The 72,089-nt window shown below is 34.0% G+C and overlaps 5 protein-coding genes across 11 annotated transcripts in view; 3 read left to right on the top strand and 2 right to left on the bottom strand.

The window, feature by feature from the left end:
* LOC147389266 (protein neprosin-like) overlaps positions 1-5,168 on the top strand; it is a 10,265-nt gene extending 5,097 nt beyond the window's left edge. Inside the window, exons 5-7 of the mRNA XM_086418777.1 lie at positions 2,615-2,668; positions 3,463-3,609; positions 4,682-5,168. Of these exons, the coding sequence (XP_086274903.1) occupies positions 2,615-2,668; positions 3,463-3,609; positions 4,682-5,080 (600 nt within the window). The 3' untranslated portion in view covers positions 5,081-5,168. The remainder of the gene's footprint in view (positions 1-2,614; positions 2,669-3,462; positions 3,610-4,681) is intronic.
* A 2,301-nt stretch (positions 5,169-7,469) lies between these two features.
* LOC147389265 (dual specificity protein kinase YAK1 homolog) lies at positions 7,470-24,326 on the top strand. 7 transcript variants are annotated; one of them, XR_015170880.1, is made up of 20 exons: positions 7,470-8,118; positions 10,937-11,136; positions 12,973-13,126; positions 13,220-13,329; positions 13,773-13,842; positions 13,948-14,030; positions 14,124-14,202; positions 14,338-14,378; positions 16,453-16,575; positions 18,185-18,326; positions 18,558-18,660; positions 18,739-18,821; positions 18,925-18,999; positions 19,297-19,371; positions 19,567-20,339; positions 21,265-21,429; positions 22,949-23,247; positions 23,432-23,509; positions 23,775-23,912; positions 23,997-24,326. XR_015170880.1 is itself a non-coding variant. In XM_086419375.1 (18 exons), the coding sequence occupies exons 1-18, from the start codon at positions 7,963-7,965 to the stop codon at positions 23,506-23,508; spliced, it is 2,811 nt and encodes a 936-aa protein (XP_086275501.1). In that variant the 5' UTR covers positions 7,470-7,962; the 3' UTR covers positions 23,509-23,635. The 7 variants fall into 7 exon arrangements, 1 of the variants encoding a protein (XP_086275501.1); XR_015170877.1 differs by having other exon boundaries at positions 18,736-18,821; XR_015170879.1 differs by having other exon boundaries at positions 18,736-18,821; positions 23,432-23,525.
* A 17,752-nt stretch (positions 24,327-42,078) lies between these two features.
* Positions 42,079-45,161, bottom strand: LOC147389264 (uncharacterized). The gene is made up of 2 exons (XM_086417824.1): positions 44,981-45,161; positions 42,079-44,885 (listed from the first exon to the last, which is right to left on the bottom strand). The coding sequence occupies exon 2, from the start codon at positions 44,775-44,777 to the stop codon at positions 43,293-43,295; it is 1,485 nt and encodes a 494-aa protein (XP_086273950.1). The 5' UTR covers positions 44,778-44,885; positions 44,981-45,161; the 3' UTR covers positions 42,079-43,292.
* A 4,501-nt stretch (positions 45,162-49,662) lies between these two features.
* Positions 49,663-55,348, top strand: LOC147389263 (uncharacterized). Its single transcript, XM_086418269.1, has 5 exons — positions 49,663-50,185; positions 50,899-50,976; positions 52,815-52,896; positions 54,575-54,720; positions 54,981-55,348. Exons 1-5 carry the CDS (start codon positions 49,856-49,858, stop codon positions 55,224-55,226), a joined length of 882 nt encoding a protein of 293 aa, XP_086274395.1. The 5' UTR covers positions 49,663-49,855; the 3' UTR covers positions 55,227-55,348.
* Positions 55,349-56,261: 913 nt separating this feature from the next.
* CYP707A1 (cytochrome P450, family 707, subfamily A, polypeptide 1) lies at positions 56,262-59,344 on the bottom strand. The gene is made up of 7 exons (XM_086418268.1): positions 59,056-59,344; positions 58,559-58,877; positions 58,058-58,444; positions 57,467-57,641; positions 57,207-57,313; positions 56,647-56,765; positions 56,262-56,524 (listed from the first exon to the last, which is right to left on the bottom strand). Exons 1-7 carry the CDS (start codon positions 59,277-59,279, stop codon positions 56,431-56,433), a joined length of 1,425 nt encoding a protein of 474 aa, XP_086274394.1. The 5' UTR covers positions 59,280-59,344; the 3' UTR covers positions 56,262-56,430.
* Between the last annotated feature and the right edge of the window lie 12,745 nt (positions 59,345-72,089).

The following is a 72,089-nucleotide window of genomic DNA, read 5'->3' as shown; positions in this document are numbered from 1 at the left end:
ATAAATTTGACCCAAGGAGCTCTATATATATTATAGTAATAAAACACACTTTGTAGGGTCGATTTTTGTGGGGGAAAAATTTCCATCTAATTAGGATAAACATCAAATCCAACGAAGGACGGAACCTGGATTTTTAGTTAGTAGGGACTAAGCATTAACAATAAAAATGTCATTATCCAACGTTGAATGCATGTCACTATTTTGAAAACACACACGCATACATATATATATATATATAAAGTGTCACATAGAAAAGAAGATTTTCCAAAATTTTGAAGATAACAACTTCTTTATTAAGAAAGAAAAGTTTCTTGACCACATTACCTTATGACATCCGAAAACATGATTTATGCCACAAGGTTGTAGAGCAAAAAAATTTAAGAGCTTTGAAAAAAAAGTTATTTTAATTTTAATTTTAAATTTAAGAGTTCCACAACCGTCCATTTTCAACACCTCTGATTAGGCACCAAAAAGTCTTTCTTTTAAAAATTTATTTTTGAATTTGAGTTTTTCTGTGAAATCAACAATGTTGTGGTGTTGGATTGGCAATTTAATAATCGATGCGGGTCTAACAACCGTAGAAAGATTTTAAATCTTACTAAGTTATTGAGATTAACCTAACTCATTTTTGGCTCATTGTTTCAAAGTGGAAGTGTCGCCCCTTTAATTTATAAAGGGTATCTCTAAAGTAAGGGTCCCTTTCAGCAACAAACATTTTGACAAACATTTTGGCAAAACATTTTTCAAAACATGGGTTAGAGGTTTTGGAATGGGCTGATTTTTGGTGAGGATGATCTCTACGGTGAGGAGATCATCCTCATCAAAAATCAGCCCATTCCAAAACTTCTAGCCCCATGTTAACAGGTTGAAAAATTGTGGACCGTCCATTTTTTGTAAACCATTTTTGATGGGTTAGAAGTTTTGGAATGGGCTGATTTTTGGTGATGATGATCTATTCCCTGTAGAGATCATCCTCACCAAAAATCAGCCCATTCCAAAACCTGTAACCCATATTTTCAAAAATGTTTTGCCAAAATGTTTGTCAAAATGTTTGTTGCTGAACATTTCCCCTAAAGTAATTCAGTGCACACGTGGGTGACGAGTCTGCCCTACCAGGGATGCGTGTACGTGAGTTTGACAAACATAGAGGCTATATTTAATATGGAGCAATGCAAGGGGGCTAAATCACAAGTTGTTTTTTAAAACAAAAAGTTCAATGGGGGCCACATTTACATAAAGCAAAACAAGGGGGCTAAATCACAAGTTGTTTTTGACAAAAAAAAAAATTTGTTCAGTGGGAGCTCTAGCCCTTACTTGTCCTTAGTTGGCCTCTCCCCCTTGCATCTAACTACAATTTTTGTGATTCCCACCTTATTACCTTTCCTCTTCACCTCTCTAACTTTACTATATTTTTTCTCTTACTCTTTTAACACTTTATTATTTCATCTTTTATCCCTTAGCAAGTTTTTTACTATCTCCTTAATCCCAAAGAGGATGCCCATGTCGTAGGCATAAGCGAACTCTAGTATATATAATTATAGTTAGGGTAAATTACACTTTCACCATAATTATATATTGACCCCTTAATGTTTCAACAATTGCATTTACCTCCCCTATAGTTATCTAACAGGTTCACTTACCCCCTTCCGTTGACTTTCTGACAATCAAACAATTAAAAATTGATTTTTGTATGTTTATAAAAGTGATTTTACCCTTTTAAAAATGTTACTTTCAACCCTTATGAATGCTTAGTTGGGGACATTTTAATAGATTTGAAATTTAATTAAAATTTTTTTTTTTATATAAAAAACCATAAAATGAGAGTAAAATATTAAAATAACATCTTAACTTTAACACTATGTGTGAAAGGGAGGTAAGTGCAATTGTCAAAATGTTAGGGGGGTGACATGGATTTGTGCCAAATCATAGGGTGTCAAAGTGTAAATTACCCTTATAGTTATAAGGCATATCTGTAGAATAAAACGCATTGGTTGTCTTCTCAATGTTTACCTCCTCACGAAGAGGGGGTTTAGATTCAATCTCGCACTCATCTTGAGGACGGTTTTTAATTTTCTTCATTCTCCTCACTTTTTAATAATACCCCTCTAATTTTATTGTCTTTCCTATTCTTCTCCTTACACCCAAAAAGAATGCTTACAGCACAATCAAGATCTTGTATATAAACAAAATATGTGATTGAATTCCAAATCATTCAATTAGACCCCATAAGCTAGAGTTATTTTGGCGTCAGCATTTCAAAAGTGATTGTGATTAATGATCATCATCAAAGTCATTTTATGAGCAATCCCTTGCTATAGATAGAAGCTCAAAATTCCAACATCCAACAAATTCCAATGGAATAAAGTTATTTTCAATTTTAATTACATTATCCCGAGATTTCTTTCTACTGGTAATCTATTTTTGAGTTGGCATGTTTTGAAATAATTGTTGTCGTAACAACATGTAACATTGTCGTTTGATATTTCAGATTTTAAATGATACTTTTCAAATTTAGTGATCAACATTATTTTTGTATTTTTTAAATAGTGATCTTGATAGAAGTTTTGAAACTTATATATAAGAACTACTCTAATCTATTTGTTTTATCTTTCAGGTGAATCCAAAATTATTTGGTGACGATAGCACTCATTTGTCTGCATATTGGACCGTAAGTTCTGCACAACTCATTCAAATATAAATTTTAAGATTCTAGTGTCCAATTGTGTCGGGAATAGAAAAGCATTCAATGCTAATAAGTTTGCTTCATCATATTTATAATATAAAAAAATCACAATCCACAATTTAAGTTAATCTCATACTCCTACAAAACAAGTCTACGTCATAAGTGATTGTTGTGTGGAAGTGTAATAAGATTTTAAAAAAATAACAAAACGAACACACAAGATTTACGTGGTTCGGCAAATTGCCTACATTCATGGGGGAGAGGGAGAAAAATCTACTATCAACGATAAAGATTACAGACTCTTTGTCCCAATCGTAAGAAACCTCATAGAGCCAAAAAAAAAAAAAAAAAGAAACATAAGAAACCCTACTCAAAAATATATACCAAAAAATAAATCGACTTGGGGGCGCTGCCCCCGAACCTCGCATGGGCCCAATCAAATAATTTGACCTGAGACCTTTCCCACTTGCTCTTGGCCAAGCCAACTACACATCGGGAAAGGTCCCTTCTGATACTGTCTTGCCTCTTGAAGTCCAAGTCTAATAAGAATACTAGACATCTCACACCAATGATTCAATAAAATCATATAAAAATTGAAAAGAATATGCATAGGCAACCACTTCCCATTAATCTTTTTCTTTTAAAACGATTTCAGACATTAATTTTGTTCTCACATGTCACGATATTGGTGTTAGAACCAGAAAAAAAATTTAGCATATAGTCATGATAATGGTTATGAAAATGATGATCGATGGTATCCTCTATTATTTGTATCACAGGCTGATGGAGGTCAACATACAGGTTGCTTCAATGTTCTTTGCCCAGGTTTTGTACAAGTTGATTCTAAAGTAGCCTTTGGAGACTGGTTTCCAAATGCCTCTCGTTATCATGGGGATCAATATACTGCCAAATATCAAGTTATCCAGGTAAAGACATTGATTTGTACCATTCTTGATGAAAATTATTACATTTTTTTATTAGCAAATTGTAGTTTAAAAAATAAAAATAGATTATCATAAAATATAAAAATAAAAAATAGAATACTATAGGTTTTGAACCAACATGAACCCTAATTGAAGTAGTTCTTAAAAAAACATGAATGCTAGACTTTCCCAGACTTATTGAAGCATGTTCAAGAAAAATAGTGGATGAATTTTTTGATGCTCATGCCTGAGTATGTTTTTGTGAAAAAGGATGTTCTCTTAAATAGATTATTTACTAAATTGTATTATTTAAGTATTTTTATTTTAAAACTAATTTTCAAAAGAATTTTAATAATAATAGATGTTTATATTCTTTAAGTTAGAATCATTTTCGAAAGATTTCTAAACGTCGTGCCAGACATTTTTTCAATATATGGGTAGAAGTTTTGGAATGAGATCATTCTGAAACTTCTAACCCCATCAAAAATGATTTACAAATCATCAACTTGTAAACTAGGATTAGAAGTTTCAGAATGAACTAATTTTTTGATAGGATGATCTCCTCACTACAGAGATCACCCTCACAAAAAAAAAAAGCCATTCCATTCCAAAACTTCTAATTCATATATTGAAAAATGTTTGGCTCTCTTTAAAGTCTCTAAATGTTCTTCAGATTAGGATCCCTTAACTCTTAAGAATGAGTCATAAAAAAAACACATGATCCCACTTCTTTAAATGCAAAATCCAATGATTAAGATTTATTCTTGTGATAAGTATCTCTGAGATTTGTATTATCAAGATACTCATAAATCTCAACCATTGGAGTTTGTGTTTAAAGGGTTGGGATCATGATATTTTTTTATGAGTCATTCTTCAGAGTCAACCTATATATATATATATATATATATAACACCTCAATTCAAATCCCAATCCAAAATACAAGAATCGGATCAGAAGGGATTTGAACAAATCTATTGATAACCCTAATTAGACATTATAAACATCCCAAAATTATATTGCTTTTATTAAACATAATGTTCATCATTGTTTCACAATTTTTATTTATTTATTGTAGGACCCTAAAACTAAAAATTGGTGGTTTGTTCTCCCAAAGAGAAATGTCCATGTTGGGTATTGGCCCAAGTCTATTTTCACCAATTTAGCTACATTTGCTACTGATGTACACTTTGGAGGTGAAGTGTATAACAACATGGGTGCAGTCTCCCCACCAATGGGAACTGGTCATTTTCCACATGGAAAGAATTTCAAGGAAGCATGTTTCTTCACCGAACTTAAAGTGGTCGATCAAAATAACAAAATTGTAGATCCCGATGAGCTTAATATTGACACGTGGCTGGATTCCCCTAATTGTTATATGGTGGAGAAACATTATCAACCACACAAATTTTGGATGTATGATTTAGGGCACTATTTGTTGTTTGGGGGACCTGGTGGGAATAATTGTGGTCCTTAATAATAGTATTAGCTATGTCAATTTGCAATTTAGTAGAGAACAATAATATTTATATGTAATAAAATTATCATCATTTATGCCTTGTTGTTATATTTGGGATATCGACCGCATGAATACTATTTTCTTGTACAACAATATCTAGATCTATGTCTTGGCTCATGGCATACAACAAGGACGATAGATTGATAAAGCCAAATATAAACTAATAAATTTGGGCTTTTTTTTTTAGTATCCCCACCTTTTGGTGAGACTAATCTTTTCGAGGTCGTGTTATGAGTTATAATAGGTAAATAGTCACATTTACTGTGGAGAGACATATAAAGATTCGAAGTCATGACCTGAGGAGTAAATCTAGTCACTTTCTTACCATCTCAGTTGTCCCTCGGTGCGTAATAAATTTGGGCTTTGCATGTACCAAATGACATTAGTTCGTGAAGATCTACATAAAACCATCCATGTTTTTCTTAGTTCTTGAGGTGAATATGGTCACAAAATTTTTGTGAGAATGCCTGAGTTGTGATGTATATTTTCGAACTATCATAGAAGATAATGACTACCAAATATAAATATTATACCATAAATCTCCATCTAAGTACACATAATTTATATCAAGCAAGTGAATGTCCAGTCATATAAAGCAAGCTTATCATCTATTAACTATACACATTGTGGAATTGTGGTTGGATTCTTGTACCCTTGGTATGCCATACCATCAATAAATACAATTATAGGTGTGAATCTCGATGAATCTATGGTAATCGAAAATTTACGAGTCACACATACAGGAGATTGGGTTGCATGGTTCAAAAGACCACCTATTTATATGGATTACACATCCACGTGACACCCAAAAAACATGATTAATGTTATATTGATGTAGAGAAAAATTGTAAGAACTCCAAATATAGAACCAAAAAAAAAAACATATTTTTCTCATCGATCAAGATATTTTATATTTAGAAGTTCAATAGCCGTCCATTTTCAAAGCCTATGATCAAGTAAATAATACAATTTTAATTATCTTTTTTTAGTCTTAGTGTAAATCATGAACCCTAGAGGGTTGAGGTGTCATTCTCACCATCCACATGACCAGAACAATTCATCGAGGTAAATGGAGGTGGTAGGGGTGTCAATGGTTTGATTCCGGTTCGGTTCTTTAGGTATTTAGAACCAGAACTATTGTATTTTTGTGATTACAATTCTTGCATGTCGATTCCAGTTCTAGCCCTAAAATAAATGGATTCAGAATCAGAACCTCAATAAATGTGGGTACCTGTCAGTTCTTTTATCAAGAATTGGATGGATAAAAACTATTTTGACTTATTGTAAAAAAAATCATAAAATTAACATGTACTTTGCAAAAAATCAACTTAATTACACTTTTGATCTACAAAAGATTGGAGTTAATGATTTTTTTCTTCAAAAGTTAAAATTTGTTTTCATTACAAGTAATCAACTTTTAGAAGAGATTATCTACTTTAAGCTCCAAAACATAATTTATATGATAATTTTTATGTAAAATATATTAATTTAAAAATGTTAAATCATTTATAATATTAAAAAAATTACAAAACAAACCGGTTCTAGGTACTCATGAGTACCCATCTAATAGAACCTAACGGTTATGATTCCTATCTGTTCGGTTCCATTTTATACCTCACTCTAATCAATTCCAATATAAAAGGGAATTAGAACTGTGATTTCAAATTCAGGTAAATGGGCACTCATAGACACCGCTAGGGTGTGGGTAGATGTAATCAAGTTTCATTATAGTGATATGTATAAATTTGGAGAATACATATCTTAATTTTGAGATTTAAGTAGGTAGAATATTGATTTTAAAAAGAATTGTTTTGGACAATAAATCGAAGATGAGGTTATTTAAGTATTTTTATTAGTCTCTATTTAAGGATCAAAGTCAAAGGCACGTATTTGAAAAGGGTAATGCTACAAACAACTCAATTATTACCAAGGGCACCCCACACCATAGTAAAATTGTTTTGTCTTATATGAGTTAAATTTTTTGGAATGAACTAAGTTTTGATGAGGAGATCAACCTAATCAAAAATCTCCTCTCATCAAAAATCAATCTATTCTGAAACTTCTGACTTAAAAAAAAATAATAATTAAAGAATTATAAATAATTCATTTTTTTAAAATTATTTTTGATGGAATTAGAAGCTCAGTGAGGAGATCGTCCTCTTTCCAAAATCTATTATTAACCCATAATGAAAGACAAAAGAAAATTGGCTATGGTGTGGGGGCGCCATTGCTAATAATTGGAGTGCCTTTATTTGAAAACTCTATGGTACCTCAAAAGTCGAAATTATCCAAACTAAAGACTCCTTTAAAATTAAAACTCTTTTTTAATATAAATATTAATATATATTTCAACCCGCATTTTCGAGGAGAAGAAATCAGAGGAAAATAACTCTCGTTTCTGATTCCGCCCTAATCTTCATCCATTGATCTTCATCATCAAAATCGATTATTTTGATTTGATGTTGAAGACAAGGATGACGATGATGTATTCCCATCAAAACCCTAACGAAATTATGGGGTTTTCCCCAAACTTCTTCGATTGATCGAACCCTCAAAAGAACTCTTTCATGTCTCTGATTATTATCGGTCTCAGGTATCGGAATCGAAACACATTGGATGCTAATTCAATTTGGGGGATTAGTCGAACGAGGAAGGTTATGGGATTAGAATCTTCTGGAGAATTATCTGAATTTCTGGGGATCAAAACAAGTGGATCGGATGAGAAATAACAGCTAAATGAGTTTAATTTTATATAATTTTGTTTAATTTAATTGGTGAACACAGTGGTGATGAGGAAGAGTTCTTAATTTTTCGATTGGAGTTTGATTTCTAGAGTGGCCATGGATGATGCTAGTAGTAGCAAAGAAGACAAACCTCACACAGGAGATCATCTCTTGAAGTCTCTGTGGAATCCGACCCCACGAGCTTTTGGTAGATATTCTCTATTGCCGGATGGAACCTCGCAGAATTCCAGCACTTCTCGATCACGTGTTAATGTAAGACAACCAGTACGAATTGCTTTTTGGCTAATCATCTATCACGATTTTAATTTGTTAATTAGAAAAATGTGATTTTTTAACCTCAATTTAGTGTAGATTAAAGAACCGCGAAGTAGCTAGTGTTGGATGATTATCATGAAATATGGGGTTTGTTATAGAACTCATGTAAGAAGAGTCCAATTAGATATAACAAGTTGGTTGAGAAATCAGCTTATGATTGTTAGGTATATTGTTCTATATTATTAGTGTGGACAATTTGATTGCACACAGGATAGCGACGGCGGCAAGTCAGATATGAATTCCTTACGAAATAGTCATGCGAAAATGAATTCGGAAAAAAAAAAAAAACGAATTCCACGATTTGCGAAAATGAATTGTTCTTCAAGAAAATCGTTAGGAGTCATCCGTCACATTGACTCATTCAACATCTGAGATGCCTTGCTTTGCTCAATAATTTTGTGAAGACTTGCCCAAGTTAATCAGTTTCATATTCTCCCTCTCATTTTTTTATTGGCACAGTTTTCATATTCTCTTGCTTTCTATTGGTTGTCAAATTGGATGCTTTTCTATCTTCCTATTTAGGCTTAATAATGGAGTGGATTAAACCGATCAAAAATAACAATGGAGTGGGTTATAGAAGCAAGACTATTTGGGACCCTGCTATTCAGCTAATAGCTCAAAGGTCTTCTTGGAAGTTGAAATATTTATCTAGGGGGGCAGTAACATTGATCAAAAACATCTTAACAAGCATTTCTATATACTTCCTACATTTTATCCTCTATACCTAGAAGCGAGGAAGTGCATTTGGAGAAGTTGATTCAGGAATTTTTTGGAATGGTAGGGAAGGTAAGCAGAAGTTTCACATTGTTAATTGGAAACATATTTGTTTTATAGAACAGAATGAGGGTCTTAGCATTCGAAAGATTAGATTAATGAATTTGGCCTTGTTAAGTAATTGGTTTTGGAGGTTCTGGCTTGAGCATAAGAGTTTGTGGAATGATGTTATCAAAGAAAAAAATACAGGATCAAGAATTTTGGATGGGAGAGTGGTGAGGTGAGGTCTTCTTATGGGTGCGTCTTTGGAAAGGCATCTCTAAAATCGTATTGGAGTTTTGGAGTAGGGTTACTTCTAAAGTTGGCAGAGGAAATAGAGTAAGATTATGGGAGGATCGTTGTTGTGGGGTTTTGCTTCTTTGTATGTAGTTTCCATCTTTATTTTCAATGTCTGCTAAATGAAATGTACTAATAAATGAATTCATGATTCGATTTTGGGAAGAGTTGTTTTGAGACCTTGGTTTTAGGAGAGGCTTTAATGTTGGGAGGTTCAGGGTGTCATGTATACCAAGGATTCTTATTAATCCTTCAATAGAGGACCAAAATGTATGGGCTTGTAGCCCGGATAATGTGGTTTCTATGAAATCGTTTTACAACTCCATCACGCCTACCTCTTGTTTTATTTTCCTAATGTTGCGGTGCCCAAAGTCTTGTCAAAGGTAGCTTTTTATTTTATTTTATTTTATTTGGACTGCTACTCTTAATAGAATCCAAACTGTGGACCATATTATTGTTAGGTGGCATAATTGCTATCGATATTTGATCCCTTTGCAAATCCAATGGGGAATTTGTTAATCATTTGATTATCTTTGTTCTTTTGTAAGGAAGATCTAGTTGCATTTTGGTATTGTATTCCATACTTCTTGGTGTTTTTATGGCTTTGTTTTTAGCCTTTTTAAGAGTTAGCATATTAAGGCCAGTCGCCTCTCGTTGTTTGTTGGTGTATTGGAAATAAAAGGAACATGACAATCTTGAAGGGAATGAGCATTCTCTCTAGGAAGTAGATTATGTCCACTATTGCATTATTATTTTTCCAGTGCAAGCTATTCAACGAGTTCAAAGGGATCTTTTTTGAGGATTTTTTGTCTAGATGGGATTCGATGTGTTTAGCTAGGGAGTGAGTTTGTTGTGTTTGTCATTATTCTCTATCGTATTTCTTTTCCTTCTTTTGATAAAACTTTTTCTTATTAAAAAGTAACTAAAAATTATGGGCATTTAGCTTGGTGACTGAGTACCTTATTTCTACCTAGTAATGCAAGCTTGTAATGAATTAGATATCAAGAACAGATATTAGCAATGGCCTATAGGTCTCTAAAAGGGTTGGTTAAGTATGTTTTTATTGCCTATATAAAGGGAATTATGGGGGTTGTTGGAGACAGTCTGCTGGGTTATGTTTTGAATAGAAGAGTTCAGCCTGTGTGACGAAGACATGGATACATTGTAGGTAAATATGAAGTGTTTAGAGACTCTGAGCCCCATGAACCTGAACCTTTGACAGCTCACTATAGTTTATTTCATATTTAGAGCTATATCATGCGTTAGTTGTGCTAAGTAGTATGCAACATATGGAGATTGTATTTACATGTGTTGATACACGATTAAAATTATATAAGCATTGTGCATAAATAATAGCTGAAAACAAATCTTTTAATATATTAACATTTTCTTTTGAGAGAATGTAGAATGTGAGTATGAAACGGTGTCCCGCATTGAATTTAGACTGTCCTTGTCACACCGTGTAGATTTTTCAGGGTTTTCTTTGTCTCATTGTGCACACATTTTTTATCTCTCTCTCTTTCTTATTATGTTTTATTTCTTCTTCCTTACAACTACTATTCACTAGGTTTATTTTAAAGTGCTGTTGCAGACTTGTGGAGCAGCATTGCATTGTTGGTGCATTACTCAGATTGCATTATCTATCTAGAGTTGAAATCATTTAAAATGGAAGTTTCAGTTCTCACTAGCAACTTTGACCATGCAGCTGATCGGCTGCCTAACCAAGGACATAGTTCAGACATATAAAAAATGTAACCCAGAAGTCAAGTACTACAAAGAATTGACTCCAAAGCGGGTTCTTACAAGCCCATCGGTCGGAGTGCTCAATGATGGCTATGATAATGCAAATTCAGATCTTATCTTAACAGTGAACTCGATCTTAGTTGATCCAAAGTCACAACGAAGGTCTGGTTCTTTTACCTGATGAGTATCTTTTCTCTCTTTTTCCCCCATTTCTTACACTTGGTCCTATCTTTTCTTCCTTTGGGCTGTGGCACTCTGTACTAAAAATATATCATCCAGAAAATTTGTGACGGATAGGAAAAACCTCCACAAGTTAAATTGGTCTGATCTGTATGTTGTAATAACATGCATTTAGAAGAATGCTACATCACTATTGAATTTATCCTATTACCTACCTTACAGAAGAACAAGCTATCTGATATTATGCATCATTTGTTGTTATTTTCTCATAATTTCTTAGGAAAGCTAAAACACAGGAAGTACCTGTTCAGTATTTTATTTCAAGCTCCAACCCTCAACCATATAAAGTTGTAGATACTGAATTTATAATTGCTGACAAGGACACACCAATGCAGTGAAGTGAAGTGGCTTTTGGATTTTTGAACTTTAGAACGTCAATCCAATGTTTTAGAAACCCATATTTTGTCCAATTTGTCTGAACTGGGTCCAATGTGGTTATTTAGATGATTTTACATGTATAAAATTCAATTTGGTAGGATCTTTAGACATGTCTGGCTATTTCTTATAGATGGATTTGTACATAGAAAAATTACATGAGAAATTGAATTCTACACCCCCATCCATTCATTGAAAATACATAATCAGCTAGAAACCAACCACCAGATGTAGTCAAATCTTGAATGCCACTCCGGAAACTAAATCAGAATTAAAAAGAATAGTGAAGGAACTGACCATCTCCAGAATCGAGCTATGGGGTTGACTCTCCACTCTGCACAGAACAGCAAAATGTGTTTCTTTCAATTGAACTTCACTGGTATACATGGTATTAATCTTCGACATATTGCCTCAAAATATGTTGAAATATTTCCATTTCCACTAGGGTTGGCGCGAAAGTTAACCAGCACTTTCTTTTTGTTCATATTTCGTGGAAATCACTATTTATTTTGTTGAATAGTATTTTCAGCTGAAATAGTCAAATTTCAAGGTTTTGGTGGAAGTATATTGATTAACAAAAGTTGACCTTTTTCAAAAAAAAAAAATTCTAGAAATATTGATAAAATTTATTTATGTACACACACACACACACATGCACACACAATATTCTCTCATTAGTGGAACTGAATTATGATTAGCCAAATATCTAGAGATCATGTTCTTTTGAATGATTGTAAGCATATTTGCACATTCATATAAGCATACACTCGAAATCATCTATGTTCTAATTAGTTGGATATATTAGTAATTTATTCATCCAATGTAAAAGCAAAAAGTCATATAATGATGCAAGAACGTAGAACTTCATAGTTTGTTCATTTAAGCAAGTGTGTAGGTATTAAGGTGTATCTCTTTTCCTTGTAGAATACAGTTTTAGGTGGTGAAGCTCTTATTTACATGCGCCAATGTGTAGAAAAATGCGACTGATATTTGTTCCCTCATATTTGGTTATTGTAGTTTGATGATTTATGATTTTATTTTCATGTCCATTTGATATTTTCCTCCTATTTTAGAGCTTCCTTAACATTTCCATTATTTCACAGTATCCATGATTTCTATGAAAATTTTATTAGTTTCCCCCATTTCCAAGCCTACTGAAATAGATTTTGAATCCGTATTTTAATATTGTGCTGGAATATAAATGTGCAATAAACAAGAACTGCGTGGTCTATTTAGACTGGAAATACTGGAAAGCAATCAAGTAAGGGTAGTCGTTGCTTTTCAGACATTTCTAGAAATTTTTAGTGTAACTTAAATATATCCCAGCATGGCATGTCCGCACTTCTGCTTAAGAACCTGACCTTGCTTTTAAATATGTTGCAGGTATATTGTTAAAGAAATTCTTGGCCACGGGACTTTTGGACAGGTTGCCAAGTGCTTGGTTTCAGAAACTAATAATTTTGTTGCTGTTAAGATCATTAAAAACCAGCGTGCATACTACCAGCAGGCTCTGTTTGAAGTCTCTATTCTGAATGCGGTAATTGGACTCTCTTGTCTGGTTACCTCTCTTGCTAGGAGTTATTAATAAAGGAATTCCTTTATGTTTTGCTATGTTCTCCACTTTTTGCAGTTAAATAGGAAGTTTGATCCTGAGGATAGGCATCACATTGTTCGTATCCTGGATCACTTTATGCACCAATGCCATTTGTGCATTTCCTTTGAACTGCTTTACCTGAATCTGTAAGTTACTCCAGTTTAAAAGATTAAATTAAATTCAGGGCATGAATAATGTGGTTTGGAACCAACATCCATCTTGATCCGTACTTCTTTCAATGGAACTGGGATCAGTATGGAAGCAAGCGATTTGATCCGGATTGAATTCGGGTTTGGGAATCAGAATCACTCAGAACGTTTCCATTTTTATTGTGTACACACCAAGAGATAGATCCAAAATTTATAAATAAGGATCACTGGTTAGGCAAAATCATAAGATATTGACTAGATCAGAATTTGATTCTGGGTCAACATGGGAAAGGTTGAATCCAGATCAGGATTTAACTGGTTCTGACCGTGCATTACTTGAAGATTGATCTAGTAGATGCATTTACTGCAACTGAGTAATATTTTTTTACATGTTCATGCAATTACTGTTTTTTGTCAGTGACATCTTTTTGACTATTCAGGTATGAGATCATCAAGATAAAAAATTATTCAGGATTACAACTGAAGGTTGTCCAAATGTTCTCAAAACAGGCATGTGCAGTTCTTTTGCTCATAAACTGTTGTTGTGTTGAATGTATAGTTTTCATATGTGATGGTCAAGAATATTCATTAAATAGTGTTATTTTATTTCTTTAGATCTTGAGTGCATTGATTTTAATGAAAGATGCTGGTATCATTCATTGTGATCTGAAGCCAGAAAACATTATGTTAAATACAAGGTGAAGTACTTGTTATGATCACTTTGGACAGTAAATTTTGTAGGATATGTATGTTTTTTTCATGCTTTAAAGGTGGTATTTTGGGATTGACAGTGTGGACCCAATAGAAATCAAGGTTATTGATTTTGGATCAGCTTGTATGGAACATCGAACAGTTTACTCCTACATTCAGGTTTTCATCTCTTATCTGTTTTTAAAGTTATGTCATAATTTGATGTTGCGGTTGATAAAGAAGCCTGTAAATGGATATATCAAGTGCTGTGGGCTTTTTTATTTTTTGTCATTTTGTTCGACTTTTTTGCTGCAGAGCCGTTATTACAGATCTCCAGAAGTTGTTCTTGGGTATCAGTATCCTTCTACATGAAACTTGTAATTTTATTATTTAAACTAGCTCTTTTGCTTATTAAAAGATATTAGGAGTAATAAGTTGTTATTAGTAGGGGTAGTATTGTCTTTTTTTATTTGGTGATGATGTATAATTGGTTGTGTGACTGTATTGGAGTCAATTTTGGCTCTACCACATTTTCTCCAATCTCCTATTCTCTTCTTCTGCTCAAATTCTTAATCTACGTGGTATTGGAGCAAGTCATAAGAGTTTGAATTTCTCTTTTTTTTTTTCCTTCCATTATTTCCGTTCTTTCTCAATTGATTTATAAGAAAATCTGATTCAAGGTTAAGGAAGATTTGTGTGTAATTCTCCATGTAGTTGTATGATTGTGTGTAGATCCTTATGTGTGATTGGACCTAACCAGTTTTTCAGTGGTTGGTGATGTTTTCGGGTAAGTTTTGTGGTTCTCTAGTGTGGTGAAAGGTACTTGTAGAAGTAAAGGCATTTTTGAAGACAAAAGGAAAACATAGTCACTTACTAATAGATAAGCCTACTTTCGAAGATCTGAGTGTCATAGATATATGGGAGCAAGAAAATGCCTAGATTGTGACATGGTTGTGAAACAATATGAAACCATAGATCAGTGCTACTGTTATGCTCCTGGACAATGGTAAGAAGATATGGGAACGGCCGAACAAGTAAGACACATGTATCTAGGATCAAATCACATCACCTGGACTTATGAACTACATAGGAGTACTTTTCTCTTCAACAAGATGACGAGGCCATATAACAAGTTCTTTGCCTCTATGATGCGAAAGTGAGAAGAACTTAATTTGTACCAACCTATTACTAGTGATATTCGCACGGTACAGAAACAATAGGATTATATTTAACTTCTCCCCGCTCTCCTACTAGAGTATAATGTAAACATATTTTAGATCCTAGGTAGCAAGGAACTTCTCTCTTACATATGTTTTCTCTCAAGTTAAGAGAGTCACGTTATTAGATAGTGAGAACGTTGGTGGTGACCAATTAGCTTTAGCGGTTTCCGTAGATCACGGAAGTTGTGGTTGTGGTATTGATGGTCAAGGGGTCGTGGTGGTAGAGATTCAAGGGGAGGTTAAGGTGGAGGCCGTGGAATCCGTAAGTGTAGTCATTGTTGTTTTGATGGACAAACAATAGACTATTGTTGCGATTTACATGGTAAACTTGTTGCTCATTAGGTTTCATCATCAGTTTAAGATACATATTAGACACTTATTTCTACTATTTTTTATTAGCTTAGGAGGAGTCCATTATTTTTTCTAGGGAAGCTTATGATGTGATAATATATATAACAGATTGTACCATTAGGGTTGGAGTCGATTTCGTTTGGATATAAGCTTTTACAATAGAAATACATATGAGTCTCTTTTGTGATAATCAGATTGCTATACACATGGCTTCTAATCATGTGTTTCACGTGAGGACAAAATCATATTGAAGTTGACTGCCACTTCGTTCAAGACGATCTCCCAAGTCATGAAATTGTTACTCCCTATGTGAAGTTTGAAGATCAGCTTGCTGATTTGTTTACCAAGTCATTGGGTTGTAGTAGGGTGGATTATATTTGTAACAAGTGGGGATTATATGATTATATTCTCCAGCTTGAGGAAGAGTGTTAGGCATATTAAACTATTATTAATAGGGGCAGTATCATCTCTTCTTCTATTCTTCTCATCAAACTTTGAATCTATTAAAGAAATGGTACCTTTTCTGTTCTATGAAAGGGGAACACATTATGGTATTTCTTTTGAACTGGTTACTTGACATGCTTAGCTTGAAAGTTTCAATTTCAACTCCTGTTCCAGGCTTTTCTTTCTTCTTATTTTGTTAAATTTCTATTTTTTTCTTTTCTTAATTAAGGACATGCCACATCAGAACTGAAATTTTAATCATCACATATATCTATAATTAGAATTGTGCTCTCTCCATTATCCATGATTACATTGGCTGCATTTGAGTATTATTTCATAATGCTATGTTTTCTATTATTATTTTTTTCCTGTTATAACATTGGTGTTCTAGTTCAGTCCTTGATCCATCTTTCAGATACACTACTGCAATTGATATGTGGTCTTTTGGATGCATTATAGTGGAGTTGTTCATAGGGTTACCACTATTTTCAGGAGCCTCAGAATTTGATCTTCTCAAGCGGATGATACACATACTTGGGTGTGTTCTACTCTTGAATGTTTGGTTATGATACAAACAGGTTTTTTAAAATGAAAAATATATTTTCTTTTCAGGCTGTTCCTTGAGAATTATTTTTTAAAGCATGTATGTTCAGGACTTATTAGCAAAATCATAGATGAGTGACTGTTTACTTTCTTTTATTTTTGTTAATGAGTGAAATTAATAGACAAACAACTAAAACAGGTGCTAGTGATTAATTTACATTGATGTCTTCATAGTGTTTCTTTGAGCATGCTCCATTTCTTCAGTTCTGTTAAGTGAAACGATTTATTAGAGAACGACAAGAAAAGGACCTTATAATTGTTGTTTCCAATGTCCAAATTGTGCTTAGTTATGTATGGAGTATGGAAAGAGAGAGACCATTGTATACCCATCAAAAATAAAATGTCATTAGGAGCTAGTCTTCCTCTAGATTTCTTTGATAACATTGTGACTGCTATAGTGCTTTGTTGGTTCCAATGTCTAAGGTACCGATTCTTTGAAAGCATTGTGATTGCTACAATCCTTGGGTTAGTTCCAAGTTCCTACTTTAAGGTACTGATTCTTTGAGGAATCAAACAACCATTGTTCATATTAGGGAAAATGACTTTTTTTTTTTTAATGGACTTTTAAAGTTTAGCAGATGTCAAGCGAGCATATAGATTATGGTAACTCAGGGCTTGACATATTTGGGTTCGTGGAATTATTGTAACTGATAGAATGCATTTTACAAATGGTTAGTATAACATTTCAGTTGTACTTCATTGTTCTAGAAAATTTATGTCGGTTGAACTGTGACTTTGCAAAATAATATTTCAAAAAATTGATAAAAAAAAAAAATTAGGTGATATTTCTTGTTGATTCCTTTGAAAATATACATATTTTATGAAAGAACGAAAATTTAGTACTATCTTTGGGTGTGCTTTAATGGGAGTTTGTAGGAAATTCATGCACGTCTGAAAATATGAAATATGTTAGAAGAATTTCCAGTTCAACCTGGAATTGGAGGAGAGAAAGTGATCCAAGATTTTCTTTTATGGAAGTTGAGTTGGAATGTTGACCATTGAGGAAAAAAAAAAGGATTATGGAGCAAGCCTAAATCAGGGGACTGACTGACATTATGGTTAACATCCCAAAATGATCTAAAAGTAATTCAAACTTTTTTTTATAGGGGCCTCAGGTGATGGGAGGAAGCAAGCGTCACAAATGATTTCTTGTGGAAGTTAGAAAGCTCCCGGCCTGTTATATTTGCCAATGCATTTTCATAATCTTTTTGTAGATTTGGACAGCCATTTTCATCCTATGAAACTAAATTTTAAATTTTTTTAGGCAATTAGTAAAGTTGTTTTTTCCTTCTCGCTGTACCACCATCTAGTTAGTTATTCTGCTACTGCTGTCATGGTTGCTAACATCCTCATATATATATAAGAGATTCTTAGTCTGTCTCTAGGATGTATGTACACCCTTGGGGTGTGCCTTTGTTTTCTTAATCTTTGTACTTTCGGCTTCTTGTGGGTGGGTTGGTCATCTCAACCCCAGTTTCCCTTATTAATACGATTTCTACTTATCAAAGAAAATCATCCTGATTTATGTCTTGGAAACTGTGTAGAGGACAACCGCCTGATCATGTACTAAATGTAGCAACAAACACTAACAAGTTCTTTAAGCACGTTCAACATCCAGAGAATAATGAAGCCTCTGTAGGTGGCAGAAGTGCTTATCAAGTTCTAACCAAAGAGGAATATGAAGCTGTAAGTCTTTCTGCTAGTATTAGTAGTAGTAGTGTTATTTGGATCAGGAAGAAAATGTTAAAATGAAAGAAAAATAAATAAATAATGAAAATCATTTCCATTATTCATGTGAGGTTTGATAATATTTTATTTGAATAACAAGTCCACTTCACCAATGGTATTTCTATGCATTTGTATATGGTTGTGAGCTTTTAACTTTCATGATTTTTCTGTCTGCTGGCATGTACTCAGAGAGAAGTGAAAGCAGCATTAATAGGAAAAGAGTATTTTAAGAAAAAGAAGCTTGAGGAAATTGTCATCAAGTACTGGAACCTGAAAAAACTGCCCAACGAAGGTTAGCTTATTTAAAATAGAAGATTGGATTAATGGGTAGGACAATCTCAATGACTATGTTACTGCAATCTTTTAGTAGTTGATGAATGTGCAACCTGCTTGATCGATTTCCTGCGGGGACTCCTCCAGTTTGATCCAGTGAAGCGATGGACACCTTTGCAGGTTTTTGAACATGCCCGTGATCAGCATTCCTCTCTTATAAGTGTTTTCTGCAATGAGATACTACTCTTTAAGTCATTCACAGTTTCAATTCCTCTATTTGCAGGCTTCGAAACATCCTTTTGTGACTGGAGAACCATTTATATGTCCTTATAAACCTTCCCCACAGACCTCTCGTGTTGTAAGTATGCTCGTATCTAAAAAATATTTTAATGGGTGATATATGTTCTTCCAATTTGGTATCACCCTATCATTGAACCCTGAGCTTTTTGAGTCTGCTTTCGTTCTATAGTATTGTGCTTTTATTTTTCTCTCAAATCATTCGATTAGTTCAGGAGATTCCTTTGGATTGGATGGTCAATTTATACTCACAATCAGCTGTTTTGTTATAACAAGCTTTTTGAGTGCTGGAAAGGTGCAGCCTTTGTTTTATGTAGATCATGCATCGGATTATAACAAACTTTCTGGCATTCTGTAGCCTGAATCTCAAAATGTTAAGGTGGACCATCATCCGAGCGTAGGACACTGGGTTGCTACTGGTCTCTCTCCTCAGGTGGCTTTCTGCCCTTCTTTAGTGTGATATTATTATATTTCTTAGAGGCCATGCACATTTTAAAATAATTTATGTTAGGGTTTTCTCATAGCAGATCATCCCATTCTGGAAATTTAAGTTTGCATTGATTTATTTATATATTTTTAGAAGTGGTAATTAATCAATAAAGTTTTATGTGCTGTGTTCACTTTGTAGGTTTCAAACATAAACAGAAGTCCTGCACTGAATGGCCCACATTTTCATGCTGCCCCACTCTCTTATGCCAGTAGTTATGGCAGTTTTGGAAGCCATGGTAGCTGTACTGATGCTACTGGGTTTGGTAGCAGTAGCTATGAAAGCTATGGGGATAGTAGCATACATGCACCTTATTCACCCGTTCGTCCATCTAGCTTTAACCACCGAATGGTAAACTTTGAAGCTAGTCCTAATGCTAGGCGAATGACTTCTCAACTCCCTCTCGGGAATGGACGTGGTGTCAGTCCATCAAGAGGAAATTTTGGGCAAATGTCCCTGGGCACCAGTCCCTCACAATCTATTCCCAACTCCCATGTTGGTTCTCCTGGAAAGTATGGTCCAACTTCCCCGGCAAGAAACAGTGGTGTTCATGGATCGCCATTGGGTAAAATTGCAGCTATTAGCCAATTTAACAGAAGTTTGGGATATCCTGGAAATTTCTCTGTGCAATCTAAGGAGAGTGCATCATCTCCAAACTGGCAAGGACATCAAATCAACGGTGCCAGCTGTAATTATTCCGAGGGGAACCTTCAAGGACATGGGGGTTCTCCACGAAATGTGCAAACACGAAGCAGTGGATTGAATTCAGAGTTTTCTTCTCCCGTAAGTCAGAACCCTTCGGGACCCTTTGCAGTTAGCTCCAATGTTTGCTTCCCTCCAACCTCAGATTCTGCATACAAGCAGCCCGAGTGTATTTCACTGCCTGATCCTGGAGATTGGGACCCCAATTATAGGTAGGCTTGCTTTCGCCAATATTTATATTCTAATTGGTTATTTGCATTATTGTGTTCATGGCCACTGGTTGGTAAGTTGTCCTCGTTATTTACTTATTCTTTTTAAATTGAGCTACTTCAATTAAATCCTATACAAAGTTTCCTGTCATTTGGTTGAAATTTTGGAGCAAAGATGAGAGTTTTATTTAATTCTAGCCAGGACTGAAACTGATACTGAATCCGATATTTTATCATTTGTCAAAGATGTGTACCTAGTTACTTTCTTCTGTACCCTTGTTTTCAGACATATGCACTTATTTGCCTATAGGAACCTAGTGATTCAGACAAAGGGAAGAGGGTGCTCAGGAAAAACTGGGCGGGGCATGCATCTGATTTCTTGGTGGTTTCCTAGCATAGGCGATCCAATAGACCTAGGCAAACACCTAAGATTCATGGCATTAGATTTTCAGTCATGTTCATGTTTAACATTAATAAATTATCTACTTGATTCTGTTCTCATTTTGGTCTCTATATCTAATAAATAGTTGTTACTTATATTCTCATTATTTGATTTTGGATTTTATTATTTTCAGTGAATTATTTAGTCATCAGTAATATACTGTTGCATTGTGAATCATCATTGTTCTTTCAGTGATCAAGAAGTTATTTTGCATTGCAAGTCAGGAGATTTTGATTCTAAGGTTTTTATCTCTGTATGCAAGTTTGTATTTAAATGCATGTATGTGGCATGTCCATGGGACATATTATGCCTATGTAATATTAGCTGTCTTATTTTGTAGTATCCAAAATTTTCTTTCTTTTAGTCACGGTGCACTCTCATATGATGCCCAAGAGGGGATTTGTCCTTTGGGTCACTCAAGCATTTTGAAAAATTGATCTTATATAATTAACGTTGGGTGTTAGTTCTAATTCATTTCTGTTACAGTGATGAACTTCTTTTGCAAGAAGATGTTTCTGATACGAGTAGTGTAGCCTCTGAGTTCACCAACAGGATGCGCCTTAGCAATTCTGTGGTTTCAGGGGCTGAAGTTGGAAGATTCAACCAAGTCTGTTTCCAGACGCATATAAGCTCCCCTACATCCAACGAAAGGTAAGACATCATTCCTTTGAATAGTAGCTTTATTTCAAGTTTTCTGTCGGCCTCTAAAGATAGAGGTTGGGGGGTGCGGTCTCTTTCCTTGTGATGGATATATCTATATATGCATAGGGTCCCATTCAGCAGCCAACGCTAGGGAGCCAACACGTTTGTCCTATATGGATTAGAAGTTTTGGAATGGGCTGATTTTTTGTGAGGGTGATCTCTATGGTGAGGAGATCATCCTCAAAACAAATCGGCCCAATTTGAAACTTCTAACCCCATCAAAAGTGGTTTAGAATTCTGGACCGTCGATCTTTTAGCATTAATTTGTCAACCACTTTTGATGGGGTTAGAAGTTTCAGATTGGGCTGATTTTTTTTTTTTTTTTTTGTATCTCCTCACCATAGAGATCATACTCACAAAAAATCAGCCCAATCCAAAACTTTTAAGCCATATAGGACAAATTTTGGCTGCCGAACACTACCTATATATACATATATGTCTGTGTGTTGTGTGGGTGTGTGTGTTTGTGTGTCCCATCCCAGCTTTAACGAATTTGTGAGAACAAAATTTTGTTGAATAATCCAACTTCTCTACTTTTTGGCCAGGGAATATTTAAGCTTTAAGTTGGAGAGTTAGTGCTATTAAAATCCTATGATTCAAAATAAATCTGAACCCAAGCAATTTGAATCTGATTCTTAGGGTGCATTTAGTTTGGATAAGCCACCTGATTTTTTCATAATCAGAAACCCAAAAACATGGAGAATTAGAAACTGTTCTCAGGTCTTATAATAGTAGTAGTAGTAATTCGTTGGATAATTTAGACATGCTCCATTTAACTGTAGAATTTTTTTGAAAAATATTAGAAAATAACTTAAATGCCAGCCCTCTTCTTCAACTTCTTTCCAAAACCCTTGATTTTTTTTTCCCCAAAACCAATCATCTTCAATCTCTAGTATAAGTAACTCTCTCTCGTATTCAACCTGATGATGTGCAATTGGGTAATATTTTTCCCATAAAATCAGTTTTTAAAAACACTGTTAACCAAACTAGATTTTGGATTCGCAAAATCAGTGTCTGTAATTTGATTGTAATAATCCACAATTAGGATCGAGAATCAGGTTCTACAATCCGAACCAAATGCCCCCATAATTGCTTTAAATAAAAATCCTATGGTTTTAATGTGAATCACGATTCAAGATGTGACTCACGTATGATGTAAGATATGATTTTTCCTGCTAAGTTCATTATTTTTCTTTAAATTTTGTACAAAAGCTCAGCACATCATGATAATTTATGTGAATTGTTTAATAGTATTTTGTATTTTCGGGCTCAGATAAGACGTTTATGATCTTATGACCCAACAATTTGAGCCACAATTTGGTTCTGTCATACTTGCCATTTTAGTATCCGATGTGGTTAACCCTGGACATAATCAGGAAATCTGTATTATATCAATATATTTATTAAGTTACCATGGCAGCTGGGTTTAAATTCTTTTCTGTGTTTCCTTGTTTATGTGACTACTCAGAACAAATGTACCAGTTCAAGCATATTTGCATGTAGAGGGGAGTCCCCCTTCAACCCGCGGTACGCATATTGGGTATGCCTGTCCTCTTGCAAACCCTTCACATCTCATGAATCAGTCCTCACAAAATTCTCCCAGCCGTTTTGGACAGCAACCCATTCAGTGGTCCAACCACGGACAACCAACGCATGTCCATGGTAGTGACTGGAATCATCTGATGGTTCGGCCGGCTCCACCACACTTCTATGTTCTGGACCCATATTCTTCTGGCAACAATACATTCACCAATCGCTCGTTATGGGGTACTTCTTCATGATGCCATGCCACCACTCAGATGCATACTATTTGTTTCCATTTTTTTCATTTTCTCTTGCAATCTGAAGCATTGAAACCTTTCTCTTGAATCATTCTTATACCTCTTTTGGGGGTTGAGTGTTTGATGGAGAGGGGTTCCATTGCCATTTTAACCAAATTTGACTTTTGTAGGACAAGCGACCGGGCATCCCATCACTAGTATTCCACCAACATTCCATGCAAGAAATGATTACAGAAGGATAGCCTGAGGTGGAAGATCTGCTAAGTATTTTATTTTTTTAAAGTATGGTCATGTATTCATTGGAAATTTCTTTTGGATCACATTGATTCATATGACTTCTCATAAATATAATTTTTAATTGTGGCATTCATATCTTCGTCGGGCTTCAAATATTATCGGTCTATGGGTAGCTAATTAATCTCTTTAAGAGCTTTCATCGATCTCCCTCTTTCCTCCCATCTGTTACCAGACAACTCAAACTCTTATGCTTCGAATCTTTTTTTTTTTTTTCAGTTGTTTATGAAGGACACCTCGATGTTGAGGTTTACTTTTTAGATGTTTAAAAAATTTAGCTACTGTGCCTGAGGTATACTTTTGTCGATGGCATTCAGACTGGAAGCCAGGTAGCAGCGGCAGGGGTTATCTGGACAGGTAATGCATTTTGAATTGGAAGTAAGAAGTTAATGGTTCTCTTAATTGTGGCTTTTCAAGGATGTTTTGTTGGATTATGTGCAGATCGTCCAAATTCACTCTTGCTTTATAAGTGGACCAACCTGTGCTGCCAAACTGATCTATTGTAGATCAAATTTTGTATCAGATCCCATTGCTTATGATGCTGCCAGAAGCAAAGCGGAACTAACTGAGAGGAGGCCTGATTTACAGCTTGCCATAATTTGTATCCTGAAAACGTAATTCGACAAGTCATGAACCCGGAAGTATTAAACTTGTTAGACTTGAATAAGTCCTTTGTGTTTTTTAATTGGTTAGAAACATCATTTATAGATATTGAAAGGGATTTACTTACTTTACCAATTAAATCATAATTGATTTATTCAATTATCTTCATTAATTGTCTCATAGTTTCTTATTTGCATTATTATAGTTTTCTAATTACTATTATTATTATTATTATTCTTTTCTATTAACAGTGGTTTTGCTTTTATTGCCTCCCGAGACCTTGTACAATAATAATCGTCTAGAAATGCAACCATCTGGCAATTTTTTAGGCCCATTAATAATTACTAGCTGTTGAATTGAGTGTTTTTATTAGGGTTTGGAACCCTAATTTTTGTCCACATTATTTTGGTTAACGTTGAAAACCTAGAAATCATAAACCAGTTTGATTTTTGTTACAGGTTCACCAAGTAGCAGTGAAAGTATGATTTGATCCAAATTGCAGTTTTAATGGTCCGTTCCCTAGTTGGCGGGGGAGCATAGTCACAAAATTCTACAATTCTTTTAATAAGTTTTTAAAATCCTCCCAATAATAAGGGATTAACTCTCCACGTAGGCACCTTTTATCACATATATTACTTTTTTAACAATTGAATTTACTTAGCAAGTTTGAGCTTTTAATCTACACATGTTGGCCACCTTTTTGTAATGGTTGGTTGTTTTTTTTGTTCTTGTTTTTTTTAAAACTAATAAAATAGTCACTGTTTTCTAAATCAAACAAGCTGATGTGGCTAACTTTTGCTGGTCGAATTTTAGCCTCGTACACAAAAACGTCAACTAACTTGTCCATTGGAGATGCTCAAATGTAGTACTAACTAGTCCATTGGAGATGCTCGAATGTAGAACGACAACAATTTTACACTTCCACCTCAATTTTATTTTATTCAACATTCAAATATCAAGAATGATAAAGGATTTGTAGGGAGAAGATTGAAGATATGATGGGTTTGGATAAGAAACCCAAATACATTCTTTGTACATTCCTCACTGAACCTCTCTCTCTCTCTCTCTCTAATAAATAATAGAGGAAGTTATGCCAAAAACCAAGGCAGTCTTGACCATTAAACATCATGGGTATGTTTTCTTTTAACACACCTTGATATTTTGTGAGAATATTTTCCATGACGCTTTTAATTAGTACTAATAATCTATGTATGTGTGGCTATTAGTTCATTTTCAAGTGATGGAGACCCATCTGTGCAACAAATTTGAAGGCGCCTCTACTACCAAGGCACGTAAAAGAAAAGAAAAGAAGATAAGATACCTTTTTAGAATCAAAATTATAAAGAAAAATATAGAGAAAAAAAAAAATACTAACAAATATGAAATTGGAAGCAAACAGAAGGAATAATTCTGAGAAATTTTCTTCTTTCAATTGATAAAAGACCACAACTGAAAATCTAGTACATGAAACGAGGTGATTAAAGGAGAAGGTTCCACGTGTTTGACGTAACAAATAGAAGAAAATTACGGGAAAATCAATTTATCCACAAGGAAGCTTTTCCACGATTGTAGGCAAATCCAATATTCTTACCACCCCTGGAAATTGATTTGTCAGCACACGAACAATTAATAATAATAATAAAAAGATAGCAATAAAAGCACTCTCATTATTTTCCCATTGGATTTCCAATTTTTAAGCTTTAGGATAGAATTTTATATGAGCCTAATGGGTAGAATAGTGTGTAACAACTACTAATTGAAGAGTTTATAGTAGTTGTAAACTACTTGGGTGCCCATCAAACTTGATTTTTACATGTTTTAAAAATTTAAGCCTTACCAAGGGTTGTTTTGCTTAAACAGATAACCACATTGGCAATCCAACACCCCAGCTCTCTAGATTTCATAGAAAAACTCATCCAAAAAAAATTTAACAACAATTTCCTTTGTGCTTGATCCAGGGTTTTGATAATGGATGGCTACATAACTCCCAAAATTAATCGTAAATCTCCATTGAAAAATAACTTTTTTTGGAATATTTTTTTTCAAAGTTCCTAGAATTTTGTTTTCTACAATCCATCCCCCCCCCCCCAAAAGCATCTGATCATGGTTTTGGATGCCAAAAAGTTGAGCCCAGAGATCCTTAAATAATGTACTTATAGATACCCTCAATGCTTGTCTATTAAAAAGGAAGTTTTTATCCTATTTTATAAAGGAAATTATTTAAAAATTTTCAAAAAAATGATTTTAACATGATTTTTCAAATAATTAGCATAAAAGACAAATTAAAATAATGATTTTTGTTTTTGTTTTTTTTTAAATGCAACTCAAACAATAAAAATAATTCAGTCAAATTTCCCATGATGTGCTCAAACAGTAAAAAGGGATTTGCCAGCCAATATTTTCCCTGCAATTAAACACGCCCTAAGTGATCATTATTTCAAATAGAAGATTAAGCGGAAGCTCATTAAAATTCTCTGATATAACACGATCCTGTGAAGAAAAATTATTAAACAGCAAAAAAATCTCAAAACACACGTGATACGATGAATCAAGCATTCAGAGCAGCATTGAATCAGATTTTGAGCTCTGCAATTGTTAGAAACAGTAGAAAAAGATTGAAATTTGAACCTATAATCCCCCCAAAAACTTATTTTTTTAGCTTCAAAGAAACCTGATTCAAACATAGATCGAAATTTGACATTTGAACACATAGCTCCTACTCAAAGAAAGATGATTCAAACATAGATCGATATTTACAGAACAAGGACACTTAGATCACTACATCTATAATATGATTTCTAAGTCACAAGAATTATATAAAAAACTCTAAACTTAGATCATTCGATTCATAGAGATCTACAAATTTTCAAATCAAAGATCTGACCTTTAAGAGTAGAGAAGTTCAACAACGCCAAAACCCTAAATCTGCAACCTTCACTTCCGTCTCCAATTCAATTGATGCAAGGAGGGATTCGATTTGTCTGAAAATCACAGAGCCAATCGTTCCCGACCTGCATCAAGCGAACTAGAGACAGTAGTAAGAGAATCTCAACCATAGAAAATCTGATATACGCTTTGTTACACTGTTGTAGGGATCAATCGAAATGTTTAGAGAAGAGTTATTAGGGTTTTGGATTTGGAGATTTTAGGGTTTTGTTTGATCTCCAAATCGAAAACCCTATCCTCTCTCCCTTCACATGGATCTTCTCTTTCTAAAGCCGAGCATCGTGAAAGGTATTTATAACTGATAGAAATGAATCAGATGCTGACACGTGGATAGACGACTTTCTTATCCCTATGATCTAAGATTCTGTTATAGGCTTGTAGTTGTAGCTTAAAGCGGAAATGATATTTGACACTTAAAACCACTCCCCATTTTGGTGAATTCTTGAGATACCTCCCGATATAGGGTCGGTATCGGAGCTTTGATCTGATACGAATTTTTTTAAAGATGTATCCGATTCGAAGGGATTAATGAATATGTGAATCAAATCCAATCCATTTTCATTTCATCCTTAATTCAAAATCGATATGATCTGATCACAACACATGCCTTATTTTCAAATTATTAATATTTAAAAATTTTAAAAATATAAAATTTTGAAAAATCTACTTTCCTACTAAAATTATAGAGGAAAATCAAAAAGACTAAAATATTATATATATATATATATATATATATATATATATATATATATATATATATATATATTTAAATGAAATTAAGAATAATAAAAAAATTATTGAAATATATTTGGATCTGATTATGGTAGATCTAAATCTAATTCGAAATTATTTTAAATCTAAAATTTCAACCTGAATCTAATTCGAAGATCCAATTTTTCATGTTTTTATGGATTGGATTGGATCGGATCAGTTTAAACATCGGGTATATTTTGGATCATTGCCAACCTTACTTTAATATAAGAACAATGAAAAATGATAGAAATAATCTCTCATCAACTATATCTAAGAACAACCTACCACATTGATATTAAATAGTCATGATAATTTAACTCTTTTTTCTGTACGCTCCCTCCACAGAACCATAGATCCTTTACTTCAGGATACATTAAGACAAATCTTTTATGATTCTGTACAATTCTGTGAAGAGAACCTAAAGAAAAAGGGAGTTAGATTATCAGGACTCTTTTAGATATAACGCATCGAATAAGAATTAATGAAGTGAATCTCCTCTCTTATCTATTTTTAAATATGTATGTATGTTTTAATCTCACCATCAAGTAGGGGTGTCAATGGGTACCTAATTACTCCATATACTCAAAATCAATTAATCGGTTTTGGATCCATTATGAGAGATCCGATTAATTTTTGGGTTGGTTATGGGTAGTCATTTTAAAAAATCATTAAGAGGCTGGTCTCCATCGAGACCCATTGGGTAAACGGGTAAATATGATATATTTTTTAATTATTTAAGAGGATATTTATATTTATTATTTTATAAAAATTACTAATTATGGAGAGAGATTTCAATATTCAATATCTTCTCAAACAAATAACTTAATTCTCAAGTCTCAACCCTTTATATTTTCTAAACGTCTGTCCATATTCCCTTCTCTCCTTCTCAAGTTTGAAGTTCAAAGAAGAACATAACTACACTCATGGACTTATTGGTTAGATTTTTTTCATCTTTAATCCTTTGAAAAATTATATCAGGCCATTCAAAGTTCAAATGGTACAAATAAATAGAAGAGTGTAGCTAGCCTTAATAAGTTAGTAAGGATTTCACATTTATTAAGGGTCCTTGGACTCACCTTGTGACATAAAAAAAACATGATCTAATGATTAAAGGTTGTAGAACAATAATTCTATGAACTTCGAAAAAAAACATTCAAAAAAAGTTATTTTTTCACCATTGAATTTTTAAAAAGTTAAGTGGAAATTTAGTAATTGTGGTGTTGGATTGCTAATGTAGTAATCCATTTGAGCAAAACGACCCTTAGTTAAGTTAAATTATTTTATTTTTAATCTAAACGGGTAATCAATGGGTATCAAGTATTTGTTAGGTCGATTCTGATTCCGAAGATCTCATACCTGAAACCAATGTTTAAGTTTAAGTCCGATTCTGGGTATATATGGAAACAACCCAACCCATCGACACCCTACCGTCAAGTAAAATCATAAGGTGCAATGGAATCTCTGCATCAAACCTCGCCCATGGCATCCTTTTTATTGCTCAATGTAGCTAACTGTGTTATCCCCTCTACGCTCTCTATGTTGTCCTTCTTATCGCTCGCTCACGAGTCCAACGTGCAAAATATCCACGACGCCCCCCCTATCTCTATGTCATCCTTTTCCAAGCCCATGTTGGTTCCATCTTAGATTTAAAATCTCATTTGGTAGCAATATATATTTGGGTCCTAATAAAAAATTGAAATTGTTTCAACAAAAATATGGCAAGATATTTCCAAAATTTTGTTCCATCTCATTATATTTCAAATGAATTTTCCAAGTTTGGCTAAGATTGAAATGAAATGTTGACCCAAAATATTCAATATTTTGGAAATATCTGCAAGCATGATAGTTAGGAGTACTAATTAGTTTTCAAATATTAAGCTAATAATCAGTGATAACGACTGTTTTCATGAACATTTCAAAAACATTACTGGTTCAATAATTTTTTAATTTTTTAAAAAATGCATTGTTTTAGACTAAAATTAAAGTTAATTACTGTAATATAATCATAAATCAGTGAAGAATAATTCATATTGTTACCATCTATAAATTGAAACTATAGAATATTAAAATATTACTATACAATAAAATCTAAGATAATCAAATTAATATAATATGTAATACTTATCCCAATTTTAAGGCTAGAAATCATCAATCATGCCAATTTTGTTAGGGCAAAAAGTTTTTAAAATAATATAATCAACCCTTGGAAAATAAAATCCATGGTCAAGATTTTTCTCCCAAGCATATAACGACATCCTCGAGATATGTATTTTATTATAACCATTGGATTTTGTGTTTTTATGAACAAGATTTCATTTTTTTTTACGAGTCACTGAATCCCAACCTGACCCATTAAAAAAATAAAGAAATCCCAAATGGTTGCACCCATGCTGAAGGAAGCAAAACTTTGACTCGCTTCAAAAATTTTGAAGGAACCATATCATTTGGATTACACGGGGAACTTCTAAGGAGGTATTTTAAATATCAATAAAAATATAGGAGTGTAAAATAAATACAAAATGCCATATGTCTTGCAATGAGGAGCGTTCCTTCAAATTTTGAATTCCCAATTACAATTAATTTGTATTTAGAATTGGAAGCATTATATCCAAATTTGTCTACTTTAGTTTAAATGAAATAATTATGATTAATCAAGAACAATTCCATATAAAAAGGAATTGTTCATTTTTTTTTTATAGAAAGAAATGGAAAGTAGAGAAGAGAAAATAAATGAGTTTCTCTCCATTTCTCTTCTTTGGATTATTAAGTAGGGGAGAGAAGAGAAAATAAATTAGAGAGAAGAAAAGCATGGTGAGTTTTCTTTCTCTTCTAAAGTGGAGAGAAGAGAGAAATGGAGAGAAACCCTTTTAAAATATTTTATAATTTCAACTCTATTCATAGACCTCTTTTAAGACATTTTAAAATTTCAAATTTATCCCAATTGCCTTCTTGTCAATCCAAACATGATGGAGAGAATTTGAGTTTCTCTTCTCTTGTTGAATTTCTCTTCTCTCCACTTCTCTCAACTCAAACAAAGTGATTCCAACTTTAGTCATAACACAGACGAATTTAAAAAAATAAAAAAATAAAAAAATTGATGATCAAGGCATTTCCAAAGTAACCATTTTCATTATCTCAATTCTATTATTCATAAGAATTAAGAATAGAGAGTGTGTTGCTCGTAGAATTAAAGATCGATGATTAAATTGGAGGTGTAGTTAAAATGCTATGCAGAGCACTACCAACCAAAATTAAAAGAAAATTTGTTTAAAACAATAACATGACTAACTGTGCTTTATGTTGCTAAATACTAGGTGATCAGAAAAGGTGATGTAACCGATTATTTAAAAAAGTGATGTAAATAAATTACTCATAAAAGAGAGGGATGTTGAAATAGGAAAGGTAGGATTGAAAGATAAAAGAGTCGGTGATTTTCTACCTCGAAAATTTTAACTTGGTCTATACATGGCTGACGTGTCAAGGGCACAGAATCATAAATCTTTTACTTCAGAATACAGAAGGAAAACAATAAACGATTTTGTGCCCTTACCATATCAGGTGAGTATAGATTGAGTAAAAATTTTCTAGTTAGAAATGTTATTAGTGATAATTTTTCTTTTATTTAATTTCTCTAATTTATGCTTGTTTATGTTCATGCTTGTTTATGTTCATATCATTTTCTGTCTTTTCCTATTTATTATGTACCTTATATAAACAAGTTATAAACAAAACTAAAGCAAAACCAATTTTTCTAGAATTTATCTTCTTTCTCTCTTTTATCTTCTTTATACATAGTATCAAAGCTTTGGTGTCAACCGAGAATATCAAAGGAAGTTTTGAAACCTTTATGTAGTCCTAAGGTTGTTGCCCACCCTTCTAAGGTTGTAGCAAGCTAATAGTTACCATCTAAGTGGTGTCGTAAGTCATCTAACAACATCCTAGGTATGTTGCAAGATAGTAAACACCTCATAGCCGTGACGCAAATCAGTCAGTAACCTCCTAAGGGTACCACAAGTCATCAGCAACCCACTTAGGGCTGTCGCACATCATTAGCCACCTCTTAGGGATTGTCACATCACCTCAACCACTTCCTAGGGTTGTCTCCAGTCCCCTTGGGATTGCATCCAGTCACTTAGGGCATTTTCTTTCATCAAGAGTGCGACGATAGATTCCTATCTTAAGTTCTACGTGGTTTGTCAGTGTTTTCGAGTAATTTCTAATGTGGTCTGGATCTTTCGTGAGTAGTTTATTTCTCTGAAGTCATATCAGAAATAAACTCAAGACAGTCTACCAATAGTGATTTTGGAACATCACAAGTTAGAAATGAAAATCCAAACCTTCGGATAACCACAGTCAAACTCGATGGCACAAACTACCTAGAGTAAGCTTAGCCGACGAAACTAATCATCCATGAAAGATGGTAGATAGGCTATTTGAATGGGAAAGAGAAATAACCTAATATCTCAGATCCTAAATACGACCAATGGAATGTTGAGAACGCTTTGGTAATGTCTTAGTTGTTGCATTCAATGCAACCTCATATTAGTAGAGAATACGTTTTCTTGAAGACCACACAACAGACTTGGGAATCGATGACTCAAACTTACTCTCAAGCTTAGAATAATACTAGAATCTATCAATTAGAACAAAATATATCGCAACTCAAATAGGAGAAAAAGACATTGTCAGATTACTTTTTTAAATTACTCAGCATGTGGGAAAACTTCGATCACTATTTACCCTTTAATTGGGAAAACCATAAAGATTGTGCATAGTTCAACAAACATGTTGAAATACACCGCACCTTCCAATTTCTCGTCGGTCTGAATCCCGAGTTTGAGATGGTTAAAGTTCATATTATGAATAAAGATCCCTACCTTTTCTGAACACTGTATACTCTCATGTTCAAAGTAAAGCGTCGATGCTTGGCTATAGGACATCTGGACAATCTTATGAGTAATAGATCTGTTATAATATCTAGTAGACAAGGAAAAGGACAAGCTTCAAAAGTCAAGAAATTTGATAAATCCACCTAGGCAACCAATAGCAAAGAGGTCGAAGTGTGACCATTGTGGAAAATTTAGGCATATTCAAGCAAAGTGTTGTGACTTGATAGGTTGTCTTGATTCATTTCAACCTAAAGGCCAATCTGCATCAGCTCATCATGCTTCCAATACTAACATACTAGTACATGCATCATTTTCTGATGAGGATATTACTCATTTGAAGGCTTTATTAGATGGTTCTACTACGACCTCTTCCTTCGCACACATATGTACTCCTGTTACTGCTCATTATGTTTCTTGATTCAGGAGCTTCAAATAATATGACAAGTATGTCATCTTTCTTTCAGTCCTATAGCCCATGTTCAGACAAGGACAAATAAGGTGATTGGCAATGGTCATGAAACAGATGGTTTGTACTTTCTTAACATCCCAATGTCTCAACACATTCCATGTGCTCATGCTTCCCAAAGTAGTAGTAATGCGGGGGCATATTCAATTGGGTTATGTTTTTTTTTTTTTTTTTTTCAGTATTTACAACGTCTATTTCCTTCTTTGTTTCAATCTATATTATTGTCAGAGTTCCAATGTGAAGTTTGTTAATTGTCAAAGGATTGTTGTTCATCTTATCTAATAAGTTTAAATAAAATAAGTTCATCTTTATTCTTTTTTATGCATTATGATGTTTGGAGTCCATCTCAAGTTACTTCTTTGTTAAATTTTTGTTATTTTGTTACCTTTGTGGATGATTATAGCATATGTACGTATATATACTTAATGAACACAAAAGATCATGTCTATTTCATATTCCAAGTTTTTCATGCGATAATTCTCACGCAATTTGACGTAAAGAGCAAAATCCTTCGTTCAAATAAGGGATGAGAATATTCTTATGGGGGGCTTGAAAAAGTTGTGCTACTCAAAGGATAGAACAATAAACTTCATGTGCTTCTACACCCCAACAAAATGGTACAGCCGAAAGGAAAAATTGTCACTTGTTGAAATTATTAATCGTACTCTATTGATTGAAATGAACGATGTTAAGCATTTCTGATCTGAAACAGTTCTTACAACATGTTACATTATTAATCGTACTCCCTCTAGTGTCTTTAACTTCCAACCCCCTCTATTGTTCCTTTCTCCTAATCGTCATTTGCTTCTTGTGGTTTTACGAGACTTTGGGTGTATATGTTTTGCTCATGTATTCAATCATGCTCGCACTAAACTTGACCCTAAGGCATTAAAGTGTGTATTTCTTAGTTACTCTCATTCTCAAAATAATTATAAATGTTATCATCCACCCACTTGACATCGATTTGTTACAATGGGCATCACATTCTTTAAAGTTCAGTGTTACTTTCTTAACCCTGATCAACAATCTTTTCAAAGTGAGTGTTTCTTTCATCCACTAATCATGAGTCACTTTCGGAGTCATCTTTCCTCATTTCACTACCTTTGCCAATTGTTATAGAATCTATTGGAGAAGTTGGGCAACTAATTACGTCAGTGCCTAATCTTAATCTGTTCAGATGCATTTACACCAAAAAAGGAAAATAAACCATTACAGATCCACCATACCACACCACTGAGAAGCCAAATCCAATTTCTTCAGATTCTAATGTTGACATTACTCTTCGGAAAGGTAAACGTATATGTACCTCGCACCCTATTTCTCAGCTTGTTTCTTACCATGATATGTCTTCATCTTATAGCTCATTTGTAGTTACTATGTCTTCTATTTCCATCTTCTCCAGTGTGAAAAAAACTTTCTCCAATCCCAAGTGGAAACAAGCTATAAATGAGGGAATAAGAGCTTTAGCAAAAAATGATACCTGAGAGTTGGTGTCATTATACAAGAGAAGAAATCTGTTGACTGCAAGTACATGTTTACAATGAAGTACAAGTCATGTGGATCTATTGACAAGTATAAGGCTTAGTTCGTTGCCAAAGGCTATGCTCAGACTTACAACATTGACTATCAAGAAACCTTTACCCCTGTAAAAAAAAATGAATTCTATTCATGTCCTTATCCTTGGCAACCAACTTTTCATGGAAGCTTCACCAATTACATGTGAAGAATGCCTTCTTGCATAGTGATTTGAAAGAAGAAGTATAAATGGATACTCCTCCAACAGTTCTTTTTTCCACAAAAAAAAAAAAGAATCCTCGTATACGTAATTTGAACGTTTCCACTTTATTATGCAAGATATGGGTTACAAACAATGTCAGGTTAATCACACACTATTTGTCAAACATAATGGACCTCATACTATAGTTCTTATTGTGTATGTCGATGACATTGTCATTACAAGCAATTGTCCTACTGAGATCCAAACTTTGAAGCGTATTCTTAAAAATCGCTTTGAAGTAACAGACTTTGAACTTCTGAGATATTTTTTTATTATTGAGGTAGCTTGATCCAAGACAGGCATCTTTATTTAACAGCACAAAAATGTGTTAGGTCTGTTCCAAGAGATGGGCAAACTTGGGATTAAATCAATTGATACTCCAATCGAGCCCAATCATCGATTGAGTGACAACAATAATGAAGTTGAAGCCCTTGAAGATTTCAATCGTTATCAACGTTTGGTGGGTAAACTTATCTACCTATCTCTTATGCGATTCAACATTGCCTATGTCGTAAGTATTGCTACCCAATTCATGCATGCCTCTTGTACAACACATCTTGATGTTGCCCTACACATCCTTCGATACCTAAAAGGATGTTCGGGGAAAGGTTTATTATTATGTTCCCATAGTCACATTCGTGTGGAAACAGGGACCGATGCTGATTGGATGAGATCTATTATTGATCGTCATTCAAATTGTGGGTATCACATTATGATGGGTTGTAATTAGGTAATTTGACGCAGTAAGAAGCAGTCCGTAGTTGCTTGCTCAAGTGTTGAAACTAAGTTCAAAACCATGACTCTTGGCATATTGAGTTATCTTAGTTACGACTATTACTTCATAAACTCGACTATTCACCTCCTATGCCATTTCAATTGTTAACTCATAATCCAATCCAACATGATCGCACCAAGTACATTGAGGTCGACCATCACTTCATAAGGGAGAACATTACTTTTAGTGCAATCTGCATCATCTTCATTCCTACTACACAACAATTAATCGATGTCCACACTAAAGCCTTAGTTCAAGCCAATTTTGATAGTCTTATGGGCAAGCTGGGCATGTATGATATCTTTGTACCAACTTGAGGGGGAGAATTATTAGTGATAATTTTCCTTTTATTTAGTTTGATTTATGTTTATATCATTTTCTATATTTTTATATTTATTATGCAACTTATATAAACAAGTTACAAAGAGAAATAAAGAATCAATTTTTCTGAAATTTCTTCTCTTCTTTCTCTCTTTATCTTTTCTAAACCTTAGGTCAGATTTCTACAAGTAAGTCATTAACAAAGATAGAATTAAAAACGAATAATTCATGAAAATGTAATAGTGGTCCCAATAGTAATAAACAAATAGAGTTGATTGAGATGGCTTCATCGCATACAATGAAGACCAATTACATTCCCTCTTTAATTTGACAGAACGTACAAGTCTAAGGTGAAACAAGAATCAAAAGAAGACCCAAGATAACATGGTTTGAGTAATGAAAACAGATATGAACAAACCTACAATAGCCAAAGTAATGATGGCCTTGACAAAGTGGGTGAATAGGATTCATTCAACTGTAACTCAAAAATTTTTAAACAAGCCTTTGACAACGATGACAACTTATTAAGATGGTTTTAGTCATCGTGGACATGGTTGTACTTTTGCTAATTGACTAGTAGACATTGATATATAGATGGCCAAATTTCTTGTAAGTTTAACAGGTGGTTACACCCATAGTGCCAACAAGAAACAAAACATGGGGAAATAACCAAAACAAAAACAGTAAACAAAAAAGAGAATCCAAATTTAGCCCTCAATTGGGCTACATGAAAGACGTGGGAATGAACAAGGAAGGTAATGCCAGTAAGCCTGCACGTGCCATTGGCAACATCACAAAGCTAACATCATCACTAACAGAGATTTTAAATGCTTATGGTCGGGGAGGTTTTGTATCTTTCTTCGCTATAAAGATGGGGTTGAGAGTATCAAAATCTTTTAATAGATCAATCTACTCAAGTTATGCCTCCCTTTCACTCTACATGCATAAAGAAATCGGACAGTCACGAACTCAGAATGTCGGTCGTGCAAAAGACCTCTGTAACTCAGGATCCACATGAGATTGCACAAGTTTGACCAAGGATCATGAATTCAAAAATTAGATCACCCAAATCTGGCTATATCAGAATATACATTAGTATCACTACCTGAACACACTTCTTTCTTATCTTCACCACCGAATCCAAAGCACTGGTTTCTAGGTTTGTCGAAGAACAATTTCCACAACCAGAGTTGCCATATCTCTGTAGCCAGGTAAGAGAGTTCTCAGATGGATTCAAAGCCTTGCCTCTGTTTCTAGAACAGAACTTCCATTTAGACCACTCATTGAACCCAAGGAAGCAAAACAAAGAACAAAAAAGATCCATAAAGCCCTCCCTCCCACCTCACCAAAACAATTTACAAGGGCAGTGGTTGCTCTCCATTAGTGGCATCTGATCACAAACCAATCATTCAAATATCAAGTATGCACCATCTTTATTCTTATGTTTACATTGTTCAAGATACCTTGGACTCTATAATTCGAGGCTCTGATGCATGTGTTATATCATCAGCATAAAAACATTTAGAAATTTGTCAAACCTTGGCATCGTAATAATGTAGAATAAATTGTCCATAACAACTATATTTCCAAAAACAACTAATCCTAACTGCAATCCTTACTGAACAAACACCCTTTATCAGATCTTTTCAATGAAGATAGGTGCATCCATAGTTGACCCTGAATCTCACTGTCGAAATAACAGATATAGCAAAACACAAGGCGTTAAATTTTGGTTTTGATGTTTATTTCGATCAGTTTAGAAATGGAAACATTTCTGCAATTTTTCCAATCTCAACAAACAGAACCAATGCTCCTTTGCCCAGTCTATCTCTTAAGTGTCTTTCTTAGGAGAATCGGGTATCCTTAAGGCTAATGAATTCAAATGAACATTTTGAAACAGAGACAAATGAAACTAGGACATTGTATGAATGGGAATAGCATTTGTTGGACTTGGTCCAATTAAGTTAAAAGGGAGTCAAGGGGCAACGATAACAACTTATTAGACTGGAGCCCAAAATTTTGAGGGACGTTGTGATGATGAGGATAGCAACTTACAAGACTTGTGCTTAATAAAGCCAAAAGAGAATCATAGGAATGTCAATAATGACTTATTGGACCCAAGACAATAAAGCTGTAAGAGTGTTGTGAGAAGATAATAGCGACATATTGAACGTAGGCAAGTGAAGCTAGAAGATAATAGTGTCATGGGAATGACAATAGCTAACTGTATGACTATGCAAGCGTAGCCCTAAGAGTATCATGAGAATGACACTAACGACTTACAAGGCATTAAATTTCGGTTTTGATGTTTATTTTGACCAATTTAGAAATAGAAACATTTCTTGGAACTGTTTCAAGCAGATTGCAAATTAAAATTTTAGAGATATTATGGGAAGAACAATGCTGGAGTGACCTCAAGTTGGAACCTCATATCGCATTTCTTGACGTGAAAGTGTATGGGAACCATAAATGCTTTTCATCGAGCTTTGAGTGAAAAAACATTTATAGTTCCTATCCACTTCCACGTCAAGAAGTGCGATATGAGGTTCCAGCTTGAGGTCACTCCAGCAACTCTTATGGGAATAGTGCGAAATAAAGGAAACATTGAAAATCATGTCATTTCATTGTAGAGAATGATAAAACAGACATGAAAACACACACTATATCATCTAACTACAATAAACCAACACATTAGACATGGAGATGAAGATCGATATTGTTCCACTTTGTAAAACAATAATTATAATAAGCGTACTACATTCTAGTGCTATTGTATACCTTTTTTTAATATAGTGAATTAGCTATCAATATATCCAATTATTTAGAACATGTACATGCTTATATAAAAGTGCTAATCAGTGTCGTTATGGGTGAAAGGCACTAAGACCTCCTAGTGCTTGAGGTGCATGCTTGAGTGAAGCAAGTCAAATAAAATTATAAAAATAAAAAATAAAATTAGTGAAATATTGATTCTAAAATTTTACAAGTATAATATATTTAAGGGGAATGCTAACATCCAAGACCTCATGGGAACATTAGCGTTCTCCAACATATTGTTTTTCAATAATACCCTTGCTCGTTTTGTCTTTTATTGAAAAAGATAAGGGTATGTTGGTCTTTTACACAATAAATAATAAATGCATGTCTTTCACATAATAATGCCAAAGTCATTTTAGTCTTTGAATTTAAATATCTTGTTTGCATTAAATGCTTTGGCAAGTAATGCATTTATTATGTAAACAAGCATTAATTTGAAAGACATGCACTTATTATGTATAAGACCAACTTACCCTAATGTTTTTCACTAAAAGACAAACTAGACAGAGGTATTATTGAAAAGTAAATGTGTCGGAGAAATCTAACATCCCCATGAGGTCTTGGACGTTAGCATTCCCCTATATATAAATATGAATTTTTATAAACAAGTCAAGAATTCAACACTTCAAGAAAAAGAACGATCAACAGTAATAGAAAAATTATAGAGGAATAAGAACGAGAATAAGGGCAGAAAAATGTCATATTGGTGAAATGTTTTGATCAAGGAAAAAATCGATATTATATTATTTGATACATTCTCGGAACATTCAATGTTTCAGGATCTATGTTTCATATCGATCTTGGCCGATACCAATACATTCTGGTATTTTCAACAATGACTAGGGTTGTCAATGTCCAAGTTCATGCCAAACTTGGTTGAGCCCTTACCCGACACCTAAAGAGGTCAACTACCTTGAACCAACCTTATACCCTTTATCGAGCCTAAGCCAACCAAGCCCTAATTGACCCTTACGGGCTCGTGCCAATAAAAATGACAAAATGAACAATTAAATTTTTTCAATGCAAAAAATTTTACTTTCCAAATAAATTTTCTTTTGTATATAGAGATTACGCAATCAAATATGAAACTAGTGTCTTTCTTAAATAACATATTTATTTTATTCAATTTTCAATGAGGCGTGCGCCTAGTGCACCTTGACTAAAGCATAGTCAAGGCGTGCGCTTGACTTACACTGCCTCGCCTCGCATGCATTGAAGAGCCTTCGATGTGCCCCACCTTGAGCTACTTGTCTTGACTACACTAGTGCTAATAGGCTTAGAACATCAAAATAAAATTATACAAATACATAACAAATCATAATTCACTTCAACTAAGGAGTGAATATTCCTACCTTCCATGGGCTCTTGTACATTGAAGATTTCCTTGATTGGATCTCCAATGTCAAAAGGTTCTTCAATTACATGGGAATTTCCAAGGATAAGAAGGTCAAACTTGTGGCTTTTAAGCTAACCGAGACAGCCTTATCTTGATGAGACCATCTCCAACAAGATCGACTACGTCAAAGCTTTAGACAAGTGCACTCATGGCCAGCCATAAAGTAATTACTTAAGAAAATGTACTTACCACCTAATTACATCAAAACCTGATTCATCAACCTACAAAAATGGTAGGCAAGGATCCTAAAGAGTATAAGAATGTGTTGATGACTTCTCCCGCCTTCTCTCACATAACGAGCTCCACGAGAACAAAGATCAAACAATTGGCCAATTAGTTAATGGGCTAAATAGGAAGATACACGCGAACACATCAATACACCTCCCTTCATGCTGCCATCAACAACGCATTGAAGGTAGAGTCTTTGAAGACCGAACACAAGTCCTTTTCCAAACCTTCTTACAACAATAATCGTCGAACCAATTACTCACATTCTGCCCCTCTCTCTTACGACACTTAAATCACCTCGAAATCAGCCCCAACATGGTCCATCTACACACACCTCTACCTCCACCTACTAACCAACCTAAACCTTCATCCCAGCCTCAAAACAACACTAATTCCACCCCTTCTTACCCCAATCAAACCAACAACAATCAGCCATCCCTACCTAAACCCAAACCAACCCATCCTTATGCATACCCCAAGCTAAACAAATGCTTAAAGTATGGCATGTGGTCAACAAGTCCTAGTTGCAGAGGTCGAATGAGAACGTTAGGATGATGTTGATAATGTCGGAGATGACGATGGAGTTAAGTTTTATGATGCATATGAAAATGATGAAGATGGAGAAGTTATTTTTTGCGTAATTCGCAACCTTCTTTCCGTCCAACATGTTGATCGTCGTAGAAGGCATAGTTTGTTCCGCACCACTTGCAAAGTTCAAGGTAAGTTGTGCCAGTTGATCGTTGATAATGGGAGTAGCAAGAACATCATCTCGTTGCATAATGGTAGAAGCTCTCAAGCTTCCCACAACTTCACACCCTAAACCTTATTCAATAGGTTGGGTTGATAATGAATAGCGCAAGCAAGTCACTCAACAGTGCAACATTGCATTTAGCATATGTGCATACAAGGATCAAATTTTAGGAGACATTGTCCCTATGCGCGCTTGCCACATAATTTTTGGCCGACCTTGGCTCCACGAAAAGGATATCACATATAGTGGGAAAGCCAACACCCTTCATGCACAACAACAGTGAACACTACATTATTCACAGTCAAACTTGAGCGTGTCAAAGTGTCTTTCCACAAATACCCTGCTAACATAAACCTCGAAATTGGTAGAGAAAACCTAAATCTCGATGGTTCGTCGTATAGATCTCGAGGAATGAGAGGAAAAAAATAGTTCATCCCAACATGTTTTACATCGACTGTAGGAATGATTTATGATGTTAAAAAAAAAAAAAAAAAGCAAAGAACATGGGCTACAGGGTCAAAATCCAAGGGCACAACAAATAACCCAAATACGATGGTGTTACCCTATTGATGATTTTAAACAAGTTTAACTCTTCAGTTGCAAATGTAGTCGAGGGGAAAATGACAACATAAGCACCCCAATGTTAAGAAGAAATCACTTGTGAAAAATGAACAGCTCCAACAAAAAGTAGAGAACAACCAAAATAACATAAATCAAGAAGGGCCTATTGAGCAACCAGAAAGTTAGAACCCCCCCCCCCCCCCCGCCCCCTCTCTTTTTCTTGAGAAGACAAATTGCATGTCAAATACCAAAGGAAGTGGGTAGCCCACATCAAAAATTGCATTGGAACGATGTTGGAACACGTTAGAAAGTAAGGCATTCCTGTACTTCTTAAAACTGCAAACAAGCCTCATTCTAACCATTACAAACCAACAAATGGGTTTGGATCGTGGGATACATGGGCAACACTCCAAAAACCTCCACTCCATGACTCTTCTCGTTGCCTAAATTATTGTATCTATCAAATACCATTCCCTATCTCCTCTGTTGGGGGCCTTTATTTTAGACTTTGAATCTCTCCATTTCAGAATTTTCTCCCATAGAAAGCTTAGGTCACACTGGAGCACTCAATATCTTGTTATGTTTTCCTTCTTTATTATCTTGGTTTCCCTCTAAAGGATTCCTTTGTTCTCTCCCTTGTTAACCTATTTTTCAACCTTTTCAGCTAAGGAACAGAGAACAAACAATGTGTTGCAGGCTGCTAGACCCATCTCCAAAACCCATTACAAATGGAGGTTACATACCAGAAGCCGGAAAAATCTGATGAAGTATAAGGAATGCGAAAGTTGACCGATGAAAACACCAACTGCAGAATTCTTTCTCTTCAGGTCATGCATACAAAAGTGAAGCACTTCTATTCATGGATCACACATACAAAAGTGAAGCACTTCTATTCATGATTAAATTATGAGCAAACAACAGGATATAGAACCTGCACAAGAAATAATCTCCATAAGAAATAGAATCTACTAGAAGGAAACCATGGGATAATTCACCACCTGAGGTTGTCTCTCATAACCAATTTTTGAGACAAACAAGACACTGAAATTGCTGATCGCTGCATCAAGCAAAAAAGGATCCACCAAGTCCCCACTTAATCAGTTGGGTTAACACATCTCATTAAGCAGGATGTATGAATCAAGAGAAGCAAATTGCTGCGGGTGATAAGGGAAATAAAGTGCAGTGAAAAAGAACATGAAATGGAAAAAAAGGAAAAAATGGAAAAGCAAGAGAAAGGTGATGCAATAGAAGCCAATTTATAAAGAAGTGTCTGAAAATGAAATATCGAACTATGGAGTTAGTTAATCACAATTAAAACTAGTAACAAAGGTACTGGTAGAAACCCATTGCCTCTGATCGGTCGCTTTCCATCTTCAAACTCCCCCATATATGTAACATTCTCAATACCCTACAAAAGAAACACCAAAAGATAAAACGAGAATGGTAAAAACATACTACTTTCTCGAGTGGGCTTTCCATTTCTTTGCTATATGGTTATACGTATCCTCTCCGCTCCTCCCTTTCTTAATAAAAGCATTTTTCAACTTCCTCATAGTGGACTCATAGACATCAATCCTTCTAGCGAGCATTTCATCAAAGAATCTTCTCACCGACGATAACCTATCCAAGCGGCTAAGCCCAACAAGCAATTCATTCGAACTTTCATCAATCGGTGAAACACGATTCTCAATCATGTACCTCCACACCTCGATTGCCACCTCGGGATCATCACCATCAAAGAACATCGTGATGGCCGCTGCACAGTTCGTATGTGTTGGAGGCCATTCATTCTTTGTCATCTCAAGGAAAAACCTACCCACTTCACGAACTTTCTTGTTCTTTATCAAACATTGGAAAATCATATTATATGTCAGAGAATCGGGGAAAGCACCATGGAAGACCATCTCGTCAAGTAAACGTATGGCGACGTCGAACTTGTTGTTGTTGCAAAGCAAGCCAATCATCGCATTGTACATTATAAGATTGGGTACTAAGCCGCTACCGACCATGATGTCCCAAAGAGGTATGGCTTGAGTCGAATCGTTTTGCTTAATAAGAATATCGAGAGCATTGGAGAAGAATTTCATACCTGGAAGACAGCTCTTCCCTTTCATGACGATTAAAAACTTGATCGCCTCATCAGCTTGAGATCCACGGACAAGAGTAGTCAAGAACGCATCGTAAGCCGACATATTTTGTGGGCTCCATCCGACACGAATAACCATCTCCCCAAATGTGTTCTTTGCCTTGGTAACATTCCCTACCTTCTCCCAACCTTCTAAAAGAATTGCAAACGTGTCAGCATCCGGTGCAATCTTCGTCTTAATCCGCTCGAAGAATTCTTGAGCCTTTGAAGTTTGGTTATCCTCACGACATATTGCACTAAGAAGCGAATTCACACCAATAACGTCTTGTTGAATTCCGTACCGATCCATGACGTCAAACGTCATTATAGCTTCGCTAATCTTACCCGCCATGCAATAGCTTCCAAACACCGAAGCAAAGGTAGCCATCGAGAGCATGCCTTCTTGCTTCATTGATCGAATTGCATCCCACATTGTTTCGAAAAGGAGATTCTTACCGAGTAAATCAACCATAAGGTTCCACGAAAAAGTCGTGTGTTTGTTCGATAATCCTGCCCATCTAAAGAACTTCACCGCCGCGGCTGGACACCCGTAAGAGAGCTTTAACACCTCTTCGACGTGCTCGGGTAAGGGTTGAATCCCGCTGCGAGTTAAGGTCGCTTCGAGTTCAGGGACGGGAACGTTGGAGAGGATTTCACAGAGAATTTTCGCCATTTGAGAGATGTTTGGAGTTTCTCTGTAAGAAGGAAATGTTTGTGGTCTTGGAAGAAAAGTGGTTTCATATGAAGGAGGACTAGTGTTGTTTGAGGGTTTTAGAGAAAGTTTTGGGGGTCCAATTCTAGGGTTTTCGGCCATGGATAATCAAAGAAAATTGTTGGAAAGTTAAAACTCAAACAATACAGAAAATTTTCAATTTGAAAACCCTAGAATGATTAAATCATATCGATGAATTCGTCAAAAACCCTAATTTGATAAAAGGAAAAAATGGAGAACAGAAATTAATTAGAAAAAATGGAAACTTTAGGGAAATAAAGAAATATAAATCTTATAAATGTCACCTGTGTGAGTTCGGAGACGGGAAGACCTGAAGAAGTACTGTTGTGTGTGTCTTCGTTTTCTAACTGCGAAACGAGCTTCAGTGGATCACCTATGTTAAGCTTGAGAGGGAGACCGTTTTCAAACCCGGCTACAGACCGAGTTGACTCGCCTTGCACATATCTTGAACTGTTTAAAAAAAAAAAAATTGATTTTGGATGACCATGAGCCTAATGTGTAGATGTTCAATCATAAGATATATTTATAAAAATAAAAAAGGGTTTTAAGTTAGAGGTAGTCATTGGGTTGGCTCGAGTTTCGATTACTAAGGTATTTAGAACCAAAGTCATTTATATTTAATTTTTTTTTTTTTTTTTATGTTTGTATTTTGATTCTAAAGTAAGTGGAACTAGAACTACCAAGAAACATAATTATTCGTTGATTCCAATTTTCAAGATTCAAATGAAATATATATATACATATGGGGCGGTTCAAGGGACATATGTAAAAATAATGAGTTTTCAAAATATGGGTTAGAGGTTTTAGATTGAGCTGATTTTTAACGACGATGATCACTATGATGAGAAGATTATTCTCACAAAAAATCAGCTCAATCTGAAACTTCTAAATCCATCAAAAGTGATTTACAAATTATTGAAAAAAAAATAGCAAAAAGTCGACAGTCCACATTCTAAATCACTTTTAATGGGGTTAGAAGTTTCAGATTGGACTGATTTTTTTTTCCGGATGATCTTCCCATCATAGAGATCATCCTCACAAAAAATCAGCTCAATCCGAAACTTCTAACTCATATTTTGAAAATTTATTAATATTACGTTGTTTTTACATATGTTTTTTCATCTGTCCCTTGATCCTGACTATATATATATATATATATATATATATATATATATATATATATATATTATTATAAAAAAAATTAAAAATTAAAAATAAAAAAATTAACACATTACAAAAATATATGTATGTATATTCACTTAATTACAAAATTTTCGACTAAGAGTTAATGATTTTTTTTAGACATTGAAATTCATCTTTTCTACAAATAACAAATTTTTAGAAGACAACTCATTTTAATTTATGAAAAATTAAAGAATTTTATAAATATTCATTAATTTTAAAAATAAAGGAAAAAACTTGTATCATCCATAGTAGAAAAAGAAATGACAAAACAAATTCTTAACGATTCTGATTCTTTTCAATTCGGTTCTATTTTAACCCTCTTCAAATCGGTTCCAATAAAAAGGGAACTGAAACTAGAGTTCTTTATTTTGATTAGAGTTAAATGGTATCCATTGACATCAATATTTTAAATTTTTAACTAATTCTTCTTTTTTTTTTTAACAAAACACCAAAAAAAACAAAAAAAAGGGAGAATGACTGTAAAGACTCGTTTATTATAAATATGTACCAAAAAGTCCTACAATCAAGAATTCACACTCTTTAAGAAAAAATTTCTATGACGCCACTCCAAAATCCACCTTTTGAAGCAATTTTTTGGAAAATACTTGAACTAACATTCAACAATAAAATTTAAAAAATTGTGATAGTTTCAAAGGTGACTATTCTAGGTTTTAGGATTGATAACATGCCCCTTGACCTTGGTCTTCGCCTATTGATTAATAAAAATAAATTCTAAGTGATGATGACTACAATGGGATGAGAATCATCATCATCACTCTCAAGTTATTTTTAATGTGTAGGTAGACCAAGCTAAGGTCTAACACATTTAGACCCTGTCAAATCTATCTAAAATTTATTAAAATATTTAATAATAATTTTGAATATTTATAACATAGTTCTAAAATTCAACTAAAATTCACATCAAATTAAATCAATTAGAAAACTCTTAAGTCGACAAATGTGCCAAATAAATTATATTAATCTTACAAATATTGGCTTAAATAAATAAGAATATTTATTTTATTGTTCTTCACAATTAATATGTACAACCAAATAACTCGACCAAGTTTTTTACCTTACCCGATCATTTTTTAATTGACTCAGCAAGTTCGTCCCACCGAGTTTGGGGCCAAGTAATCATGAAATCCAATAGAGTCAATAAAAAAATATCTATACATCGCCATCAACTTGATTGGATTTCTTAATGACTTGGTCCCAAACTCGATGGAACTAGATTTCTGAGTCAGTTTGAAAATGCACCAAGTCAAGTTAAAAACTTGGCCAAGTTATTTCGTTATATGTAATATTTTTTATGGATAAAATAAATAATAATTTAAATTATGTATATATTAAAAATTATTTTTTAAATATTCATATAATTAGCATAATTATATTTGAGTCAACTCACAAGTTTTTGAGTTGGTTTGATTCAATGAATATTGGACTTAGGTTTTAAAACTATTTTTAAATATTTTAATAAAATCAATTTAATATTTATTTAAAGGGTCTAAGTATTCTAGACCTTAGACTAATCTCACAGCATGAAAAAAAATCCATAGTCAACAAATCAAGGCATTAGATTTTTCATTATTGAATATTTTTTTCAACAGGCCGAAACCATCAAATTAATGGAGGATGAGAGAATTTTGACGGTCCTGAACCATCGAAATTTAGTTTCTAAAATTTGTGGGTTTTGGGTTGTCGAATTATTCAATTTTCACACAATGTCTACCTACACCTCAAATTAATTTGATGATCATCATCATCATTGACATCATCTAAGAGAGTAAGATGACAATTTTGAAAATATAAAACAAGGGATTTTTTATCATTTATATGAATTTTCATTAATCTATAAGAGAAGACCACGGTCAAGGGGTCACCTCTCCCAAACAAACACATTTTCTTAACTTTTTAAAGTTGTTAAAAGGTTAGTTGTGGTATTTTTTAAATAAAGACTATCGAATATCCTGTTTAAACTACTATTTTAAAATGTATGTCCTAAAGAGTATTTGTGGTATTTCATACATACTAAGGTTTTACTCAAACTATAATCTCAACATTACAAAACATTATAACTCACTGTCAAACATTTTCAATAGTTACTTATTACTATAATTAGGCTCATGTAAAATCCTAAATCCAAAAAATAAAAATTCAATATTAAAAATAGTAAAAAATTAAAAAATTGCCAAAAAAGAGCTTCTATTAGCACCCCAACTTATAGATTCACTTGTTTTCTTTATTTTTAAGAGTCATGATAATTTGACTACCCACATGACATATTCAATTGACTACCTGAAGTGACAAGTTCGGGAATCGTAGACTACGCTCCTTAGGATACACAATTCCTTTGAGATTATCATGATTCTATTTTTAATTAGGATGTAATAAGTAAAAGCGAGGATGACAATAACAGAGTTGTGTTGGAATGACCTCAATTCACACTTTGCTAATGTGATTGAGGTCACTTCAACATTATTCTTCTATAAAGATAGTTTACGGTGTGAGAGTGAATAGACGAAAGAAAAACAAGTTTTCAATTAGAATAATTGATTTACGTTGAGGAGATACTTTAAATTTTCATTTGTTGATGTGATATGTGCATAGAATCATAGATATTTTACTTCAAGTCCAGATCGAAAAAAAAAACTTTAAAGCATGCAGCCTACTTCAAAGTTTTGAAGGAACCCTCTTTGCACCATGACATTAGTGTCTTCAAGGAGATATCACAAATATTGATGAAAAAGTAGGGATGCATACTAAATATGAAAAGCCACGTATCATAGTGCAAAGAGAGATCCTTTGAAATTTTGAAGCAAGTTGCCCGCTTCAAAGTCGAACTCATCCAAATTGTCTATCTCAGTAGGCTATAATCATAGAAATTAGAACATAAAATATCTCAATTTCACAACTTTCTTGAATTGTGATTTACGTGGCATAAAAATTCCTCACAGACATCTGGGATTCACCAATCTCATAAACCCTCGTGTATTGAATCACATCCCTAATTTATAAAACTACCCTTATAAATTACAAAAATACTTTTGTTATGTTTGACGACGCAGTTAAGAGTTTGTGAGCAAAAAATCACTCTTTAATCCTCCACCTTGGGTGTGAACAAAATTTTATATTGAACATTACAAAATTGATTCGGTAGGTACTTACCAAATAGAACTTTCTCATGTGAATGACTTCGACTAAATTAGAAGTATTATGTTAAGAAAAAAAAGAGATCAAAACTTACAATCCTCATTGACCTTTTCAATATGCAAAAAAGAAGAAAAAAAAATTAAAGAGAAAAAGAGGAAGAATTTCGTTTGTTACTTTTAGATGGATGGAATTAGTATTTTAGGTTAAAGTATATTTATTAGGTGTGTCTAGATAATTATTTTAAAGTTAAGTCGTGACAATCCAACTATCTCCCACGTGGCAAACTCAATTGACTATCTAATGTGACAAGGTTGGGAACGGTAGATTTGTGCTCCTCGAGATACAAGATTCCAAACATGAATCTCGAGGAGTGCAGATCTATGGTCCAAGGTAATTGATTGAATTTGCCACGTGGGTAGTCAATTGAGTGGGTATGGCAAGTGAGTGGGTACAATGCACCATTTTAGTGTGTGTGTGTGACCCATTGAAGAGTCTGTTTCTCTGTGAGGAAAAAATGACTCCCCAGGATGCATAGGATCTGGACAATTTACTTCAGAGGAGTCAAGAGTTGTTTTATTCCCAAAAACAAAAGAATATTTTTTGTGGCTGAAAGGCATTACGTGTGTAGGTGTTGGATATCACCCAAGCGTCAAAGGAAAATCCCATTCAAATCCTTCCCATCTATTTCTCTCCATCTTACACACACAAACAGACGTTTTTTCTTTTGGGCTTTTTAATTTCCAATTATTGATTCGATTATTAAACCCCTTGAGTTAGAGACTTGAGAACTTGAGCTTGGTTTTGTAAGTAAGTAACATACCATGAAACCTTCTCAAGTGTTGGTGGCGAAATCGAGTACTGGTTTCGTTTCGAAGAAAGAATGGAGATGGAGTGGGTGTGGCCATGGGTATGGGTATGGGTATGGGTATGGGTATGGAAGAAGATTTAGTGAAGAGTTCTGTATTAGTCCAGGGTTCAGGTTTCAACATGTCTCCATGAAGAAGATTGTCTCCTCACCCACCCATTCTACTGTTCCTTATGCTGTAAATATGGCTTCACATACTGGCTCTGGTTCTTCTTCTTCTTCTTCATCATCATCATCATCATCATCTGGAGGAAAGTTGATAGCCATGGAAGAAGACATCGAGAAGGTGAGCAACCCCTCTCTCAATATCTATCTATCTATCTATCTATTTAGATTTAGGTTCAGTTTGGATCGGATTGGGGATAAAATTGGAATCGAACCAAACTTATTGGTTCTACAAATCCGAAACCAAACCGAGTACTCCTAAACCGAAGCAACCCAAACCAACCTCAGTTCGGTAAGGCAAAAAAAAAAAAAAAAAATGACATTCAATTTAATATTATATTGCAATATAATAATTTTGTAATCTCAATAATTGGATTTTGTGTTTAAAGGGTTGGGATCATGTGTTTTTTTCATGAGTAATTCTTTAAGAGTCAACGGATCCCAACCCATTATATATATATATATGACATTCAATTTAATATTATATTGTAATATAATATTTTTATAATCTCAATCATTGGATTTTGTGTTTAAAGGGTTGGGATCATGTGTTTTTTTCATGAGTAATTCTTTAGGAGTCAACGGATCCCAACCCATTATATATATATATAATCAAACCAAACTGATTATCGAACCAAATCAATCAGTTTTTCAAAATTGTAAATCAGAAGTGAACCAACAAGCTAAAACACCAAAGCAAACCAATCCGAAATGCCATGGTTCGGTTCGGTTCTCGGTTTGGCCCTATCCAATGTGCACCACTATTATCTATCTATCTATCTGTGTGTGTTGTGGAATTTGCAAATACTGACTTATGGAATGGTTGATTTGTAGATTATATATCGATGCCGGTTCTTGACGATTCTTGCAGTGTTGGGGTCTTTGGTAGGATCCCTCTTATGTTTCGTCAAGGTATCTATTTATCAAACCTTTTTTTTTTTTAAACTAACTGTTTGAAATCAAATAATATGTCTAGTTTCTTTTGAAATAATTTTTTTTTCATTTTATTTTTTTTTGAGTGTTTTAGAAATTTTCAAAATTTATAGGAATCATGGTCATTGTATACGATAAGTTTTCATTCATTAACTCATAAATAAGTGAAAATAGAACAACTCATGGGTAGTATACTGGTACTCTAACTAGCTCCTACACTATCTTTTTATAAAAAAGTTCTAATAAATATATTAAATAGAAAATATTATTGATTATTTTAAAGATAATCTTGTATATATATAGGAGCTAATAAAGGGTAAATTACCATTTCGTGAGCTGAATATGATGAAATTCCGATTCCAGTTAACTATTCATTTTAATTCCCAAAACGTGAACTGCGGTAACGCAGGTTTTTCAAGTGACTATCTCGCAGTTATAAAGTAGTTAGATCACTGATATATATATATTTCAAATTGACAGTCTTGCTGGTTTATATAGCGGTGATCTTACTAAAAAGTAGTGAACCTGTGAGATCGTCACTTTATAACCAGCGAGATTGTCCCTTTGAAAGAAAAAGAAATATTAACTATCAAGCTATTTTATAGCTGCGAGATAGCCACTTGAAAAACCAATTATATCCCTATTCACATTTTGGGAATTAAAATGAATAGTGAGCCGAAATCAGAATTTCATCAAAAGTTGATCACGTTTTGGGAAATTGCTCGCTAATAGAAGTAGGCATATAAGAAAAAAATATATTACTTTATTAGTATTATTTTAAATTAAAATAATACTAATAAAGTATTATTCTTAAAAAGTTCTGATACCAAATCTTGATCATTGCGTTTCATTTTAATGGTTAAGATTTAGTGTTTTTTTAGAGAGAGATTGGGTTGTATGGACAAAGGACCACTTATCTATATCGACCACGCATTCAAGTGGCACATGATTAGGTATCATGTGGATGTAGTGCACAAAATAATATAAGAACTAACTTAAATAAATAAAACATACAATTTTTTAACTCTTGGTCGACAAATTTTAAAATTTGGGAGTTAGTGGCCATCTATTTGCATTTCTTGTGGTTCCATATTGGAGGGGTGTGCCTCACAAGGAATGCATCTTTTGGAGAACTCCTTGAGACATTTTACTTAGGCCTTACCTCAAGGTGTGACTCAAGTCCTTGAACGAGGGATCTCCAACACCAATAGCTCAACAATATGATTTGTAGATTCTTCATGAAATGGCCATTTGCATGTCATTCCAATTTTTGAAAGAATGTGATGATGGTGGATGAGTTGATATTTTGGCGTGAGCCACACATCTAATGTTTTATTTACATTTTTTTTAAATATTTTATTTACCATTTGTCAAAGGGTCGTTCTATTTGTGCCCACCTTTATGTTTAGTGAAAACTAAAAAATTTGACAAGAAAATTCGACGGGCAAAGCCCACAAATTTTAGAAACCGAAGTTCGATGGCCCATGGCCGTTGAAATTTTTTATGTTCCCCAATCGACGGCTTAGAGCCATCAAATTTCTCCCATCCTCCATTAATTTGACTGTTTCGGTCCATCGAAAAAAAAATTGACAATGAAAAATTCAACGCTTTGGTCTATCAAATTTTATGAAATTCGACGGCCTTGGGCCGTCCAATATGAGCTTTTTTCATGTTGTGGCAACCTCTTTGTTCTATAAATCCCACCCCAAAATGTGATTTAGGTGGGTGCAGCGAGCACAACTGGATATATTTATCTCAAAGCAAACTCAATTCTTCCTGCTTAAGTAACTTGCGCTATTTGAATATATATGATGTAGGGTTGCACATTTGTTGTGGCTTCCTTCCTGAAGTACCCCGTGAGCCGAGGAAAGGTGATTCTATTGCTGGTTGAGGCCCTTGGTGAGTATCTTTTTATGGAGTGTTAGCATCCACCTTTTTCAAATACTGTGGCAACATCTCCTAAGGTCTAGACTGTTCATGGGTCATTGGGATTAACACCGCTCATATCTCCAACAGTCCAGACCTTTGGATGACTCACTGCAAAGTTACCATTATTTTCCTATTTTAGGTCATGTTCCATGCTCCTCCTTTTTTATTTTTTATTTTATATTTTATATTGTCGGTATCCCCACCCTTCGGGTGGGACTATTCCCGTGGTAATGCGCACCGCCCCCTCGGAAAGTCCTACGTGCAACAGGTTGAGTTGAGGGTCAACGGGACCCTAGAGGGTGGCACCAAGAAATTCATGGCTTCGTGGGGTTTCGAACACTTGACCCACTCTTCTTGAGGAGCCTATCAAGGCTCGGCTAGCCACTAGGCCAACCCCTTGGGGGTTATGTTCTATGCACATTCAAGTTTGTGGGCCTTGTTAAGAGTACTCAACCTGCATAACGCTTTTAAATTACAATTTTTTTTTAAGAGTTGAACAATTCGGTAACTTTATATTTGTTTTACATACATTACTCTATTTTCACTCAAAAAATGCCTCCCTAATGCACTCTTGGTACATTTGATTAATGGGAAGGCTTCAAATGCCTCTTCAATGCCAATTTGATAAAACTCATTAGCCAGTCTCTCTTAACTTACCACTTTTTTTTTAAGTGAAAACTACATAGTTACATCGTGTAAGAGGGGGTTTAGCTGTAAACTTAAGTTTCGCATAGTTAGACCAAATCCCATGTAAGGGCTTCTATTTTGCTGCAGTGGATTAAGGAATGTTTTTTTTTTTTTCAGACTCATCCTTCCAGAGGCAGAGAACCTCACCCTGTTAAATAATACCTAGGGAAAGCTTGATAACTCTCTATAAGGAACTCGGGATCATTTTTGTGAATTTTGAGCCATCTTTACACTTCATTCTCCAACTATCTTTGCTATTATTATACTCTGAGAGAAGGTGGAGTAGAAGAGGTTCGACACCAAAATTTGGATTCCAAGAATATCCCCACCTTAACACTTGAACTTTATATAATCAGGGTCAAAATCCAAAAAAATTGTAATCGCACCGTTGCAAGTCCTGAAAATCACGTTACTTAGTTTTAAAAATTAAAAAAATATCCTTTTTATTATGTAATCTTCAAACCACCTTTAATTAATATTTTTAATTACAAATGAGCCCTTCCGACACATGCATTTGCACATGCCACCTTCTAGTTGTAAATAATGGCTATTCGCTTGACATGATTCAGAGCTGATGTCATTACGGGTAGGATGATAAAATATCTTAAAAATTATAATGCCTTAAGTGGCCGTTTTGCTATATAGATTTAGGCCTTTAGGGGCTTAACATGCTATTTAACTGCAATAGTTCCAACTCGTGTTTTTTCACTTCGTGCGATGTTTGCTTGTTTCAAAGTTATGTCCCTCAAAAGGTGGATTCACTTAAAACTAGTTCAAGGTTGAGTATAGCTAGGATTGACATACTTCCACTCTGCAATCTGAAGAAATTATTTACATAAATCAAGCTATATGCTTTTTATATATTCTTGATAGTTTATCCCCATATCAAGGTTTGATTTGAAGCCTTCATAACTGTTCTTTTTGACAACAAACACTAACCATCATTTTGTTGCACTTTTAGATGTTTATCTCTTAGGGACAGTGATGCTGGTGTTTGGAATGGGTCTCTATGAGCTCTTCGTCTGTAATTTCGACATTGGAAAATCACTTCCAAAGGGATCAAAGCTTCATAATAGATCGAACCTCTTCGGCTTATTCACTCTCATGGTCAGTAGATATGAAGAAACTTGATTTTAGAAGTGTTCACAGCTTTAGAATTAATTGATTAGAGGAACCCGTTTCATTATATGCACACGAACCATTTAATTGACAGGCGAAAACCCATCAATATGGTTTTTTGAATGAGTATGAGTCATGCAAAGTCAATGAAGATTTTTTGTTTCTTTTGATAAGTTAAATTCAGCGAAGAATTAAGATTGAAATTATGCTCCTTGTTTAGTACTAATCGAGTATCTCTTATGTTGTAGGAACGACCCAAGTGGCTGGAAATAAAATCCTTGAACGAGCTAAAGACCAAGGTTGGCCATGTAATAGTAATGATTCTTCTAATTGGGTTGTTTGAGAAGACTAAGAAGGTGGTAATTAGCTCTCCTGTTGATTTGCTTTGTTTCTCTGCTTCTATTCTTCTATCTTCATGTTCTCTATATCTTCTGTCCAAGCTTAACTCCTCGAAAGCTGATGGTTTTCAAGCAATCGAAGTCCCCAAGATATAAATTATGATGTATATAAAGATATCGTAAACACGCACGAAATCTTTTTTTTTTTGGTGTAATGTAAGACTATTTTACTATTAGAGAATACGATGCATTTTATAAAGGTGCATGGAGTTTTGGAATTCTACTATTTGGGTGAGGTGAAGCTAAGTTGTCTAAATGTCTTCGTATTCTGTTGGTGGTACGCTAAGTTGCGGGAGTGTTGGGGGCAGCGCCCCCTATTGGGGGTGCAGGGTTTTTTATTTTCCGGGAGATATATATGTTTTTCACAGCTCCGAATTTCTTTAAATAGAGATCTCTATGGCCGTAAAAATTGGGAGAAAATAGTAATTGTTCTTGATCTCTATGTTATGTTTTTTCCTTACTCGAACAATTGGTCTGAATCGTGACCTTAATTAAACGCAACTTTGTTTAATTTTCTTTATGATATTGTGAATGAAGTTTATAAGATGTGATTTCAGGTTTACAATTCAGCATTTTCGCTAAAATGCATTTTCTCGTCCAACGATTTTTCAGTGTCGGGGAAAAAAAAAATCCCTGTCCCTCCTCAGAAATGATTTTCCACCGAATGATATTTTCTCACCGTTTCTCCCATTCCCAAACCTAAAAAATCAACTATTTTTTTCTAACAATTTTTTTTTTTTTTTACGAATTCATTTTCGCATAACTATTTTGGAAGGAATTCATTCTCTTGAAGAACAATTCCAACTTCAAGAAGAGTTTTAAATGATTTAATTTCAATTTAACTTGTTTTTAGCTATTCTAAGAAGAGTCCTGATTTTCTGACTCAATTTTTCACTCAATCTGCACGCAGCTGACATGGCAAGGACACAAAATCACAGATCTTTTTTTTCTTGATACACAAGGAAAAGATCAACAGTTCTATGTCCTTGCTACGTTAGCCAAGTACAGACCGAGTGAAAATTTTTGAGTCAGAAAATCATTAGTGTTTTAAGTACGCAATTTAATTTCCAAAATTTATTTTTCAATAAATTTACTTTCATTACTTAAAAAAAAAAAATTACAAAACAAACATTGTTTATTAGCTTTACTTCTTCCCTTCAAAAATTTTCTATTTGTAGTATGAAAGGCTCTCTCAATACACTTAGGTTTTTCTTTTTGTGTGAAGTCCCTTATTCCCAAACTTTCTATTTTAGGAAAGGGCATATGGATACCACCCCATTATTCAAACTGATTTTGTACTTCATGCCTTGAGTGAGAATCTGATTGGTAACCCATTTTGGGGAAGAGGAAATGGGCCATATTGAATCCCATTTTGTGATCCCACCATAGACCACCTGTTGATGAAAATAATTACTTAAAAAAACTTTGAAATAAAGAATTTAAAAATAAAATAAAATAAAATAAAAAATATATATCTATATATATATACTTTCTATTTTAGGAAACTGAGAGATACCTGTATTTTGTGGTGAGATGATGGAGAAGGACCAAAATCTCCAACTTGGCTAACTCATTACCAGGGCAAGAGTGGGTCCCATTGCCAAATGGCATGAATGTATTGGGCTTTGGAGGTACCTGTGGTTGAAGAGAGTGACTCTTTTAGCATGCAAGTGAAAATAAGAAGTTATTGCTTTTGAAATTTATATTGCCACACCAACTTTGTTTTAAAACACCCCAATTCATGAAATTATTTATCACACCCCTAATAAGGATGTATATACACACCAAGAAAAAGTAGACGGAAGCCGCTAAGACAGCGGCAAACCCTCGATTTCTTCCTTGAACGCTCTCTCACCCTTGTAACATGTTCATTTTAGAGCTCATGGAGCTTTCTCACCTTATTAAGAATCCAAATTGAAGATTTTCGCGGAGGAAAAGAAATGAAAATGGGGTGCATTCATTAAAAAAATTGTATGTTACCTGCCCCCAAACAGAGTATTTACTTTCATTGTTTGGTGTGTAATTAAAAAAAAGTTGGTATGTAATATGATTTTTTTTTTTTTTTTTTTTTCTCACCTCAAATCTTGATGGATCAAACTTCTCTGGATCTGGAAAGATGTCTGGGCTGTGATGAATGTTTCTGAAAAGTGGTAAAACCTTCCACCCTTTTGGTATAAGGTAACCTGAAGAGGTTAAAGGAGAATAAGAAGAAAACCCAAAACAAATTTTAATTTAATTTAATTTATTTTATTGAGATTTTAAACAAAATAAAATAAAATAAAAAATAAAATAAACTTCAATTATGGGAAAAATTAAAAAAAGATATGAGGATCAACCTTCATATTCCACATCTTCAACAGCTTCTCTAAAAGTGAATGAGAGGATTGAAGCAACCCTTAGTGTCTCTTGAATCACTCTCGATGTTATCGGCATCTTCTTGGTGTCTGCCCAACTTAAAAACTTCTCTCCATCACATTTCTCTTTATGCTTCGCGATCGATTCTTGCTCCTCCTATAAATTCACACAAATACACAAAAATTACTATTATGAACATCGATCCCTAGATATAGTGATGTATGCAATTATCGTTCAAGAACCACAAGATTTACGTGGTTTGACTAAACCTACGTCCACGGATGACAAATGGGAGAATTTCATTATATTTGAGAATGATTGCAACTCTGACTTATAAAATCGACGGTTTCCCAATCTGAAACCCAAAATTTCATATTTGCCCTTCCATCAAATATCCCTATTAGAGTTTCATTGGGTCAGGATTGGGTATTTGAATTTTGAATGCCCACTAGAACCTTAATTCAAGACATCTAGCCCAACATTCATAAATTTATTTCTTTCATTTTTATTTTAACACTTGGTTTCTTATAGAATTGAGATTGTGTTGATGGGGTAGGCCTTAAGATACTTACTGTGACAGCTTGTAGGACACTGGGATTCTCTCCAAGATACTTAACAATCCAAGTGAGTATGCTTGCTGTGGTGTCTCGAGCGGCGAATATGACACCAATGATGTTATCCGTTATTTGTTCATCAGTAAGCGCTTCTTTCTCCCCAATGAAAGATTCGAGCAAATCGTTCCTTTCTTCCCTCCTCTGCCTTCTTGAACATAGAATCTCGGCTATGATCCGAGCCAACTCCTTCCTTGCATTCATCGATTGATGAAAGAGAGTCCCCGGAAGGTTAATGGGCATCGAATTATATCCTTTCTCAAGAATGTAATAACACCTTTTGAGCTCTTCTCTGTATAGAATCTCATCCTTTCCAAATATAGAAAGTAATGCGACATTGAATGTGTACTGCAAAGAAAAAAAACATAAGAATTAGATTTCCCAATTTAGTAAGTTTACGGGTTGTTCTAGAAAAAACAGAGAAAACAGGGAAATTCGATTGTTCTGAAGATTGATGCTCACCGTCTTCATTTCTTCGAATGTGTTGACTAACCGCCCATTCCACGAATGAAGAGAGTCAACAGCTATGGTCTCGACGTTAGAGACGATACTCTTAATTGCTTCTGGCATGAATGCTCTAAGAACAAGCTTCCTCAGTTTGTTATGGTACTCTCCTTGGTGAAAGAAGATCGCTTGTCGACCCAAAATTCTCTCTTTACTAGCAGGAAATGTAGGTTTGAAGAGATGGGCTTGAGTCACCAAGACGAATTTTGCGGCCTCAGGGCTTGAAATCATCACACAAGGACAACCCAATATATAGGTCTTGAATATAGTTCCATACCTATAAAAAGGAAAACCAATTAGAAACAAAAGAGCAAGAATTGCCACTATTTTGAGATAATCCCGAAACATTTTAAATGTTTCATTCTAGGCTGGTTCAACCTAAACATGTTAAAACATTCCAAGACAATCCGAAACAATTGGTAAGAAACTTTAAACCATGATTTTACGAAGCAAACCTCTTTTGCTTGGAAGCGAAGAAGACATTAGGATTTTGAGAGTAGAGTTGGAAGGTTTCTCCGATGTATGGCCAGCCTAACGAACCTGGTGGTAATGGGATTTTACGACGATTTGATTTTATCAGTCGGATTAGATGATACATGAGTGATAGAGTGAAGAGGGAGACAAAGAAGGAGAAGAGAGAAAAGGGTGGAAGAAGTGAAGAAACCATGGTGATGTCCATGAAACTTAGTAGTTACTAGTACTACTAGATATTGAACTTCATGTAAGATGAGAAGGAAAGAAGCGTAGAGATTGTATATATAGAGGTGCATGAGGTCTTAATTACAGCTGAGGGAGAGACAGAGAGGATCTTTCCTTTACTTTGCTTTTATTTTTTAAATAGATTTTCTTTGGTGGCCTTAGATAATTTAATAAATCAAGTACATTTTTCCAAATTTAATAAAATTGGATGTCCTCCCTAGACCATTGACCCTATCAAAGTTTAACATCTAATTATGGCAAAATGCATTATTATTATTTTATGGGAGTGGGTGGGAGGGAATACCTTGGTGGGAGACCTGACTCATTCAAATCATAATTGAACGAGTACAACTAAGAGGATTGTAATGTCGACGACTACGGTGTGAGATGACCTTAGAATACGAGAGCAAGTAATTAGTCAAGTCATGAAACATAGTAATTTTAGTGACCGTATACACCCTTGATGGGCGAGGACAACAACAACAAACCCTTATCCATGTGCTTGGGCGAGAGTAGTATGAGGATGGGTGAGCTCATGAAAAGTCCTCATGTAGCCCATTTTTCTCATTATTGATCCAAAATAATAAATAAATAAAAATATCACTCAATGAATCTTATTCTAGCATTCCACTATGTTCAAAGTCAAGTCTTATGTTATTCAAAGTAAACTCATATTTGTCTTTACCATTTCCATCCACTTTTTTTTTTTTTTTTAAATTTTAATATAGACCAAAAAATCAGTTTGATTGACGATTTCATACATGACTCGAAGGTTTTTCTCCCATCCGCAATAGATCATGGCTAAAAACTGCTCATATCCAATGTATAACAATAATTAGTGGGGAAGGTGCATTAAGGGAATTGCCAATAATTTTTCCTTCCCACCCCTAATGCATAATTAAAAAAAAAATCCACAGATCTAATGGTAAGAAAGGATTCTTAGTAGATTAATGACTTTTTGATGCCCCCTCTGACATATGCCCCCTGATGTGGCATGTGCTAGAACCATAGATCATTTTCCTTGGGATACAAAACTACACATATTTATGGGGATGTGTAGTTGTGTCTCCCAAGGAAAAAAGATATATGTTTCTAGCTCATGCCACATTAGGCTCGAATGATAAAGGGGGTGTCAAAAAATCACGACTCTTCTTACCATTCAGGTTCACCAAGACATGGGCCAAAATTTAATGGTACAATAGCTTAAGAATGTGCCACAGAGCAATATTTGGCATGACCAATTTGGGGATAAATTTTCTATCTGTTGTGTTATGCCATATCTTATGTTGGAGGCAGCTTTGTTTTGGTTGAAGGGACATTGTACATCAAGTAGTGGATTCCATGGTTTTAATTCCACGTTGAACTGGTTGGGGTTCGAGGCTGGAGCCTTGGAGCCTCCAACCCAAATTTTTGGGATTACATTGTCACTCGATTTTGTAATTACCAGTCTTAATTGCAAATATGATATTTTGAAAAGAAAAAAAAGAATTGGTTACCAATTTGGATAACAAAAAAGAGAAAACCAGTTATGGATTAGGAAAGTTATGATTTTATAAAAAATATAAAATAAAAAGGGGTTGTAATCATTATGAAACATAGTAAAATCATCATATCTTATTCGTGGATGTAGGCATAGTTGAATCATATAAATCTTTCATGTGTTTTTTCATTTCTTGATTATTATATATATTTTTTATTTATTGTATCGTATATATTACTAGATCTAGGGATTCACACTAACACTAGAAGTATTTGTTGTGGTGGAGGTTGATAGCACTGGTCAACAAGGAGGTGTTGTAAATCAAGCTATGCTTTCATACCAGTTGAGCTCAGTGTTAAGCTCCCTGGGGGTTTGAGGGCAAAGTCCCTAAAAGAAAATTTTCAAGGGTATTTTTGTAATGTCACTAATATTATGTAAAACCCTAGTTAGATTCCCTAAGCTATTTATATTTCTCATTTTGGTGAAAGGGTGTAATCTCTTTTAATAGTGGAACCAGTGTGACCCATGGACGTACTTCAATCTTGAGAGAGCCACGTAAAATATTTGTGTGATATCATCTTGTGTTTGTTTTTCGATTCGTTTTTTTGTTTCGATTACACTTATTTTCTTAACAATTGGTATCAAAGCTAAGTTTTAGTTCGAGTGAAAGCAATGGACGAAGAGAATGTAAGAATTGAGAAGTTCAATGGTTCAAACTTCGGATTATGGAAGATGGAAATCGAGGATGTTCTTTAGAAGAATGACCTTTATCATCCATTGGGAGGAAAATTGAAGAAATCGACGAACATGACATATGAAGACTGAGAGATTCTCAATAGGAAAGTCCTGGGTACCATTCGATTATCTCTTACTCCATTTGTGGCTTTCAATATTTATAAGGAGAATATTACAACATATTTGATGGCTACTTTATCAAGGACTTACGAGAAATCCTTTGCTTCAAACAAAGTTTTCTTGATTAAAAGGTTATTCAACATGAAGATGGTCGACGATGGTGGCATGGATAAGCATTTGAATGAATTCAATATAGTCACAACACAATTAGAATCCGTTGAGATTATCTTTGAAGATGAAATTAGGGTCATATTGATTTTATCTGGGTTACCAAATAATTAGGATAGTTTTGTAATGGTTGTAAGCAATTTTCGTGATTCTAATAAATTGAAATTTGATTAGATTGTTGGCGTCATTTTAAACGAGGAAGCTCGTAAAAAATCCTCGGGATCATCTTATACTTCAGGGAATGCCTTGAATGATGAGAAAATAGGAAAGAAGTTCAACATGGAAAACTAAGGTAAAGACTGATCAAGTTCAAAAAGGGGCAAGTCCTGAACACCACAAACAACATGAGATAGTTGCTGGAATTGCAAGAAGAATGGTCACTTCAAAAGGGACTGCAAAGCTGCAAAGAAACCTACAAAGATAAAAAAAATAAAAAATAAAAAAAAATCAAGGAGGTAAATAATTTGTTTATCTTTCTGATGGTAGTGTTTCTGACACTTTGATCTTATATGTTGCCACACACAATGACACATGGGTAATAGATTCTAGAGCATCATTCCATGCTACTTTCCATAGAGATATTCTACAATATTACATACAAAATGGTTTTGATATAGTATATCTCGAGGACAATAAGCCTTGCAACATTGGTTGTAAAGGTCATGTGTAAATAAATCTATTGAATTGGACATTTTTACAGTTGAAAAATGTGAGGCATGTTCCATAGTTGAAAAGGAATTTGATTTTTGTAGGACAACGTGCAAAGTTGGGCATACTCCCCATGTTCTTAGGTGAGTCTTGGAAGATGACCAAAAGGTTTATGGAAATTGTCTGTGGCAAGAAAGAAGGGACTCTTTATGTTACATCTATGACCTATAATTTTATAACAATCACTTTTACTAGCGTGGATGCTAATATTTGACATTGTAGGCTTATGCACATGGGTGAGAAAGGGATGAAGGTAATGTATTCTAAGGATAGATTATCTAAGTTAAAATAGATGAATTTAGACTTTTGTGAAAACTGTATCTTTGAAAATAGAAGAATGTGAGTTTTTCAAAAGTTGGAAAAACTACCAAATCAAAGAAATTGGAGTTAGTTCATACTGATGTGTGGGAGTCAATTAAATTCTCTTCCCTTAGCGATTCTCGTTATTTTGTCACCTTCATTGATAACAACACAAGAAAGCTTTGAATTTATTTTCTGAAGCAAAAGTTTGATGTATTTGGTGTGTTCAAGAAGTGGAAATCCTTGGTTAAAAATGAAACTAGATTGAAATTGAAGTGTTCGAGGTCAGCTAATGGTGGAGAGTTCTACAATGATGAGTTCAATGACTGGTATGCACAAATTGCGATTAGAAGGGTAAAAAAATTCTTAAGAAACCTCAATAGAATGGTATTGTAGAACACATGAATTGAATCATTGTAAAGCATGCCAAGAACATGAGAATACATGTTGATTTGCTTAAGTCATTTTGGGTAGAAGTTGTGAACACTGTTGCATACCTAATCAATAGAGGACCTTCAATTCATTTGAAGTTTGGTCTGTCAGAAGAAGCTTGGGCAAGAAAATAGATAAATTTATCCCATTTAAAATTTTTTGGTTGTACCTCTTATGTTCACATCGATTTTGATGAAAATAGCAAGTTAGATCCTAAATCTAAGAAATGTATTTTCATTGGGTATGACATTGACGAATTTAGCTGTTGATTTTGAGATCCAAAAAATTAAAAAGTCATTAGAGTAAGGATGTCATATTTAACGAAAATGCAATATATATGAAGAATGTGAAAAAAAAAGATTCATACAAATTTCAGAGATGATGAGCATGCTGAATTTGATAAAGCACCATCTAGAGATGTGTTTAGGTTAGTGGATAAAAATAAACATGAAGGAATACTCAAGATCATTTTACTGAGGTTTCTTCACTTGAACTTAGAAGATCTACCAGAGTTACACAAAGAAAGACTCTAGCTCGATATATTTCTTATATACATTATTTATCATTAATAGACAGGTAAACTAAAATGTTATGATGAAGCTATATAGATTGAGACTAAGGTTAAGTGGGAGTAAGCAATGGATGATAAGAAGGACTCATTATTCACAAACTAAACTTGGGATTTATTTGAACTACTCACGGACAAAAAGGCTTTGCATAACAAATGGGTTTACAAGTTAAAGGAAGAGCATGATGGGATCAAAAGATACAAGGTCAGATTAGTTGTGAAGGGATCTCAACAAAAGACATGTATCAATTATATTGAGATTTTCTCTCCCATTGTGAAGTTGTGTACCATCAGATCTATTTTGAGTACTATTACAACAGAAAACTTACATATAAAACAACTAGATGTGAAGATAGATTTCTTTCATGGTGACTTAAATGAAGACATTTACGTAAAGCAATCACGGGTATATTAGGTTTGATAACTTTATGTTTCATAGTGGGTACACAAGGTGTAATGTTAATCATTGTTATTATTTCAAGAAGTTTGATGACTCCTACATCATTCTTCTCTTGTATGTAAATGATATGTTTGTTGCAGGATCAAGCATGATTGAAATAACAAAGCTAAATGAACAACTTTCTAAACAGTTTTTTATGAAGGATTTTGGTGCATCAAAACAAATCCTTGGTATGTAGATCAACAAAGATAGGAAAAACAGAAGATTGTGGTTATCTCAGGCACAATATATTGAAAAAACATTGAAGAAGTTCAACATGGATCATACTAAACCAGTGAGCACTCCTCTAGCAAGTCATTTTGTTTTTTCAATAAAATAAGAAGCGACTACAGATGAGGAGCAGGAATACAAGTCAATGGTACAATATGTTTTAACAAATAGTAGTCTTATGTATGCCATGATATGTACTAGATCAAACATTGCACGAGTAATGAGAGTTGTGAGTAGATTTATGAATAATCCAGGCAAGGAATATTGGAAGTTTGTGTAGTAGATTATGAGGTATTTGAGGGGTACCATAGATCTATCTTTATGTTATGATGGATCAAAGATTAATCTGTAGGGGTATGTTGATTCTGCCATGGCAGGAGACCTAGATGGCAAAAAGATCATTACAAGTTATGTCTTTACATTGGTTAGTGCAGTAGTGAGTTGGGTTTCAAGGTTACAAAAGATAATTACCTTCTCAATCATAGAAGCAAAATATGTTGCAGCTACAAAAGCATGCAAGGAAATGATCTGGCTTCAATTTCTCTTGAAAGAGTTGGGTAAGATGCCAAATGATTGTAAGTTGTACAATGATAGTCAGAGTGCAATTCACCTAGTAAAAAACTCAACATTTCATTCGAGAATAAAGCATATTGACATTAGGTATCACTTTATACGTTCAGTTCTGGAGGAAGGGGTGTTTATTGTGAAAAATATTCACGTAAGTGTGAATCTTGCAGATATGTTCACCAAGGTAGTTACTATTGAGAAGCTGAAGATTTGTTTGACTTCTATTGGTCTTCAAACTCAAAAGACAAAAATGATTCACATCTAGTTTGTTATGGAAACATTACTTATTAGATGCAGTAAATCAAGTCACGCCTTCCCATTGATCATGCTTTTACTAATATTATGTAAAACCCTAGTTAGGTTTCTTATGATATTTATATTTCTCATTTTGGTGAAAGGTTGTAATCTATAAATGTGAATTTTCTCTACAGAGTAGAACCGGTGTGATCCGTGGATGTATCTCAATCTTGAGGGAATCACGTAAAATCTTTGTGTGATTGCATCTTGTGTTTGTTTTTCGATTCTTTTTCTTGTTTCGATTACACGTATTTTCTTAACACTTACAATATTTTTTTTGTCTACAAGATTTAAAATCAATAATTATGTGAGGTCAATCAATAATTCTAAAATCTGTATAAAATATATGTATTTTTGAAAGTGTCCATTTGTTTGGTTGTAAGCTTTGAACTTTGCCATGTTAGCTTTGAAGATGAGGGGGTGAACTTGACCTTGTTAGTTGGGTGTTGGACCAACCAAAACCAACTCATCAAAAATAAGTTAAATGGCAGCCTATAAAGTCCCACAAATCGGCCATCATTTTTTAAATGTGATTGATATGGCGAAGGGTGAAAAAAAGAGGTTCATGGTTTGAATCTTGATGAAGGCAGCAAATTCAAATAAACACATCATCCATTAATAAATAGGGAAAGGATTTTGATTTAATTTTGTATAAAAAGATCTTAAAAAATGTAAAAAAACATGAGCTAAGCAATATGACTATATTAGGGCATTAAATGGATCGATTCATACCCTAAATCCGATCCATTTCGATCTCATAAAAAATGAGAGTATAGAAATTATATTATATTTTTTATTTAAAAATATAAAGTTTATTTATATCTTGTATACCAATTAAATTAGATTTGATTCCATCTGAACTTGATCAAATTGTTAACCTATCAGATTAAATATTGAAATCTGATCATTTAAATAATAATAAATTAAAAAAAAAGCCAATCAGATAAAGATGTTATCCTAATTTTATCGGATCAGTTCCTAGTCTGGTCCGATTCAAGCCCGATCCATTAACAGTCCTATACTATACTACCCCTAATTTATTAAAAATATGCACCGAAAATTGATTAATTCTCAAAAAGGTGCATTATTCAAATTAATTCTGAAAATGTAATTTACTGTTTTTGGAAATAAGTGTTTTTTTACCAAAATAGAGAAGAAAAAAAAAACAGTAGTTTTTACATTTTTTATACCCCAAATACCTTCTTTTGCTCAAATGGATTACTACATCAGCGATCTGACACCACAATCATCTAAATTTCATTGAAAAACTCATATTAAAAAAAAAAATTCTTTTGAGTTTGATCCCAAGCTTTTGAAAATAGACACTAGCGAACTCTCAAACTTTAAATAAAATTTAACGGTGAAAATTAACTTTCTTAGGATTTTTTTATTTTTATTTTTCAAATTTCATAGAAAATCCTCTACAATCCTGAAGTATCAGATCATGTTTTTGGATGCCACAAGGAGGTATTTTCTCAATCAAATTTCATAAAAAATCCTCTACAATCCTTAAATAACTTTTTTTTCTCAATTAAAATATGTTAATTTGAAAATTGACTGAGTTACAATGACTAGTTCGCTAAAATGAGAATTTCAGCCAAAAGTTTAAACTAGATATGTAAAACGTGGCAAACACAAGTTAATTTTCTTTGAAAAAAATAAAAGATAAATAAATAAGAGAGTCAAAACCTCTACATATCAAAGGTACCAAAAGTCAAAGCAAAGACCAAAGACCAGTCAATCGAAGCTGACTAATAATTTAATCGAGAGTCAAGTCAACTATGGCCATCTTCAAAGGACATCGAAATTTTCAAGTTAGGAAGGTGCATGTACGTATGTACCTCATGGTTTTGAAAATCTTTGAAGACTAAGATGATGAGTCGATATCATTCATGAACGAGTGAGATTTTTAATATAAGTCGTCATTCAAAATTGACTTGTTCAATCCAATTAGACCTTGTTCGATATTTTGAAATATTGAGTTGGTTTCACTCTACTGAGTCAATAGGAATCTTGTAATATTGTAAAAGTAATTAAATTTTTTGTAATTTATGTATTTATTATTTAAATAAAAATATAATTTTGTGACCGAGAATCTTATAATCTACTTCAATTTAGAAAAAAAACTTATAACTATTTAAATATAAATATATGTTAATGAATTTTATAAATTAAGTACAACAATTTATTTCATTCGAGATGAAATGACTCAGACATGTTAAGTCTTTGTAACTCTTGTTCTATAGTCCATAAAAAATTGAAGAAAATTTTAGAATTTCCTATAAAAAAAAATCTCATTATCTTCTACATCCAAATTCCTATCATGTTTTTTTTTTTTATTATTTACTTTTTGGGTATAATTGGGTATCCTTGTAGATAGGGGGCCGGGCCCGCGTCTAGGCTATGCCTAATCCATAGGCCATCATCTTGTCCAAGGACTAGTTCTGGGGCATGTGCAATGCCTGCACATATTACACGCACCATGTAAGTGGGTGTGTGCCCTCACGGGTGACCCCTAAGGAATTAATACTCATATTAGGTACCGAGCTCAGGACCTACGGGGCATTAACCGCTTATCGATCCGAAATTTTCATTAAGTCAATCCCTCGGGGTTCCTATCATGTTCTTTAGATTTGAATGTTAAAATCGATCTTAAGGTTGAAAATTAGGATAAAATTTTTACACAAGAGATTGAAGTTAGCTTATTTTGGACAGAGATTGAATTCGAAAGGTTTTTGATTTGAGGTTGAGATGGTAATGAAGTCAAATAAATCATCTATTATATAAGATTGAGATCGTTTTTTATGCGATCATGCAAACACTAATGCATCAAATCCCATCAAAATTCCATAGAAAACCCACCGGGGGGGGTAGCTGACTGGATTTGCTCTCCTTCAAATCTCTATAAGTCCTTTGAATGAAATTGATGTGCGGGGCTTGTGGAAGATCAATTCACATCCTCAAGGAATAGTCCTACTTCATAAGGGATGGGGACACCCTGAGAAAAAAAAAAAAAAAAAACCAAATCAACGTTGAGGGGGCATGTAGGCATTTTGGCGGGATGTTTGAGACAGTGTATGTTTTTTTATCGTGGCATGTTTTTATTAGAGATTAAGCACACCATGCTATGTGCCATATAGAAAAGAACTTAGCTAGGAGTCCCATGTGTTTTAAACTCCAGCCAAAACATACCATGTAGGCACCATTCATATTCTATAGAGGGGACAGGACACCTTACCTAATCCTAATTCTATATGTTTATCCAAAAATAAGAGAGATTTTCCATTAACATAGGAAAGTACTAGTTATGACATTGGGTGGCCCTAATTTTATTTGTCTCTTTTCTTTTTGTTTCTTTTCAATGTTTTGCATTTGAGAATCTTACACCAAAGGCTTAAGAAGAAGAACTACAAAACAAATGGAAAAACTATTTTTTTTTTTACATTAGCAATGTCCATTCAGAAGAAAGAAAGAAAGAAAAGATAAATTAAAAATTAAGGGTAACCCTGTTAAAAATTTTATATCTAATTTTGATTTATTTACCTAAAAGTAGTTTATTTGTTTATTTAAAGTCTCTAAAAGTTTGAAATTAAAAAAAAAAATTTATTTAATAGTAATTGTACTATTAAACTACTTTTGTATTTTTATAAATTTCAAATGTTTTAGAGGGAATTCAAATTTTTTTAAAAAATTTAGTAATGTAGAGACTTAGCTTTACACTTACATTTTTTAATCTCACATAGAATAAGATTAAGACTTACCTTAAACTTATAAAGAACTCCTCACTTATAATATTTATTTTTTTAATAGAAAGACTTTGTTGCTTGTAATGGCGGCTTGCCGTCACATGCGCGCGACGTGTAAAATGGTGATTGGACGTTTAGGGTGCATTGGAGGCTTTAGAGGTGCACTTTGCACTTCGCACATACACATCGTCACAAAGAGCATTGTCGAGCTCTTTCTTATTCGTTAAGTGTTCCATCAAGGTTCGATATCGACCGTTGGATAGATAATCAAGATGATTGGTGATTCAGAGTGGTTGATTGTGTTCAAGACTGCAGGTCAACATGGCTTGACCATGCAATGACTTGTCAATAGGTATGACCATGAGTCAAATAGTGTTGATCACGAGTTAACAAGGTTTCTACAACTGTTGGTGTCTATTCTAGAAAGGTATGATTATCTAACAAGAACCCGTTACAGTCATGATGTCTATTCAAAGAGACACAATCACTCTTTAAATTCAAATTTTAATACCCTTTTATGGATATTGAAAAATCACAAATTTCTTACAATTTTAAAATCTCTCTTTCTTTCCTTGTCTTGAGCATACTATCTTAATGATTAGATCTCTTTCTCTTAGTGAAAAATAGTGGGAGATAACAAAGAGACTAGGCTTCGTTGTATCCTGAGAACGTGTTTGTTAGAACCCTTTTTGCATTCCTGATTTAATTTCGGAAGGGGGCTAATAACGTTTAAAGAAAACATAGTTATAACGTGCTTCGAAGAACAATCAATCTTCTTTTTTATGCTTCCATACAAATTTCTCCAACAAAATCAAATCTACGATAAGTTATTTTTACATGAAATCTTATGATTATTTGCATTTTACTTTTAAATTAAGTTATGAATAATGATGAATGCATGTAGCTGATGTGACAAGGGCACATACCGTACATCTTTTTTGTGTGTATCTCAATGAAAATGATTTATGGCTCTATTGAGCAGAAGCGTAACAAAATTAAAGAAAAATAACAAAACGAGCACACAAGATTTATGTGGTTCGGCAAATTGCCTATGTCCATGGAGGGAGGGAGAAAAATCCACTATCAACTCTCTGTCCACAGCCACAAGGAACCTCACAGAGCAAATATATATATATATATATATATATATATATATATATATATATATATATATATATATATATATATATATATAGGGTAGTGTTCAATGGCCAACAGTTTGGCAAACACATTTTTCAAAACATGGGTTAGAGGTCTTGGAATAGGCTGATTTTTGGTGAGGATGATCTCTACGGTGAGGAGATCATCATCACCAAAAATCAGCCCATTCCAAAACTTCTAACCCCATCAAAAATGATTTACAAAAAATTGACGGTTCACAAATTTTCAACTTATAAACTGGGGCTAGAAGTTTTGGAATGGGCTGATTTTTGGTGAGGATGATCTCCTCACCGTAGAGATCATCCTCACCAAAAACCAGCCCATTCCAAGACCTCTAACCCATGTTTTGAAAAAGTGTTTGCCAAACTGTTGGCCATTGAACGCTACACTATATATATATATATATATATATATATATATATATATATATATAATTCTACTTGAAAATACAATATATACCCAAAAAAAAATTCACCTTGGGGGCGTTGCCCTCGAACCCCCACATGAGCCCAATCGAGTAACTTGACTTGGGACCTTTCCCTCTTGATTCGAACCGAGTCCACTACGTATCGAGAAAGGTCCCTTTTGATACTGCCTTGCGTCTTGAAGTCTATTTTCAATAAGAATACTAAACATCTCACAATAGACTATGTGCCCTTGCCATGTCAATTGCGTATCAAAACCACCTGCATTCATCTCAACTCTTAAGATAAACATGCACAAATATATAAACAAATAAAATCTTTAAACAATTCAAATATTACGAATGTCTTGTTAGATTTTGTTAACTGGTCTTCTATAGAGGGAGGGGGGAGACCCTAGTTCTCATCATTTTGTGGGTTTAAGCCTAAAATACCCAAAATTAGTTTATTGAACATTTAAAAATCATGCAGGGGAATACCCTAATTTTCATCATTTTGTGGGTTTAAACTTAAAATACCCTAAATTAGTTTTTGACTTTTACTACCAAAATGAATATATATGTCCACTTAAAAATCATGTGAATCCTACATAATATTTTATTAATATGTTGACCCTAATAGATTTCATTCAAATTATAATAACAAACATAATTTTATGGTCAACTATGGTAAAGTTTTTAAAACGTTTTCTATATATATATATATATATATATATATATATATATATATATATATAGGGTCCCGTTGAGCAACAAACATTTTGACAAACATTTTGGCAAAACATTTTTCAAAACATGGGTTAGAGTTTTTGGAATGGGTTGATTTTTAGTGAGGATAATCTCTACGGTGAGGAGATCATCCTCACCAAAAATCAGCTCATTCCAAAACTCCTAACCCCAATTTACAAGTTGAAAAATCGTGAACCGTCCATTTTTTGTAAAGCATTTTTTATGGGGTTAGATGTTTTGGGATGGGCTGATTTTTGGTGATGATGATCTCCTCACCATAGAAATCATCCTCACCAAAAATCAGCCCATTCCAAAACTTCTAACCCATGTTTTGAAAAATGTTTTGCCAAAATGTTTGTTGCTGATTCAGCACCAAACATTTAGGCCAACATTTTAGCCAACCATTTTTGTCCTACATGGATTAGAAGTTTTGGAATGGGCTGATTTTTGGTGAGGATGATCTCTACGGTGAGGAGATCATCCTCACCAAAAATCAGCACATTCCAAAACTTCTAACCCCATGTTTACAAGTTGAAAAATTGTGAACCGTCCATTTTTTGTAAACCATTTTTTATGGGGTTAGAAGTTTTGGAATGGACTGATTTTTCGTGAGGATGTTCTCTACGGTTGAGACCATCCTCACCAAAAATCAGCCCATTCCAAAACTTCTAACCTATGTTTTGAAAAA

Source organism: Akebia trifoliata, chromosome 12, assembly GCF_017979445.1.
Source record: "Akebia trifoliata isolate Shusen 1 chromosome 12, ASM1797944v1, whole genome shotgun sequence".
Lineage (NCBI taxonomy): Eukaryota > Viridiplantae > Streptophyta > Magnoliopsida > Ranunculales > Lardizabalaceae > Akebia > Akebia trifoliata.
This window is presented reverse-complemented; position numbering and strand designations above follow the sequence as displayed.

What these genes read in the sequence shown, in the direction of transcription:
- LOC147389265 (XM_086419375.1), top strand. Translation starts at nt 7,963, where the DNA reads ATGGATGATGCTAGTAGTAGCAAAGAAGACAAACCTCACACAGGAGAT. An exon ending in CTTCTCGATCACGTGTTAAT is followed by an intron (nt 8,119 to 10,936) that starts GTAAGACAACCA and finishes TTGACCATGCAG; the next exon opens with CTGATCGGCTGCCTAACCAA. An exon ending in AACATTATGTTAAATACAAG is followed by an intron (nt 14,031 to 14,123) that starts GTGAAGTACTTG and finishes TGGGATTGACAG; the next exon opens with TGTGGACCCAATAGAAATCA.
- LOC147389264 (XM_086417824.1), bottom strand. Translation starts at nt 44,777, where the DNA reads ATGGCCGAAAACCCTAGAATTGGACCCCCAAAACTTTCTCTAAAACCC.
- LOC147389263 (XM_086418269.1), top strand. Translation starts at nt 49,856, where the DNA reads ATGAAACCTTCTCAAGTGTTGGTGGCGAAATCGAGTACTGGTTTCGTT. An exon ending in TGGAAGAAGACATCGAGAAG is followed by an intron (nt 50,186 to 50,898) that starts GTGAGCAACCCC and finishes GTTGATTTGTAG; the next exon opens with ATTATATATCGATGCCGGTT. An exon ending in CCCTCTTATGTTTCGTCAAG is followed by an intron (nt 50,977 to 52,814) that starts GTATCTATTTAT and finishes TATATGATGTAG; the next exon opens with GGTTGCACATTTGTTGTGGC.
- CYP707A1 (XM_086418268.1), bottom strand. Translation starts at nt 59,279, where the DNA reads ATGGACATCACCATGGTTTCTTCACTTCTTCCACCCTTTTCTCTCTTC. An exon ending in TTCGCTTCCAAGCAAAAGAG is followed by an intron (nt 58,878 to 59,055) that starts GTTTGCTTCGTA and finishes TCCTTTTTATAG; the next exon opens with GTATGGAACTATATTCAAGA. An exon ending in TGAAGATGTGGAATATGAAG is followed by an intron (nt 57,314 to 57,466) that starts GTTGATCCTCAT and finishes TAACCTCTTCAG; the next exon opens with GTTACCTTATACCAAAAGGG.